At 41.3% G+C, this 72,089-nt stretch overlaps 1 protein-coding gene across 1 annotated transcript; it reads left to right on the top strand.

Annotated features, from left to right (window-relative positions):
• Positions 1 to 33,635: 33,635 nt before the first annotated feature.
• Positions 33,636 to 56,206, top strand: LOC122697823 (chorionic somatomammotropin hormone 2-like). The gene is made up of 5 exons (XM_043908821.1): positions 33,636 to 33,690; positions 52,218 to 52,390; positions 53,346 to 53,453; positions 55,204 to 55,383; positions 56,018 to 56,206. Exons 1-5 carry the CDS (start codon positions 33,636 to 33,638, stop codon positions 56,204 to 56,206), a joined length of 705 nt encoding a protein of 234 aa, XP_043764756.1.
• The last annotated feature ends 15,883 nt before the right edge of the window (positions 56,207 to 72,089 follow it).

The raw sequence follows: 72,089 nt of genomic DNA, 5'->3' as shown, positions 1-72,089 counted from the left end.
ACAAAGCAACAGGAAACCAAGAACATTTAATCCAAGAGAGCAGTATGTGCAGAATTAGAAAAGAGAAACTTTAATGTGGATTGAGAAGTTGTGGCAGTTGAGGCTGGTAGAGAGAAAGAAAGACCAGAAAGAGCTGGGAATATTATGACATGAAAAATCAAAGAGGGCTCTGCCAGGTGAAAAGATGCAAAGAATGTGAGAAATACAGGAAATGAAATAGACCTTGAACACATGCAAGGAATGAGGCAGACATAAGAGTCAAAAAAGGCATCCAACAATATGGGAGTGGTTGAGTCAATAAATGACTGAAAAGTAGAAAGAAGGGAGGAGAAAAATTAAGGATTTATCCAAAAGCACGTGAGCTCTATTTTCCTGTGTTTCATCAACTTAGTACCAGAAATCACCAAAACATGTTAAGGTTCTGCAGCAAATGATAGAAATAAGTACTCTACAGAACCTCTGCTAGACCCTGTGGAATACCAGAACCAAATCTCTAACCACCCAGTGATAACAAGCAGTAGTCATTAGTCATTTTTAACACTTAAATAAGACATAGATTGTAAAGCATAGATGATGAATGGAAATAAATTGGAAACAACACATTTCTTTACAGAGTCAGCCTAAACAAAACTTAAACTTAAGCAAAATAGAGGTGATGGTCCCCTTATTCATGTGTCCATTTCTCCAAGAGTTCCTCATTCCTTTTGCCTGAATCCTCCATTGTTTACTAACCCTTCATTACCTTACTCTCAGCAGATGGTCAGCTAATCACTAATCAAATAAATAACTAAACAGTGTTCAGTCCTGAGATATACTTGTATTGATGGACTCTTCAAACTGAAAAGCTTTCTAATGCCCTGAAAGTAAAATACTAATACTGGAAAGAATCCTTCCTAGCCTCTTTCCAAAATGCCTTCAGTTCAATTCAGTTCAGTCACATAGTCCTGTCCTACTCTTTGCTACCCCATGAATTGTAGAACGCCAGGCCTCCCTTTCCATCACCAACTCCCAGAGTTTACTCAAACTCATGCCCATCGAGACAGTGATGCCATCGAGCCATCTCATCCTCTGTCATCCCCTTCTCCTCCTGCCCCCAATCCCTCCCAGCATCAGGGTCTTTTCCAATGAGTCAACTCTTCACATGAGATTGCCAAAGTATTGGAGTTTCAGCTTTAGCTTCAGTCCTTCCAAAATATCTAGTGGGCATCAATTTTGAGTCTAGCTAATTAGACATCTTCTGCTGTAATTATTACCTGTTTGGATAGGGAAGACAGGAGACAGATGAAGCACTGAAAGATGTCGAGAAAGAAATGCATGGACAAGTGGAAAAAATAGCGTAAGCCTTAAACACGGATCTATGCCTGCACACCATACTATGTGTGATGGGAGCCAGGTTGGCCTAATGAGGGATGGATCTTTCAAGAAAGCTCCATATGAGTTGGCACTGAGAAGTTTGATTCAACTCAAATATTTCAAGATGATTCTTTGATTGTAAGACTCAAAGCCACTTGTCTCATTTAAGTGCACTTAGTCTAAAAGGGAATATACTTATTGCCTATTTGAACACTGCCAGTTCAGTTCAGTTCTGGCACTCAGTAATGTCTGACTCTTTGCGACCTCATGAATTGAAGCACACCAGGCCTCCCTGTCCATCGGAAACTCCCAGAATTTACTCAAACTTTGTCCATCGAGTCGCTGATGCCATCCAGCCATCTCATCCTCTGTCGTCCCTTTCTTCTCCTGCCCCCAATCCCTATGAGCATCAGGGTCTTTTCCAATGAGACAACTCTTCGCATAAGGTGACCAAAGTACTGGAGTTTCAGCTTCATCATAAGTCCTTCCAATGAACTCCCAGGACTGATATCCTTTAGGATGAACTGGTTGGATCTCCTTGCAGTCCAAGGGACTCCCAAGAGTCTTCTCTAACACCACAGTTCAAAAGCATCAATTTGTCGGTACTCAGCTTTTTTCCAGATCAACACGCACATCCATACATGACCACTGGGAAAACCATAGCCTTGACCAGACGGACCTTTGTTGGCAAAATAATGTCTTTGCTTTTTAATATGCTATCTATGTTGGTCATAACTTTCCTTCCAAGGAGTAAGCATCTTTTAATTTCATGGCTGCAATCACCATCTTCAGTGATTATGGAGCCCAAAAAAATATAGTCTGACACTGCTTACACTGTTTCCCCATCTATTTCCCATAATGTACTCTGCATATAAATTAAATAAGCAGGGTGATAATAAGCAGCCTTGACATACTCCAGGCTGTTGTTCCATGTCCAGTTCTCTCTGTTGCTTCCTGACCTGCATATAGATTTTTCAAGAGGCAGGTCAGGTGGTCTGGTATTCACATCTGTTTCAGAATTTTCCTGTTTATTGTGATCCACACAGTCGAAGTCTTTGGCATAGTCCATAAAGCAGAAATAGATGTTTTTCTGGAACTCTTTTGCTTTTTCGATGATCCAGCAGATGTTGGCAATTTGATCTCTCGTTCCTCTGCGTTTCCTAAAACCAGCTTGGACATCTGGAAGTTCACGGTTCATGTATTGCTGAAGCTTGGCTTGGAGAATTTGAGGATTACTTTATCAGCGTGTGAGATGAGTGCAATAGTGTGGTAGTTTGAGAATTTTTTGGGATTGCCTTTGTCTGGGATTCGAATCAAAACTGACCTTTTCCAGTCTTATGGCCAATGCTGAGTTTTCCAAATTTGCTTGTATATTGCATGCAGCACTTTCACAGCATTATCTTTCAGGATTTGAAAGAGCTCAACTGGAATTCCATCACATCCACTAGCTTTGTTCCTAATGATGCCTTCTAAGGCCCACTTGAGTTCACATTCAAGATGTCTGGCTCTAGGTGAGTGATCACACCATTGTGATTATCTGGGTCATGAAAATCTTTTCTGTACAGTTCTTCTGTGTATTCTTGTCACCTCTTCTTAATATCTTCTGCTTCTGTTAGGTCCATACCATTTCTGTCCTTTATCGATCCCATCTTAGCACGAAATATCCTCTTGGTATCTGTAATTTTCTTGAAGAGATCTTTATTCTTTACCATTCTGTTGTTTTCCTCTCTTTCTCTGCACTGATCAAAGAGGAAGGCTTTCTTATCTCTCCTTGCTATTCTTTGGAACTCTGCATTCAAATGGGAATATCTTTCCTTTTCTACTTTGCTTTCTGCTTCTTTTCTTTTCACAGTTATTTGTAAGGCCTCCTCAGACAACCATTTTGCGTTTTTGCATTTCTTTTCCATGAGGATGGTTTTGAACCCTGTCTCTTGTACAATGTCATGAACCTACATCCATAGTTCATCAGGCACTCTGTCTATCAGATCTAGTCCCTTAAATCTATTTCTCACTTCCACTGTATTGTCATAAGGGATTTGATTTAGGTCATACCTGAATTGTCTAGTGATTTTTCCTCCTTTTTTCAGTTTAATTCTTCATTTGACAATAAGGAGTTCATGATCTGAGTCACAGTCAGCTCCTGGTCTTGTTTTTTCTGACAGTGTAGAGCTTCTCCATGTTTGGCTGCAAAGAATATAATCAATCTGATTTCGGTCTCGACCATCTGGTGATGTCCATGTGTAGAGTCTTTTCTTGTGTTGTTGGAAGAGGGTGTTTGCTATGACCAGTGCGTTCTCTTGGCAAAACTCTATTAGCCTTTGCCCTGCTTCATTTGTACTCTAAGGCCAATTTTGCCTGTCACTCCAGGTGTTTTTTGACTTCCTATTTTTGCATTCCAGTCTCCTAGAATGAAAAGGATCTCTTTTTTGGGTATATTTGTGACATTTTAAAAATATACACAAAATATAAACTAAATGACAGTGAGATAAAAATAAATAGACATGGAATTGCTAACATTTTCTTCCCCAGGGAATGAGGCCTCCCATTGTAATGGCCACTGGATTAATGGATTCTAAATGTACAGACACAATGATATGAGTTGTTTAACTATCATAATAAAGTAATTTCTTTTACATATAGCTTCAATCAAAGTTCTCAGAACACCACAAGTAGCCAAGAATAAAATTACATGTGAATAACTCTCTTCATATGCATATGTAAAATTTTGGGAGCTCAATTAAGTAATCAACTTTAGTTCTTTTGTTATTCCATCAATTCATCTACTGGTAAATAAACCAAACTCTACAATAAATATATTTTCTTCAGGGTTTAAATCTCATGTCATAATAAAAGTGGAGCAATGGCCTAGAAGAATGAATAAAATGTCATATGGATATCATTATATATATGCATTTGTAAGGAGAATTAATGAAAAGATACAGAAGACTTACAGTTTGCTGAAACTGAAAGTTTACTCACACAGAGCTGTATATATATCACCTAGAAGTAATACTTTCTCAGCTTCTGATGACTTCTAAAGAAACGGACTCCATGACTTTCATCTCCAGCCTACTCTGGACTCCTTTTCCCTTTTTCCTCAACTTCCCTCCATGAAATCTCTGCCCTAGGTTATAAAACACTTCTTAGGCTTCTGGTTCAGACAAGATGGCCTTGATCTCTTTGTGCCCACTCCTCTGTTTGTTCTGGACAAAAGAAGAGACCACTAAAGGAGACCTTGTATATTTGGCAAGAAGAAGGGGAACTAGTTTAGGGCCTGAAGAAAGGAAGAGCAACAGAGCAGCACCTAAGAGAAGACAACCCAGGCCCAGCATTCCTGACCTCCAACCTAGCATCAGAAGGCAGCCTGAGAAGGGCTGTTCCTCCCAAAGAATAAATGTGAAGGAACAGCAGGTAGTGGTTTAGTTGCCAAGTTATGTCTGACTCTTTGTGACCCCATGGACTGTAACCCACTGGGTTCTCTGTCCATGGAATTCTCCAGGCCAGAATCCAGATTCCCATGTCCTCCACCGGGGGTTTTCCCAACCCAAGGACTGAATCCAAGTCTTCACAAGGCAAGTGGATTCCTTACTGCCAGAGCCACCAGGAAAGCCCAAGAAACTCAATAATGGCATGGCTATTTGGAAAATAAAAGGATAAAAATGTATGTTAATGTTAGATAAAGTCGACTTGAGAGCAAAGAAAATTTCCATAGACAAAGGAATACAAGGGCATTACATAAAGGAAAAAAGAGTGGAATCCCTGGGTCAGGAAGATGCCCTGGAGGAGGGCATGGCAACCCACCTTAACATTCTTTCCTGGAGAATCCCCATGGACAGAGGAGTCTGGCAGGCTATATAGTCCATGGGGTCACAAAGAGTTGAACATGACTGAAGTCACTTAGCACACAGGTAAGAGAGGAAAACTTGAATGTTCTTACCAAAATGATCTTGAAAAGTAAATATGTGAGGAGATATTAATAGATATGTTAATTAAATCAATGAGGAAATCCATACATAATGTATACCTATTTAAATTGTCCTGTATATGTTAAATATCTTGCATTTTATCAGCAAAATATATTTTTAAAAAACTGAAAAGAGAAAAATAGCAATAATTTCAATGCTTTTTACATAGTTTTGTAGGTATTTCAGACATTACACTTGAAATGTAAAAGGGTTTCTTTTCTTTTTCTTTATTCCAGATAATAACCAGTGGGATTCACTGGATATTCAGAAAAAGAAGAAACCTTGGAAATTGTCTAGGCAATCCTCCCATATTAAGGATATATAAGTAAATCCAGGAATGATTAAGTCACTTATCTAAACTTATAAACGGAGTGCAAAAGTAGAAATAGAAACCACGTTTCCTAGGTTTAAGTGACTCTTTACCAAATAACCCAGCAAATGGAAATATCTCCTATGCTCTGCAAAACTTGATCTTATCTCTTTCACAGAACTGATCATATTCCACATTGTATTCACTGTCCAGTTAGCATAAGTTTTACCAAGTAAATTATCTTCATTGAAGGTTCAATCCTGGCATTTTTGTTCTTCTCATTTATATTCTCACACATGGCTAAAGCTCTTTATAAATGTCTTCCCCCTGGAATACCCTCTCTGTCTTACCTGATTACCTCCTCAACATCTTTCAGATCTCAGTAAAAACCACTTCCTCAAAGCAGCATTTCCTGACTCTGACACAGCTCAGATCTCCTTGTAATGTGGACATATGGAATTCCTGTGCTTTTCACTCTCGAACATGTCCCAGTTGTGGTGCAACACTTAACTTTCAAATTCACTTCATTTCTGCCAGTGAACTAAAACCATTGAGGTCTTTTCTTCCCATCCAAACCCTCATACATGATTTTTGGAAATAATTACAGAACTAGAACTGTGGGGGTTTCCCTTGTGGCTCGGCTGGTAAAAAATCTGCCTGCAATTTGGGAGGCCTAGGTTTGATCCCTGGGTTGGGAGGGTTCCCTGGAGAAGGGAAAGGCTACCCACTCCAGGATTCTGGCCTGGGGAATTCCATGGACTGCATAGTCCATGGGGTAACAAAGAGTCAGACACGACTGAGCGACTTTCACTTTCACAGAACTGTGGATGCATTTGCTTTTAATTATTACCCTGTTAGATGGAAAGCAATGGATGTTCAGCCTTTTATTTCACATACACTAGCCCTCACAGTTTCCTGTCCTAAGATAATGTGATAATTGAGTCCCTGACTAAAGGCTGATTAGGACAGAACTAGACACAGTGTTGTGTGCTGCACGCAATATGTCAGCAAATTTGGAAAACTCATCAGTGGCCACAGGACTGGAAAAGGTCAATTTTCATTCCAATCCCAAAGAAAGGCAATCCCAAAGAATGCTCAAACTACCACTCAATTGCACTCATCTCACACGCTAGTAAAGTAATGCTCAAAATTCTCCAAGCCTGGCTTCATCAATATATGAATTGTGAACTTCCAAATGTTCAAGCTGGTTTTAGAAAAGGCAGAGGAACAGAGATCAAATTGCCAACATCTGCTGGATCATCTAAAAAGTAAGAGAGTTCCAGAGAAACATCTATTTCTGCTTTATTTACTATGCCAAAGCCTTTCACTGTGTGGATCACTATAAACTGAGGAAAATTCTGAAATAGATGGGATTACAGACCACCTGACCTACCTCTTGAGAAACCTATATGCAGGTAAGGAAGCAACAGTTAGAACTGAACATGGATCAACAGACTGGTTCCAAATAGGAAAAGGAGTACGTCAAGGCTGTATATTGTCACCCTGCTTATTTAACTTATATGCAGAGTACGTCATGAGAAAAGCTGTGCTGGAAGAAGCACAAGCTGGAATCAAGATTGCCAGGAGAAATATCAATAACCTCAGATATGCAGATGACACCACCCTTATGGCAGAAATTGAAGAGGAACTAAAAATCCTCTTGATAAAAGTGAAAGGGGAGAGTGAAAAAGTTGGCCTAAAGTTCAACATTCAGAAAACTAAGATCATGGCATCGGTTCCCATCACTTCGTGGGAAATAGATGGGGAAACAGTGGAAACAGTGTCAGACTTTATTTTTGGGGGCTCCAGAAAAACTACAGATGGTGATTGCAACCATGAAATTAAAAGACGCTTACTTCTTGGAAGGAAAGTTTTCACCAACCTACATAGCATATTAAAAATCAGAGACATTATTTTGCCAAAAAATCTCCCTCTTGTCAAGTCTGTGGTTTCCAGTGGTCATGTATGGTAGTGATAGTCAGACTGTGAAGAAAGCTGAGGGCCAAAAAATTGATGCTTTTGAACTGTGGTGTTGGAGAAGACTCTTGAGAGTCCCTTGGACTGCAAGGAGATCCCACCAGTCCATCCTAAAGGAGATCAGTCCTGGGTGTTCATTGGAAGACTAATGTTGAAGCTGAAACTCCAATACTTTGCCCACCTCATGCGAAGAGTTGACTCATTGGAAAAGACCCTGATGCTGGGAGTGATTGGGGGCAGGAGGAGAAGGGGATGACAGAGGATGAGATGGCTGGATGGCATCACCGACTCGATGGGCATGAGTTTGAGTAAATTCCGGGAGTTGGTGATAGACAGGGAGGCCTGACGTGCTGCGGTTCATGTGGTCGCAAAGAGTCGGACACGACTGAGCGACTGAACTGACTGAGAGACAGTGCCCTGAACCTGCACTTGAGTCTCCTTTTGACCATAGGGTCTTAACTTCACTAGAGGAGTTCAGTTACTTAGCTGTACTCTCTGATCATGACAGATGAAAATACTTCAAGGAGTATCTACAAATCAAATATTCTTGCATTGTTCACAAACACCTAATCTCTCTCTGAATGTACAAAAAAATTCACCTCTTTACTGAAGTGTTACCTTCTTTTCCTAGATGAAAGTACCATCTTTCTCCTTATTGCTTCCTAATTTCATTCTCACCATTTTTATCTCACTGACCACACTCTGTCTTATAGTCACTTATCTGAACAACACCAATTCCCACTGCTTAAATTCAGTTTCCTTGGATCTATAAAGGCTGCACTAACTACCCTGAAGTTACCATTTACTGAATATCAACCATGGCAGAAACTCGTATTTTTCACAGACCAGCTTATTTGTTCCTTTTGAGGTAAATATTACAATTAAAAGCAAAGTACTCAGCCTCTGGTATTTTGGATAAACTGACAACTGGACAAAATCTTAACCGCTATTACAGACAAAAGTTCCTTTTGTGTTGCTTTTTTTTTTCCTTTGAGGAAAAACTTGTATTAAGATAGCTTTCAAGTGAATAGAAACGGGACCAGTATATTAATTGGGAAAAACAATAAAAAAACACTGTTGCAGGAAACAAAAGTAGACAAATAGTGCATCTTCTGTATACGTGAAGACTCATTTTTATTGGTAGCTGTTGGCTCAGACAGTATAGAGTCCTCCTGCACTATAGGAAACCTGGATTCCACCCCTGGTTAGGAAGATCCCTGGAAGAGGACATGTCAAACCACTCTAGTATTCTTGCCTAGAGAATCCCCATGGACAGAGGATCCTGGTGGGTTGCAGTCCATGGGGTTGTCAGACCATGGGGTCATTAAGCGTTGGACACGACTGAGAAATTACACATAGCAAAATTCCTCAAGGTGACATACTGACATTTAGAAACAGTTTCTCTAACTAGTATGCTTAACTACAACTCCTGCTTTTCAAAGAAAGACCGAAGATAAATGTAGTATTCCAAAACAATCAAGTAATGATTTCTATCAAGGAATTTTTCTTAAAGCTAAGTTAGAGAAATACATTGTGAGATAGAGCACATAATGAGAAGAAGAAGAGATCCAAACATGGAAGCTGCATAGCTAATCGATAATTTTCTTTTCAAGAAAAAGAATAAAACCTCAGTTTGAGTTCATGCTTGATACTGAGATTTGCATAATCTTTGGAAATGTAAAGGATTTTCTACTTTAATTTCCTTGTTTAGTTGAGAAAACCAAGGTCTAGAGAAATAAAGATAAGTTTTCTAAGTCAAAGAGCAGTTATGTTAGGATTCTGATGAGAACCCAGTGATAGGCCTTAGGGTCCAGTTGCTTCATCTTTAGGCTGACAGGCTGGTGATTGGGGTTCCAGGAATGGTCTTGTCTTCAGGCTGATTTGCTTTTACTTTGGGAAACCTCTGTCTTTGCTCTTAACACCTTCAACTGATCCCATAAAATCCACAAACTATTTATTAAAATGTTAATTACATCCAAGGAAATATCTTCCCAGGTGAGCACGTCAAAGAACTACAATTTGAAAGAAATGTTAAGTTCTATGGAGTATGTTACCTCATTCCACAGGAATTGAATATCCATGCTACCTGTTCCATATTCATGATCTTCTAAGGGAAAACATGACTGAGAGATTTCTTTTTTCCCATTTAATCATGTCCAGTGTTTTAGTGCATGCAGGCTGTTGTTACAGAATGCCAGAGGCAGGGTGGTTTATAAACCACGTTATCTATCACTGGTCTGGAGGCTAGAAGTCCAAGATCAGGGTGCCAGCATGGTTGAGTGAGTGAGGGCCTCTTCCAGGACATATCCCTAAATAGAAGGGATGAGCAAGTATTTCAGGCCTCTTTCACAAGAGCCCTAATCCTATTCATGTGGGTGCTGTACTCATGACCTAATTATTTTCAAATGGTCCCACCATCTAAAATCGTCACTTTGGGGATTAGGTTTTCAACATAGGAATTTTGGGAGAACACAACCATTAGGCTATGGTACCCAACGAGGAGACTGATTTGTCTAAGGTGACCCAGTGCCTCATGCTACTGAATGCTCTGTGGTACTGATAGGAAGCCAAGGACTAAGGAATTATAGATTTCTCCTGGTATATACCCAGGTGACTGCAGAGTTTTGAAAGATACAGATAAAAACCACCCAGGGAAAAAGGCATATAGGGCAGAGTCAAAGACAGTGTGAGCATGGAACTTTTGGTTTCCTCTTCCCAGGGTGTCATGGGCAGCTTTGTGTTCCCAGCACCGATGTGCCAGCAGTGAGCACTTGCAGACACGGGAGCTCACTCCAGGCTCTGTGTGCAGTGGTTTTACTGGGGCTCCACCTCGTAGGCATGATTAACTGTCCATACAGCTGATCTCAGCTTCAAACCCCTCTAGAGGTGCAACTGATACTGCATGACCAAAACCCCCATCCTGAATCACATTGTTCAGGTGGCCCAAAATTTTTACTCTAAATCAGATAGTTTGCATCCGTATCAGGCTGTCCCAAGACCCTCACAAAGATAAAAGCACTTTTCTCAGTGTCAATCTTTGAAACCCTTAGGAACACTTTATCAGAGAAAACAACCCTAGGGTTTAGAGAGGAGCTACCAGGAAACAAGTACAAAGTCCAGACTTCCCTTTGGATGAGGCTGAGCCCTTCACTACAGAGCTGGGTGGCTGGTTTTGCCTGAGGAGACTCCCCTGTTGTAACATCACATCAAGAAAATGTGAAGTGACAAACATTGGTCAGGCATTTATCTTCTTCTGGTCTTTCTCTGAAATGCTTTTCCTGCATTATCTTCATTAATTCTTTTGCAACTCCATGAGGTGAACACTAGTTTGAATGGAATTATGGAGAGAAGTAAAATAAGGCTTGCTTAAAGATTCAGAGCTAGTTAGTGGTGGAGTGGGAGACAAAGGCTACAGGACTCCAAGGTTCATACTTAAAGTCACTATGTTGCAAAGATACCCACATTTCTTTTTTTAGCATTTTTATTTACTTGCTTGCCTTGTGTCTTAGTTGTAGCATAGCCGGATCTTCCAACTCTCTTGTGGAATGTGGAATCTAGATCTGTGAGCGGGATTGAACCCCAGGACCCCCTTCATTGGGAGCACGGATTCTTTAGCACTGGACAGTCGGGAAAGTTCCAACACCGTTTCCATTTGTAGTAAATGTTCACATGCAAGTGCATATCCAAAGAAGATTGTTGAATCAATATTGTCCAGTCCTATCTTTCTGTTCCACAGTATATGTGAAATGAGGAAGTTGCAATATTAACTCTTCTTGCTATCCATTTAACAGAAATTAATAAAAGACAGAAAGACATGAAGACTTACCATAAGCTCATGACACCATGACCAAAGAAGGCTTAGGTGACAAGAGCATTTCATATGGTCTTTTGCCTGGCATCCCAGAAATCTATACACCCTGGGGCATCACACAGTAATAAGATTCCAGATAGTGAAATGCATGCCTTTCTTTATAAAACCGGACCAGGGCAATTCTGAAAAGGGAGGTGGGAAAGAAGACCAGTATTTAACCTTCACATACTAATGCTTTCTCAGAGAGAAAAATTTAGAAAAGAATTCATATGAATGTTGAGAGTCTGAAAATTGTTTCCATTAAAACTCTCTCCATGAACACATGACATGTAAAACTTCAAGTACCCCAGAATACCCTGGTTTCTTACCACAGTCTTAGTAAACCTGTATTTTAATGATTTTCTTAATTTCGGGTGAAGCTTTCATTAACTTCCCATGTGACCAGTGGTGTTGATAATTGATGAATGAATTGGAACGGGGTTCCTGAAAATGAAGTGGACAGATGAGAAATGTAATGTGAAGTCTAAGTGAAGGGAGTTCGATACACAGAGGGAGAAAAGTATTTTAACTTTTCTGAGGAATGCTGGTTGGTGAGATGTGGTCCTCAAGAATCTATGTGAAAGAGTCCACTTCCTGAATCAACTGAGGACAGGGAAAAGGATGGAGTCTAAGCTCTGGTGTCAAGACAGAAGTGTTTCAACCCTCAGACCTTCATTATAGACAGAGTGAGCTCTCTGAAGACAACGGTATCCAAAATAGGATACCAGCAACAGCAATACAAATGACCAAGTGATGGAGGAGCAACACAGACCTGTTCTAATCAACCCAAGGTGTTCTTAGTGTGGAAATATTAATGGCCTCCTGACCACTTACTGTTTAGTTCTACTTTTGTCTGAGAGAAAAGTTCCTCCAAGAAGGATAGTTCACACTCCTTCCAGGAAGCCAACTGGTGACTCTAAGCCATGGAATTAACATTTGCATCTAGAATCAATTTTAAAACAATACTGTGTCTCCCGCCATTCAAGTGGGTGGCCTTGGAAACAGCAGTTACAATCGTGATTTTAAAGAAATATTAAATACTGATGTTCGTCTCTTGTTCTGCCTGTAAACTTTAGAAACAGGAAATTGTGAATTTGTTTTTCAAAGATGGGACAGCTGCCTGCTTTTTAATTACCTTGATTACTGTAGAATATGCCCTAAGGTTAAAATTTCTTTTGCTGAGAAAAGTGACCTTTTTCCTACCACACCTAATCTGTTATCTTCTTCACTAAAATTCTCTAGCAATGTAAGTTCTAATTTTTAATTTGTTAATACCCACTGTCCCTAGGAATCATAGCAAAGAGTCGGACATGACTAAGTGACTGAACTGAGCTGAACTGAACTGAATACCCACTGTCCACAGGAAGTAGAAACTTTATGGACAAATGAGTACCCTGTCTTAGTATAAAGTGTTCCCATATGGCTACTGTTCTTAAAGACCCAGATTGTCACTCTTTCCTACCGCCCAGAACGTTATTAAGTGCACATTTTTACATTTATTTGCGGTTCTCTTCTTTTTCTCCAATTTCAAATTTAAGCACCTCATTTTTGTTTTAATTTTATTCCCCAATTGTGTCACTAGCCACAGGATTTCTTAGTGAACATAGTAGATTCAGTGTAAATTTGAGTCATGCTCTGTGATAAAGAATACAACTTTGAGATATAAATCAGAATCATTAAAGAAACATGGTTCAGTTCAGTTAAGTTCAGTCACTCAGTCATGTCCGACTCTTTGCGACCCCATGAATCACAGCATGCCAGGCCTCCTTGTCTATCACCAACTCCCAGCGTTTACTCAAACCCATGTCCATCGAGTCGGTGATGCCATCCAGCCATCTCATTCTCTGTCATCCCCCTCTCCACCTGCCCCCAATCCCTCCAGCATCAGAGTCTTTTCCAATGATTCAACTCTTCACATGACGCGGCCAAAGTATTAGAGTTTCAGCTTCAACATCAGTCCTTCCAATGAACAGCCAGGAATGATCTCCTTTAGGATGGCCTGGATGGATCTCCTTGCAGTCCAATGGACTCTCAAGAGTCTTCACCAACACCACAGTTCAAAAGCCTCAATTTTTTTGTGCTCATCTTTCTTTGCAGTCCAAATTTCACATACATACATGACCACAGGAAAAGCAATAGCTTTGACTAGACGGACCTTTGTTTGCAAAGTAATGTCTCTGCATTTAATATGCTGTCTAGGTTGGTCATAACTTTACTTCCAAGGAGTAAGGGTCTTTTAATTTCATGGCTGCAGTCACCATCTGCAGTGATTTTGGATCCCAAGAGATAAAGTCTGACACTTTCCAGTGTTTCCCCATCTGTTTCCCATGAAGTGATGGGACCAGATGCCATGATCTTAGTTTTCTGAATGTTGAGCTTTAGGCCAACTTTTTCACTCTTCTCTTTCACTTTCATCAAGAGGCTTTTTAGTTCCTCTACACTTTCTGCCATAAGGGTGGTGTCATCTGCATATCTGAGATTATTGATATTTCTCCTGGCAATCTCGATTCCAGCTTGTGCTTCTTCCAGCCCAGCATTTCTCATGATGTACTCTGCATAAAAGTTAAATAAGCAGGGTGACAATATAGCCTTAACATACTCCTTTTCCTATTTGAACAAGTAATCGCAAACATGAAGAGCTGTGGAAACAGGAAGGACTCACACTGTGGGAGCAGAGAGCAAGGGCACTCGGCACCTAGTCAAAAGGGTTAGGAGTCACTGTCCAAGGAGCTGGTGCAGAAGCTAAAAATCTAAAAGATACATGGGAGGAAGCTGAACAAACTAAAGAAAAAACGTTCTAGGCAAAGCAAAGCAAGGCAAGGAAGATGGTGCAGGATCATGGTATGTTCAGGGAACTGATCAGATCTGGTGTAGCTGGACTGGAAAGAGGAGAGGACAGGGCAGGAGTGAAGCTGAAACCCAGGCAAGGGCCAGATCTAGGAGAGACCCAGGAACAGTGGGAAGAAATGTAGGCTCTCTTCTAAGGAAAGGGGGTAGCCATGCAAGAGTTTAGGTAGCGGAGACACAATTATCCTTGTATTTTTAAAGCAAAGTCCCGCTTAGAACGGAGCCAGTATTAGAGGGAGCAGAAGGGGATTCCAGGGATATTAATTCAGGGACTGGGGACCACCCAGGAGATTGATGGATCAGTTTGTGGTAGAAGATCTGGAAAGAAAATAAATCTTTAAAAGATTAAGTAAAAGAATGTTTAAAACTTACAACAAAGTCTAATATGTAGGAGGGAAAAGCAAAGCAGGAGAGAAAGAAGTTCTCTAGCTATAAAATAACTAGGGAATCATCCCTGTCATGTATGATCGTGTGAATAAAAATATAAATGTGACAATGTAGACTACATAAGCATCTCTTAAACTGCCTAATGCATATAATAAACTCAAAAAAATAAAACGGCTATCTTTAGAATGAAATAACAATTCACACTTCCTACAAGTGATGTGAGGTTGAATTTTTTTCTGGGTCAAATCCCTTATCTTTGCACTCTACCACTGACTAGGTGCAAAGACTGCAGTTCACCAATGCAAATGGAAAGAAATGTGACAGGAGACTTTGTACGAGGAAAGAGTCTACACTGTGACCTCCAGATTATGAATGCTCCACCTTTACAAGCTGACAGCCAATAAAAAGTGTTATTTGAGAATATATATCAAACAGTTTGGTGAGATTTTTATCTTAAATTTATGTAGATGTTCAAGACCATGATCTTGGTCATGGTTTGTGTTCTTTTCCAGGCTGCCTGTTTTTACTCCTATGGATTATACCTTTCTGATGAACCCTTTGGGATAGAATGAAGTCTTGTGACTCTGTAGTTTGCACCTCCAGTGCCCAAGACAAAGTTCTTGGCAGGGGTGCTAGAGAATTGCAGTTGACCCACACACAAGGTATGCATAGATGCAGATGGCCACACACAGACCTCTCTGCTGGGCAGGGCACAGGAGAGCCATCCCACAACAGAAGAAGCCTGTTTTACTTCCCTAATTATAGACACTGCAGCCATGAAATTAAAAGATGCTTACTCCTTGGAATGAAAGTTATGTCCAACCTAGATAGGATGTTAAAAAGCAGAGACATTACTTTGCCAACAAAGGTCTGTCCTGTCAAGGCTATGGATTATCCAGTGGTCATGTATGGATGTGAGAGTTGGACGGTGAAGAATGCTGAGTGCTGAAGAATTGATGCTTTTAAAATGTGGTGTTGGAGAAGACTCTTGAGTGTCCCGTGGACTGCAAGGAGTTCCAACCAATCCATCCTAAAGGAGATCAGTCCCGGGTGTTCATTGGAAGGACTGATGCTGAAGTTGAAGTTCCAATATTTGGCCACCTCATGGGACGACTTGTCTCATTGGAAAAGACCCTGATCATGGGAAAGATTGGGGGCAGGAGGAGAAGGAAACGACAGAGGATGAGATGGCTGGATGGCATCACTGACTCGATGGACATGAGTTTGAGTAAACTCCGCGGATTGTTGATGGACAGGGAGGCCTGGCGTGCAGCGATACATGGGATCGCAAAGAAGTGGACCTGATTGAGAGACTGAACTGAATTGAACTATAGACACAGACCGTCACTATCACCAAGGAGGAGGGTAGTGTTTCTGTATTGCAGGTTAACACGCATACATTTAGATTTTGTAACTACAAGGATGCAGTTCTAACACAGAACAGGAATTGAACAGGCTTTTTTCTAAATTCATAAGATTTCCATATCTTTATACAGAATTATTCTTTCTGAATATTTCTTTTTTTTCTTTTTTAATTTTTTTATTAGTTGGAGGCTAATTACTTCACAACATTTCAGTGGGTTTTGTCATACATTGATAAAAGACAGGGGAGTCTGTGTGCTGCAATTTGTAGAGATGCAAATAGTTGGACACAATTTAGGACTGAAGAACAGCAACTCTAAATATTCTACTGTGCGATTACAATGCAGCTGTATCTTACTTAGGAATTAAATAAGTGGGGGAAATTTGTATGGAGAAAAACTTACTCTTGAACATTCTTGAATCACCCACAAAGAATGGTTCAGATCAGTTCAGTCACTCAGTCATGTCTGAATCTTTGCAACCCCATGAATCGCAGCACACCAGGCCTCCCTATCCATCACCAACTCCCAGAGTCTACACAAACCCTTGTCCATCGAGTCGGTGATGCCATCCAGCCATCTCATCCTCTATCATCTCCTTGTCCTCCTGCCCCCAATCCTTCCCAGAATAAGGTTCTTTTCCAATGAGTCAATTCTTCGCATGAGGTGGCCAAAGTATTGGAGTTTCAGCTTCCGCATCAGTCCTTCCAATGAACACCCAGGACTGATATCCTTTAGGATGGACTGATTCGATCTCCTTGCAGCCCAAGGGACTCTCAAGAGTGTTCTCCAACAACACAGTTCAAAAGCATCAATTCTTTGGCGCTCAGCTTTCTTCACCGTCATGGTATATGTTGTTTTATACATCCTTTGTGGTCTTGCAATAAGCCTAACATGGTCAGGCTTTCTCAAGCATTTAGACAAATTCCTACCTTGTTAGAGGAGAAACCAGATGAAACACTAGGCCTCCATTTAATGGTTAGTTTTTAAAAATAAATGTTAGTCTGTTTTCTGTTTTATTTAAAAATATACACAATGTTTAGAGGTTGCTTTCTATTTATAATTACTACAAAACATTGGCTACATTAACCATTTTGTACAAAACATCCTTCAGCCTAACTTATATCCAATAGATAGTACACTCACTGTCACTAAATAACCCCCCACCCACTACTAACCACTAGTTTGTTCTACACATCTGTAAGTTTACTTTTCTGATTTTTTTAAGCACATTTAGATGAGTAAGTTAAAGCTATTCAACTCTACTGCAAAGAAAAGCACTTTTCTAAATCTATATTCAAAATCAGTACTCAAAGTCCTATTCTAATTTTTAAAAGCAACGTTCAAGAAAAATTTGAATGAATTTATTTTCCTATTTAACTAGTAAATTTCCTAACTCTTTTGCCTGTCACGTGAAACAGTAAAACACCATTGGCCTAAAAAGTCATGCTTTCAATGAACTGGAATATTAAATGTGCAGAAAAGACGGGGAGTAATGTAAGATTTCCCACTTCTTTGCTCACTCACAGTTGTACATTAATACAAATGAATCCCAATGTCATGTCATTCTAGACTTTTATTCATCCTCATTTTATTTTAGAACTGAAAGACAAGTCCAAGATTATCTGCCATGCCAGATACCTTCTCTTTGCCCTTCTGGATATACTTTCTTCCTTCTCCACCATGTTTATGGCCTCTGTGGGATGGCCTAGGGACCACATCAACAGGCTGCCTTACTTTCTGTCTTCCTGTTGGGATCAACAAATGGGAAGCCATGGCAGGAGATGGAAGGAAGGAAACAAAATGAGATCAGTGAACATATTCCCCTGGCCCCTCCTCTTAAATTGTCCCAGATACAATCACAGTTCTTCAAGGTGTCCTCCCCTGCACAGCTCTGCTTAAGTTCCACAGATGCCCCCTTCTTTGGATCTAGACTGATAAGAACTCATTTAATATCACCCAACTCCCATAACTTGATAACACTCCTGAAATATTTTCATTCTATATATTGTTTGTTTGATTTCTAAATACTACAATTTAATAATTTAATTTTACACATGAAAACACTGAACGTGAGGAAACATGACTGTCAAATTCAAGGTCACACAACCACTAGCCAGCCAGTGAATGGCGGTGGGAAGAAACCAGAACATTCCATTGCCAGGAACAGAGGCTTCTGTGAAGCAATAAACAGAAAAAAACATGGAGATGTTCTTTGGACCACAGAGCAGGGAAGTTCAGTGGGACTGAGTTGGAGAACGGGAGGAGGCAGAGTCTAACCTTTATTATCAGGAATGTGTCTCTTTTCTCCATCCCTCTCCTTAGCTCCAGGTTGACAGGAGGCTGTCCCCACAGAACAGAAAATGTGACTATTAGAAGCTGTAGCCTTACTCATCCCAAAAGTTCTAGCAAAGTCCCAGAGGCAAGTACAGTTAAGTTAGCAATACTCACAAGCCCGCCATGAACAAATTAGGTGAATCCTGAGTTGTCAGATTAAGACAGCTGGCCATCCCTAGAGTGAGGAAATACGGTCAGCCTCATTCTCAAATTGCAGACTCAAGTGGGGAATAGATGATTTCTAAGAAAAAGAGACAGAGATAAAGCAGAAGAAAGTAACATTCCCTACAAATAGGGGTAGAAGGGGTCTAGGACCAATAGAAAACTGGTATACCAAAGCAAGAACAGAATCAGTTATCTGAACCTAATTCAATTTATGTTTCACTGTGACACATACAGAAACCAAATATCTGACCTAACCTAAATCTTATTCCATGGAACCTAAAGAAAATAATCAAACTGTACATACCAATGATCAACATTAGTCTTGTAGTTACAAGTCACAGAGAATTATCACATACATTATTTCATTTAATTCAGTTTTTCCAGATTCGACATTCCATATACTCTCCCTGTGGCTTTTCTCAAGGTCAGACAAATGTTGGTGAACTTTGAGAATCCAAAGATTATTTATAAATGCCTCGATGGTGTTCACATGTGGTTAAGAAACTACAGTGTAAACATTTCCGAAAAACTCATGGTTGTCAGTTTTATTGTGCTAAGATTTCAATGTGGAAATTCAGCCAGAGACCCATTAGGATATATTTCTGGGTCAAAGGCCAAAGTTCTTGGAATGGTCATGTCTTCTTTTCTGCAATCTGCATTTTACCCAGGCCCCAGGGTAACTCTAGTACTAAAAATAGAGCTTCCCCACTCCCTGTGAAACCCACTGACCAAGGCTTTAGCTATAATATTGCAGAAAAGCATGGATATGTGCGCCTACATACCCAGAAATGCGTCGTTAGTATAAAAATCTCAAACAAATGATCAAGAGGCCAAGGCTGGCAGACTCTCATGAGGTTTTGAGACAAACTGTGGGTTTGCTCTGGTGAAATTTAGAGGTCAGAAAATACATGAAGATGACCCCTTGATGAAGTATTTAATAAGCTTGGGGAGAAAACAAACTTGGTGTGGATTCCACTCAATTTAGAGTGAAAACTAGAACCTGATTGAGAAGGTTAAGAGGAAAGATAAAACACAATAACATGAAAGTCTGAATTTGTTTTTCCCTTTCTTGATAAAGGCAAAAAGTATTTAATACAAATATTCTTTGCTAGCTATTTATATATATATATATATACACACACACACAAACACATATTTAAGTTGATATATATATAAACTATATCTAATGTAAAACAGTATATAAAATTGCATATATAGAGTTTCAGACATTTTCTAAATTTCTCAGTTATGACAACAGATGGATTGAAGATTCCCAATATTTGCAACTGAATCACACATGATGTGATATTTTCATATTTACTTTTCTAAATTGTGATGGCAACCATGGTTCAATCCCAGTTGGTAGACATGAGGTCAGTAATCCCCATGTCAGAATTCATTTGGTGCTCATACTTAGAAAAACTGAAGTTGATATGTCTGTCAAAGGTCAAAACTATTTTTAGTGCATTTCACATCAGAGGCAGGTGGAAACGACCACTCTCTGGAAGAATCATCTGAGAAATCTAGTGGCAGATGCGAAATGAGGAAAGGAAAGGAGAAGTGAGTAAGCAAAAGGTGACTCTTAAGTCTTGAGCCTCTAGCTCTGTATTCACTCAAATATCGCCAGTCCAGGTTGGATGCATGAGACAAGTGCTCGGGGCTGGTGCACTGGGATGAGCCAGAGGGATGGGATGGGGAGGGAGGAGGAAGGGGGGTTCAGGATGGGGAACACATGTAAATCCATGGCTGATTCATGTCAATGTATGGCAAAAACCACTACAATATTGTCAAGTAATTAGCCTCCAACTAATAAAAAGAAATGGAAAAAATATATATATGCTTCAGTTCAGTTCAGTTCAGTCACTCAGTCGTGTCCAACTCTCTGTGACCCCATGAAGCACAGCACGCCAGGCCTCGCTGTCCATCACAAACTCCCGGAGTCTACCCAAAATGATGTCCATTGAGTCGGAGATGCCATCCAACCATCTCATCCTCGGTCGCCCCTTCTCCTCCTGCCTTCACCTTTCCCGCATCATGGTCTTTTCAAATGAGTCAGCTCTTCACATGAGATGGTCAAAGTATTGGAGTTTCAGCTTCAACATCACTCCTTCCAATGAACACCCAGGATTGATCTCCTTTAGGATGGACTGGTTGGATCTCCTTGCAGTCCAAGGGACTCTCAGGAGATTTCTCCAACACCACAGTTCAAAAGCACCAATTCTTCAGCACTCAGCTTTCTTTATTGTCCAACTCTCACATCCATACATGACCACTGGAAAATCCATAGCTTTGAGTAGATGGACCTTTGTTGGCAAACTAATGCTTCTGCTTTTTAATATCCTGTCTAGATTGGTCATAACTATCCTTCCAAGGAGTAAGCGTCTTTTAATTTCATGGCTGCAATCACCATCTGCAGCAATCTTGGAGCCCAGGAAAATATAGTAAGCCACTGTTTCTAGTGTTTCCCCATTTTTTGCCGTGAGGAAATGGGACCAGATGCCATGATCTTAGCTTTCTGAATGTTGCACTTTAGGCCAACATTTTCACTCTCCTCTTTCATTTTCATCAAGAGGCTCTTTAGTTCTTCTTCACCTTCTGCCATAAGGATGGTGTCATCTCCATATCTGAGGTTATTGATTTTTCTCTCGGCAATCTTGATTCCAGCTTGTGCTTCTTCCAGCCCAGCGATTCTCATGATATACTCTGCATATAACCTAAATAAGCAGGGTGACAATATACAGCCTTGACATATTGCTTTTCCCATTTGGAACCAGTCTGTTGTTTCACGTCCAGTTCTAACTGTTGCTTCCTGACCTGCATACAGGTTTCTCAAGAGGTAGCTCAGGTGGTCTGGTATTCCCATCTCTTTCAGAATTTTCTGTAGTTTATTGTGATCCATAAGTCAAAGGCTTTGGCATAGTCAATAAAGCAGAAATAGATGTTTTTCTGGAACTCTCTTGCTTTTTCAATGATCCAGCAGATGTCGGCAATTTGATCTCCGGTTCCTCTGCCTTCCCTAAAACCAGCTTGAACATCTGGAAGTTCACTTTTCACGTACTGCTGAAGCCTGACTTAGAGAATTTTAAGCATTACTTTACTAGAGTGTGAGATGAGTGCAATTGTGTGGTAGTTTGAGCATTCTTTGGCATTACCTTTCTTTGGGACTGAAATAAAAACTGACCTTTTCTAGTCCTGTGGCCACTGCTGACTTTTCCAAATTTGCTGGCATATTGAGTGCAGCACTTTCACAGAGTCATCTTTTAGGATTTGAAATAGCTCAACTGGAATTCCATCACCTCCACTAGCTTTATTCATAGTGATGCTTCCTAAGGCTCACGGCTTCACATTCAGGCCTCCTCAGACAGCCATTTTGCTTTTTGCATTTTTTTTTCTTGGTGATGGTCTTTATCCCTGTCTCCTGTACAATGTCACGTATCTTCATCCATAGTTCATGAGGCTCTCTGTCTATCAGATCTAGTCCCTTAAATCTATTTCTCACTTCCACTGTATTGTCATAAGGGATTTGATTTAGGTCATACCTGAATGGTCTAGTGCTTTTCCCTACTTTCTTCAATTTAAGAATGAATTTGGCCATAAGGAGTTCATGATCTGAGCCACAGTCAGCTTCGGGGCTTGTTTTTGCTGACTGTATAGAGCTTTTCCATCCTTGGCCTCAAAGAACATAATCAATCTGATTTCGGTCTCAACCATCTGGTGATGTCCATGTGTAGAGTCTTCTCTTGTGTTGTTGGAAGAGGGTGTTTGCTATGACCAGTGCGTTCTCTTGGCAGAACTCTATTAGCCTTTGCCCTGCTTCATTCTGTACTCCAAGGCCAAATTTGCCTGTTACTCTAGGTGTCTCTTGACTTCCTACTTTTGCATTTCAGTCCCCTATAATGAAAAGGACATCTTTTTTAGGTTAGGTGCTCAGCGCCTTTTACTTTTCTACTGACTACAAAACAGTAGGCAAGAAAAGAGCCCAAGTTAGCCTGCTTTCTTACACCACTCAGTCCCTGAGCAATACAAGAAGTAGCCCTTTTAGGGGTTGCAATTTCATTCTGCAAAGTGTTGGGAGGTTCCCCTAGGTTTATAAACTGAGTCCAAGGGGATTGCTGCTGCTGCTGCTAACCCCTTTCATTCGTGTCCAACTCTGTGCATCCCTACAGATGGCAGCCCACCAGGCTCCACTGTCCCTGGGATTCTCCAGGCAAGAACACTAGAGTGGGCTGTCATTTCCTTCTCCAATGCATGAAAGTGAAAAGTGAAAGTGAAGTTGCTCAGTCCTGTCCGACTTTTTGCAACCCTTCGACTGCAGCCCACCAGGCTCCTCTCCCTGTGGGATTTTCCAGGCAGGAGTACTGGAGTGAGTTGCCACTGCCTTCTCTGCTAAGGGGATTAACTAAAAGTAAATTCAAAAGAACCTGATCAAAATCTCTGAAGCACTTTCGGAGTTTAAGTAGAAATGAAACTCAGGTCTGGTAACAAAGATTCAGTCACAGATGAGTCAGATCCAGAACCAGTTTAGACAAATATCTGTGTATCATATCTTTTCAATCAGGAGTCTCCCCGTTTTCCAAACAAATGATTCTGTAGTATCATGTAAGATCCAGCATTCAGTTTTCCTCTCAGTCTACATATGAATTTTGACATGTTAGCACTGTGTTGAAAAGAGGATGCAAACAAGTAGATGTATCAGAGGTTGAGAAGCAAAATAAGAGCTACTGTTGTGGAAGGAAAAATATGGCCTTGCCTAACTGCTGACATAATGTCTGATGGGCTAAGGCAAAGTTAAGGAACAGATCAGACCTTAAGATTCAATCTCTGAGTCTCATGTTTTGACATTCTGAACATAGAGTTCCACAACATTATAGTTCACCATCATCATTTCAGGAAAGAATATGGGGAAAGAAAGAGTTGTCAGGAGAGTTCATTTTCATCACAATATGGTTAATATTTAGTTTCTGGCAAATCAGATAATGTATGCAAGGTACATATGTCAAGTAAGGACCAATATAATATTCTAAAACTTTTGCATGCATAGATGCACACAGAAGACTCTTTCTAATGTTATCATAAAGTATGTTGAACATGCAAAGATAAAAATAAAGAGCCTTATGCCAAAAATGTTGTGTAGTCTAAAGATACAATTACACTGTACCTAAGAGAATGGCAGTCACCCATAAGATGGGTACTCAACAAATACTATAACAACAACAGAAACAGATCCTATGAACACAACTGATTTCCTGGGAAGAAAGGTATCTAACAGGCTAATCCACATTATCTCTGTTTCTCATTTTAAATTCTTCCCTAAAATGCTATTCTTTTAATAAAGTGTAACTAATCTGCATTCAAAAAGAGTGAGGTAAATAAAAGTTTGTCACCCTTGTAAACTAAGTGTACAAGATTATCACAGGTACAGGCAATTAATAAGCAGATTGCCCTACATGCAGAGTCCTTGGGGACCCGTCACTAGCAGTAGAGGGATAGTCGAGATTTCATCTCAGTTGCAAACAGAATTAGGCAGAGAAAACTTATACACCCTGTTCTCATGTTCTCCACTTTCATTTGAAATTGAGAATACACTTGAGATACTTTGAAGTGATATTATTGACTTGCATAACATTTTCTTTTTGTTCTCCAATGTGAATGTGCATTTTTCAAATAGCAAGCCTTCGATCTGAGTTGCTCCACCAGAACACTCTATAGAGACTGGAAACCATTTCTATATAAGGGTTTGCTATGCTGAGAGGAAGACTACTCTAGCTTGAAAGAGGTTGGAATTATCCCTTCTTGAACCTTCTTTCATTCCTCCTCAGCCTAAACACCTTACTGAGGGGTCAAAAGTCACCAATTGCGCAAACAAAACACAAATTTTGCAGTGCTTCCATCAGGAAGCTAAGCTAAGTGGAAACTCAGAGGTCACCAACTGGACTCCTAAATGCAGCAAGGGACAAACAGTAAAAATGCCCTTAAAAAGCAAAAGATATATTCTTCTAAGTTCTACTGATTTTTACAAGTTGTCCAGTAAGTTAAAACGACTAGCATCTTAGGTATCAATGTAGAAACTAAATTGAACTATTAAAGAACGAGGAAGGAGTGGTAGCAGTAGTGGTGTGGTCAGTCCAAACTTTGAACTCTCAAAGCATCCAGCCTGCAAACCTGAAGCGACAGATGGTTTTATAAACCTGAACGTCCATAAATCTTCCCTTAAATTTTCCAAAAAAAAAAAAGGTTGTTTTCTTTGTGGGATTGGGGAAAATTTTTGCCATTGGGTATCTGAGCCCCCCAAATCCTAATAGCTTTTTAAGTTTTCCTGCTCCACATGCAGGAGACAAGCAGGACAGAGGCCAAGAGAACAAGCTCAGAGCACAGCGTCATCTGGCAGCTGTCTTGCTGGGGAGAGAAGGCTGAGCTTCTATTTCTCAACCTTGACTGTCTCACTGTAGTCATCGCAACTTAATGAAGTTCTAAGATTTTAAGCATTCATGGACTGAGTTTACAGATTCCTCCCTCAATTGGAAAAGTAATATATATTTCTGATTTTCAATTACAACTCCAAATCTCCAGTTTTTAAATCATATTCAGCACTGGCCAGAAAGAGGCAATGATGGGGGAAAGACTTCCCTGATTTTGTTATTTAATCACTGATTTGTGCCTGATTCTTTTTGAAACCTCATGGACGGTCACCAACCAGGCTCCTCTGTCCGTGGGGTTTCCCTGGCATGAATACTGGAGTCGCTGCCGTTTCCTGGTCCGGGGGATCTTCACCGCTCAGGAAACCGACCCGGGTCTCCTGTTGGTGGCTGGGTTCTTTACTGCTGAGCCAGCAGTGTACCTTTAATTTGTAACGGAGTCAACTTTATCCCTACAACTTTTAATGTGTGTGTTTGAGCTATCCATTTCCCACATCCTACCCGGAAGAACATGCAGGAAGAGTAGAGAAACTTGGAGGGAAAGAGGGGCAGACCAAAGAGCGATTGGTGGCCAAAATGCAAATCAGCTCATTTCACTTGTCAAGGTCTGTGTACACACCTGTGTGAGGAGCATGTGTGTGCCAACTTTGTCAGGATGGGATTCAATCAGGCAAGAGTCTGCAAAAATATGAAGCTTTGATTTTGCTTCAAAAATTGGTGAATCAGAAAAGGGCAACTGTTCTTGCAGACGCAGCTATATTACATAGTTTGGCCAATGAAATACGTAAGCATCCCATTATTTCATGTTCTTACATCCATTTCCTGCTCTATTCAACCTGTCGTTACACACCACCTTATCTTCCTTCCTTTCTTCCCAGATTTCTTTCTTCCCTAAGTGCATGAAACCCTTGTCTCCTTGTTTATCACAATGAGACTAAGACCAGCATGGATATAAAAATTGCTTTGTAAATAATGAAGTTTTGAAACAATCTCAATCATGATTATTATTCATAAGCCCCAATATACAAAAGATAGAGTGCAACGGAAGACATGAGAAATGCTAAATGCTTAAGATGGCTTACCTTTAGAATATTATGTACAAGATCATGTAATAATCACATCAAAGTGTATTAGGAATTGTTAGACTAGAGAGGTTTCAATTTCCATAGAAAATGGAAAACAAAACATGGAATGACTTCAAGCTTTAAGGTATATATAACAAGAAATTTCAACAATCTGAGCTGTTGAGTCCTGGGGTGGATGGATCATTAAAGGAGACTGTGGACTGACTTCCCAGGAATTGTATAAGGAGCAGAATGGTCACCATCTGATGTGGATTCCACTCAGTAACCAAAAGGGCTGAGAGAAATCAGGTCACCCTGATCCTATTTTCTAGTTCCAAAATTTGATGAAAGCATTACGTTTTAAAGACTGTTATGCAAAGTTCCTATAACTTTAACACAAACCCTCAGATTTAAAAATGGAAATCTTCCTACAGAATGGAAAAGTAGTTGAAAGTTCCAATGTTATGGTAACAAATAATAAAAATTTTATTTTCAAATGCAACACATCAACATTTTAACAGAAGCCAGTTCAGATGAGACTTCTGTTTATAAGACACCCCCAGAAGTTCAAAAATCTGAGGTGGTGATAGGAAAACAAGAGCAAGATTCTCAGTTTTTGCATGTAGCCCCACAAAGGCTGTATCATCTGAAGTGTCCAGAAAAAAATATATTTCAGCCACATGAAAAATGTCAAACATTTCAGGGACTGGTCATCATAAACACTGTCACAGAACTTCCACACCAAAGTTAATGACATCCTTGTTAGAAGATCCTTCAGCTACCCTTTATGTATATCTATATGAATATATTGATGTCTATGCATTTGTATTTATTTGAATACTTTTATTTTAAGAAAATGCAGGAGGAATGTTAAAATTCTCTTCTGATTTGAAGGTTTTGTGTGGGATTTTCACTTTTTTCATTCACATATTACTCTGAAGAGAAGAGAATTAGGGCACCAAGATAAGGCTAAATTTTTTATCTTCAGTCACTGGAAAATGGGAACATGCCTTTCTTTGCATGCCAGTCATTTATTATGTGGGGAGTGAGTGTGTGTGTGTATGTGTGTGTGATGGGTATATGTATACAAGCATAAGACAGCCAAGGCTGCTCAAGCAGCCTGAAAAATTTCATACACCACCAATCTAATCCTGACAAGAGGAGTCCAGCCTGGAAAACAAAACCTCTCCCACAGCCTACCCTCAGCTTTTTGGATCTACTTTAAAAACACAAATGATACAGGGGGAGGCTTTCATTTCACACAAGAAGCATCAAGTGATAAGGGACTTTGTCACCTCTGGGGACTAAGCACCCAGTTATAACATTTGTATGGAAGCTGACTTGTTAAATTGGGCCTCAAAGATAAGGAAACTACCAAAGCACTAGAAAGAGGAGAAGTAGGGTCGAGTTAAAAGTGAGGCCAGAGGCTGAGGGCTATTCATCCACTGATAACTACTTAATTATTAATCCTTTTCCTTAAGTGATATTTAAGCATCAAGAAAGTCTCCATTTTGCCTTTCTCAGTAGATAGTAGAAGTTCTTTGTTTTTCTTTGTAGACACCAACATGTATAAATCAAATGTCATGAATAGTGATTAGCAAGCAGAGTATTGTTTGAGACAGATTTGGCAAATAAAACTGTAAGATATTTAAATATATAACATGAGAATTTGATAGATGTATATATTATTTTTTGAATTTACTTTTAACTGGAGTATAATTTCTTTACAATGTGTTGATTTCTGCTGTACAGTGATGTGAGTCAGCCATAAGTGTACAGATACCCCCTCCCTCTTGAGTCCCCCACTCACACCCCATCCCGCTTCTCCAGGTGGTCACGCAGCAGGTGGTGAGCTTCCTGTGTCATACAGCCACCGCCCACCAGCTATCTGTTAATATTTTACAGATGGTAATGTACTGTGTTTCTCTGTTACTCTCTCAATTCAACTTGCCCTCTCCTTCCCGCATTATATCCACAAACCTGTTCTCTCTGTGTCTCTCTTCCTGCCCTGAAAACAGGTTAATCAGTGCCATTTTTCTAGATTCCATATATTCTCATTAATATACAACATTTGGTTTTCTCTTTCTGACTTACTTCACTCTCCACAATAGGCTGTAGGTTCATCCACCTCAGCTCAAGTGACCCAAATTCACTTCACTTTATGGTTAACTAAAATTCCCTTGTATATATGCACCACAACTTCTTTATCCATTCCTCTCTCAGTGCACATCTTGATTGCTTCCATGTCCTGGCTATTGTAAACACTGTTGCAATGAATTTTGGGGTACATGTGTCTGTTTGAATTATGGTTTTCTCAGGGTATATGCCCAATAGTAGAATTTCTAGGACATATGGTAGTTTTCTTAGGACTTCTCTGATGACTCAGCAGCTAAAGAATCTGCCTGCGATGCAGGAGACACAGGCGATGGTTCAATCTCTAAGTCAAGAAGCTTTGCTGAAGGAGGAAATGCAACCCACCCCAATATACTTCCCATTTCCACCTACCCCTCTGCCATAGTGCTGACCCTCATTTACATATGTATTAGAAAAGACTTTCCCTTTCTATTAACTTAAGAAACATACCTATCATTTGACATGTTTACCTTTGCTTTTTGAAGAGAACACAGGCAAGTTCCACTCTCTTAGACAGCATCAATTATACAACACAATTTTATCAGTTATTGCCATCATGCTATGCATTAGATCCTCAGACCTTATAACTTTCATATGTTAAAATGTATAACTTTTTACAAACCCGTCCCTATTTCCCCCACCCTCCAGACCTTGGCAATCACTTTCCTACTCTGAGTTCCATTTTTTTTTTTTTAATTCCTTACAATTGAGATCATACAGTATCCGTCTTTCGCTAACTTTACTTAGCATGCTGCTGCTAACTCAGTTCAGTCGTGTCCGACTCTGTATGGGGTTGTGTCCGACCCCATAGATGGCAGTCCACCAGGCTGTCCTGTCCCTGGGATTCTGCAGGCAAAACACTGGAGTGGGTTGCCATTTACTTCTCCAATGCCGGAAAGTGAAAAATGAGCTTGAAGTCGTTCAGTCGTGTCCGACTCTTCGCGACCCCATGGACTGCAGCCTACCAGGCTCCTCCGTCCATGGATTTTCCAGGCAAGAGTTAGCATAAGGCCCTCCAATTTCATGCATGATGCCAAATATGGAAGAATTTCTTTCTTCCTTTATGGCCAAATAAAATTCACATATATATATCACATCACATTGTTTTAATCTCTTCACCTGCTGAAAGATACTTAGATTGTTCCTGTAATAGTTTGTTTCTAGGCTACTGTGAATATAGATGCAATGAATATGTGAGTATAGATTTCTCATTGAGATAATTATTTCATTTCCTTTCAATATATATCCAGAAGTGAATATATATCCTGAAGTAGAATTAATGGCCACATAACAGTTCTTTTTGAAATTTCATGAGAAACTTCCAGAAGGTTTTCCATGGAAGTTGCACCAATATACATTCCTACCAATAATGCATTAAGACCCCCATTTTCTACACATCCTCAATCACACTTATTTCTTACTTTTTGGTGAAAACCATTTAAATAAGAATGATCTGGTATATGTTGTACTTTTGATTTGCACTTCCCTGATACTGATGTTGAGCATCTTGTCATATAATTCTTGGGCATTCTGTATGTCTTATTGGGGAGGGGGGCGAATTGTCTGCTCTGTAAAAAATAGAATGCATTTTGTATACTGTATTTGAATATATAAAACTCAGCTACCTATCCATACACAAAAACAAATTACAGAAATACAAATAATCCTATTTACAATTGCATCAAAAAAATACACAGAAATAAATTTAAGCAAGGTGTTGAAAGATCTATGTATGAAAACATTCAAGAGACGCATGAAAGAAATGTTTATAAGACACAAAAGGAAACATATTTCATATTTATTGACTGGAAGAATTAATATTGTTAATACATCCATACTAGCCAAATCTATCTACATAAAAACTGCAGTCTCTTTCAAAATTCCAAGGCAAATTTCACAAAACAGAAAATAAAATTCTACAACATGTATAAAAATGTTGTTGTTGCTGTTCAATTGCCAGGTCATGTCTGACTCTTTGTGACTCCAGGGACTGCAGTATGCCAGACTTCCCTGTTCCTTACCTTCTCTTAGAATTTGCCCAAGTTGATGCCCATTGAATTGGTGATGCCAGCCAACCATCTCATCCTCTGCCAGCCTCTTTTCTTCTGCCTTCAATCTTCCCCAGCATCAGGGTCTTTTCCAGTGAGTCAGCTATTCACATTAGGTGGCCAAAGTATTGGAGCTTCAGCTTCAGCATCAGTCCTTCCAAAGAGTATTCAGGGCTGATTTCCTTTAAGGTTGACTGGTTTGATCACCTTGCTATCCAAGGGACTCTCAAGAGTCTTCTATAGCACCACAGTTTGTAAACATAAGTTCTTCAGTACTCTTCCTTCTTTATTGTCTGTCCAGCTCTTACATGCATACATGACTACTGAAAAGAGTATAGCCTTGACTATACAGACTTCTGTCGGCAAAGTGATGTTTTTGCTTTTAACACACTGTCTAGGTTTGTCATAGCTTTCCTGCCAAAAAGGAATCGTCTTCTAATTTCATGGCTGCAGTCACAATCCACGGTGATTTTAGAGGCCAAGAAGAGGAAATCTGTCACTGCTTCCATCTTTTCCCCTTCAATTTGCCATGGAAGTGATGGGACCAGATGCCACGATCTTAGCTTTTTTGATATCGAGTTTTAAGCCGGCTTTTTCACTCTCCTTTTTCACCCCATCAAGAGGCTCTATAGTTCCTCTTCCCTTTCTGCCATTGGAGTGATATCATTCACATATCTGAGGCTGTTGATATTTCTCCCAGCAATCTTGATTCCAGCCTTTAGGACTCATCTCGTCCAGCATTTCACATATGCTCTGCATATAAGCTAAATCAGCAGGGTGACAATATACCATGTTGACAGACTCCTTCACCAATTTAGAACCAATTTATTATTCCTTGTCTGCTTCTAACTGTTACTTTTTGAACTGCATACAGGTTTCTCAGAAGACAGGTAAGTTTGGTCTGGTATTCTCATCTCCTTAAGAGTTTTCCACTTTGTTGTGATCCACACACTTTGGTGAGGTCAATGAAGCAGATGCTTTTCTGGATCCCTTGCTTACTCTATGTTCCAGCAAATGTTGGCAACTTGATCTCTGGTTCCTCTGCCTTTGCTAAACCGAGCTTGAACATCTGGAATTTCTATGTTCACATAATGCTGAAGCCTAGCCTGGAGGAATTGAGCATAACCTTACTAGCATGGGAGATGAGTACAACTGTTCAGTGGCTTGAACATTCTTTAGTACTGCCCTTCTTGGGAACTAGGATGAGGATGGACCTCTTCCTGTCCTCTGGTCCCTACTGGCTTTTCCAAATTTTCTGACATATTGAGCGGAGCACTTTACTAGCATCATCTTTTAGGATTTTAAGTAGCTTTGCTGGCATTCTATCACCTCCACTAGCTTTATGGGCAGCAGTGCTTCTTAAGACCCACTTGACTTCACATTCCAGAACATCTGGCTCTGAGTGAGAAAATACACCATTGTGATGATCTGGGTCATTAAGTCTTTTTTTTTTTTTTTTCTGTATAGTTCTTCTGTGTACTTTTTCCATCTCTTCTTGGTCTATTCTGCTATATTAACTCACAAAATACCAAAGAGTCAAAGTGATCTTGGGAAAGAAGAACAACGTTCGAGACTAGGGTTGCTGATTTCAAATTGTATTAGAAAGCTATAGTAATCAAAACAGAATGATTTGCTTCTGGTACGAAAGCAGGCACATAGATCAACAGAGCAGAACAGAGAAGCAAGAAAGAAACACACACCCATATATTGTCGGTTAGCTTATGAGAAAGGAGCCAAGACTACCAAGTGGGAAAAGGAGAAGCTTTTCAAATATTGCTCTTGGAAAACTGGATAATGCTATGGAAAAATGAAACTGTGCCCCTGTCTTTTACCATACACAAAAATCAACTAAAGAGGAATTAAAAGTTGAACATATGACTTGAAGTGATTAAACCCCTAGAAGAGAACATTGAGGCAATCTTCTTGCTTTCTGTCTTTTAAATGAGCTTTTGGGTTTCACACCAAAAGCCAAGGCAACAAGGCAACAACTGCAAAAACAAACAAGTGACACCACATCAAACTCCAAACAAAGGAACATCAACAAAATCAAATGGCAATTTACAGATTGACAGAAGGTATTTCCAAATCACATATTTCAGTTCAGTTCAGTTCAGTTGCTCAGTCGTGTCCGACTCTTTGCGACCCCATGAATCGCAGCATGCCAGGCCTCCCTTTCCATCACCAGCTCTCGGAGTTTACTCAAACTCATGTCCATCGAGTCAGTGATGCCATCCAGCCATCTCATCCTCTGTTGTCCCCTTCTCCTCCTGCCCCCATATATTTGATAAGAGCTTAATATCCAAAAATACATGAGACACACAACTCAAGGGCAACAAAGACCAAATAATCCAAATTTTTAAAGGCGCTTAAGAAAATTAAGAGCTTCAATAAACCTGAAGATTAGACTGCAGATGAGAGACACAGCAAGGTTTTCCTTCTAGAACAACAAAAGCTTGTGCCTTCTTGGTATTACTTTATTCATCTCCACTCATTTGTTCGACAATTACAGTTCAATGTGTACATTCTTCAGTCAATAGAACTCACCCCACACTGAGCTATAATATGTACTAAGAACAGCCACACTGGGAAAACAAACAAACTATTATTTGCATATCTCTATGAGACCTATAAAAGGCAAGGTAATTTCCAGAGTTGACCACTCAATTGTTTTCTATATTTCATTTCAAAATTGAGCCACTAAGTAAGGAAAATGAGTTAAGAGACCTCAATGATATATAGAGAGAAAATCAGTTTCAAATGAGAGCATTAATGGATTATAATTTGGAGGTACTTTATTACTAGTGTTGTAACTGTAGTCCTATTGATTCTCTACTGCATCAGGGTAATACTTCATTATAAATATTAATACCAATATAGGGACACATACCACTAAAGTGATAGTGAATAGAGAAAGACATAGAATATAGTAGGCAAGAAGTGAAAGTATGGGAAGTCAGAAATGGTAGTAATGTAAAGGGCAGTATTGCCTTGAGAGGAAGGAAGGTTCTCAGAGTTTCTTGAAATACCAAGAACGAGCCAGATGTAAGAAATTAGCTTAATTTGTAAACCAGAAACTCTGCCAGAAGAAATTTAAGTTCATAAAAATATTACAATGTTAAAACCCACAATTTAGACAGAGAATAGGGTAGTGTAGGGTATATAGACATTTAAATTCTCCATTGCTAAGTGCACCAGGCACTCAAGGACCACCCTCACTGAAGTCTTTCTCTATTGCTCAACCTACAGGTACCACCATGGAGAAAGCTATAGCTCTACTCCACTGGTAGTTGAACCCTACTTTTATGGCCTCGTGGCTTTCCTTAAGAAGCATTCAATGCAGCAGATTTCCTCCATCCCATCCCATCTGGCTGACTTCCCACGGTCAACAGGAGTGCTCGTCCTGGGATCATTCCGCAATCCTCATGGCCTCAGCTCCCAGCTTCCGTGGACATCAGTGGACTTACAGTCCTGTCCAAGGTATGAAACGCAGAAGCATGGCTTGTCTATGTGGTTCTCACTCTGTTCAGACGGTCACAGGTTAGTTAGTTCACTCCCCAACAGCTTCAAATGACTTCCCCATTCCAGTGGATGGCCATGGATGCGGGGATCTCTCCCCTGCCCTTCAGCTCTCTCAGGCCCAGGTGCAGGATGGTCCCACTGCTCTCCTCCTTCTTTCCCCTTCATCCTCGTCCCTTCTCTCCTTTGTCCTACCAAGATGTGTGTGGCTCCTGATATTCCTCCTCTGTAGTCAGGGCATCCCGCCAGTACTCACCTGGTCTTCTGAGAGAACTGCTGCGTCTTTAGACATTCTTGATGCATCGGTGGAGAGAGGTGTACCCCACTTCCAACTACCGCTCCGTCATCTTGTCTACTGCCATTTGTGAATGTATTAGAAATGAGTTTCACTTTCTTTTAAGTATCATTGCCATCACCACACATGTTTAACTTTTGCTTTTTGAGGAGAACACAGGTAAGTTCCACTCTCTTCAGTTGAGTCAGTCATTCAGTTGTGTCCGACTCTTTTGACCCCATGGACTATGGCAACACAGGCTTCCCTGTCCATAACCAACATCCAGAGCTTGATCAATCTCATTATTAGATCTCATGACTAGATCATGACTCTCAAATATTATAATCGCAGATCAGTTCAGTTCAATCACTCTTTCGGGTCTGAATCTTTGCGACCCCATGAATCGTAGCATGCCAGGCCTCTCTGTCCATCACAAATTCACGGAGTTTACTCAAACTAATGTTGATCCAGTCGGTGATGCCATCCAGCCATCTCATCCTCTGTCGTCCCCTTCTCCTCCTGCCCCCAATCCCTCCCATCATCAGAGTCTTTTTCAATGAGTCAACTTTTTGCATGAGGTGGCCAAAGTATTGGAGTTTCAGCTTCAGCATCAGTCCTTCCAATGAACACACAGGACTGAGCTCCTTTAGGATGGTCTTGTTGGATCTCCTTGCAGTCCAAGGGACTCTAAAGAGTCGTCGCCAACACCACAGTTCAAAAGCATAAATTTTTTAGGGCTCAGCTTTCTTTACCATCCAACTCTCACATCCATACACGACCACTGGAAAAACCATAGCCGTTGGCAAAGTAATGTCTCTGCTTTTAAACATGCTATCTAATTTGGTAATAACTTCCCTTCCAAGGAGTATGCATCTTTTAATTTCATGGCTGCAATCTGCATCTGTAGTGATTTTGGAGCCCCAGGAATAAAGTCTGACACTGTTTCCACTGTTTTCCCCATCTACTTCCCATGAAGTGATGGGACCAGATACCATGATCTTAGTTTTCTGAATGTTGAACTTAAAGCCCACTTTTTCACTCTCCTCTTTCACTTTCATCAAGAGGCTTTTTAGTTCCTCTACACTTTCTGCCACAAGGGTGGTGTCATTTGCATATCAGAGGTTACTTATATTTCTCCTGGCAATCTTGATTCCAGCTTGTGCTTCTCCAGCCCAGCGTTTTTCATGATATACTCTGCATATAAGTTAAATGAGCAGGGTGACAATATACAGCCTTGATGTACTCCTTTTCCTATCTGGAATCAGTCTGTTGGTCCATGTCCAATTCTAACTGTTGCTTCCTGACCTGCATACAGATTTCTCAGGAAGCAAGTCAGGTGGTCTGGTATTCCCATCTCTTTCAGAATTTTCCACAGTTTATTGTGATCCACACAGTCAACAGGTTTGGCATAGTCAATAAAGCAGAAGTAGACGTTTTTCTGGAACTCTCTTGCTTTTTCGATGTTCCAGCAGATGTTGGCAATTTGATCTCTGGTTCCTCTGCCTTTTCTAAAACCAGCTTGAACATCTGGAAGTACACGGTTCACGTATTGCTGAAGCTTGGCTTTCAGAATTTTGAGCATTACTTTCCTAGCGTGTGAGATGAGTGCAGTTATGCCATAGTTTGAGCAGTCTTTGGGATTGCCTTTCCTTGGGAATTGGAATGAAAATTGACTTTTTTCAAGTCCTGTGGCCACTGCTGATTTTTCCAAATTTGCTGGCATATTGAGTGCAGTACTTTCACAGCATCATCTTTCAGGATTTGAAATAGCTCAACTGGAATTCCATCACATCCACTAACTTTGTTCCTAGTGATGCTTCCTAAGGCCCACTTGACTTCACATTCCAGGATGTCTGGATCTACGTGAATGACCACACCATTGTGATTATCTGGATCATGACGATCTTTTTTGTACAGTTCTTTGTATTCTTGCCACCTCTTCTCTGCATCTTCTGCTTCTTTTAGGTCTATACCATTTCTATGCTTTATCGAACCCATCTTTGCATGAAATGTTCCCTTGGTATCTCTCATTTTCTTGAAGTGATCTCTTGTCTTTCCCATTCTGTTTTCCTCTATTTCTTTGCATTGATCGCTACAGAAGGCTTTCTTATCTCTCCTTGCTATTCTTTGGAACACTGCATTGAAATGGGAATGTCTTTCCATTTCTCCTTTGCTTTTCACTTCTCTTCTTTTCACAGCTATTTGTAAGGTCTCCTCAAACAACCATTTTGCCTTTTGCATTTCTTTTCCATGAGGATGCTCTTGATCCCTGTCTCTTTTACAATGTCATGAACCTCCGTCCATAGTTCATCAGCACTCTATCAGATCTAGTTCCTTAAATCTATTTCTCACTTCTACTGTATAGTCATAAGGGATTTGATTTAGGTCATACCTGAATAGTCTAGTGGTTTTCCATACTTTCTTCAATTTAAGTCTGAATTTGGCCATAAGGAGTTCATTATTCTTCTGCCCGTAGTCCGAGTCCCCGGTCGGGAAAGAAGACTCCTAGAAACAATGCAACTTGCAATAGGGGAATTTATTACTGACTCGAGCCAGGGCCCCCCTGCCCTCACCAAGTGTGTGAGGACAAAAAGACCCCAAGCCCCAGTTCTTTCGGGTATTTATTAGGTCAAAAAAAGCAGCAGGTAGTTGGCTCAAGCAGATTGGTTACACAGTAGGTAGTTGGCGCAAGCGGATTGGTTACACAGTTGCAAGGTAATTTTTGTCGGTCCAACGTGGGGCTTTCAGCTTTCCCCTGATAGGTTCCCTTTTTTCTGGCTAGGCATATGTTGATTGGCTGGCTCCAGGAGGCCTGATAATTATGTTACCCTGGGAAACCAGGCCTACTCCTAATCTAGGCTGCCTGTCATGGCTAACGCCACATTTCCCCCCTGTTCTTGTACTCTTGTAGAGGAATCTTTCTCTTCTCCCTGTGAAATTGACTGATATTGTTGTCTCAATACCATAATTTGGATGGTATTTAGGCGCTCCCTAATAAATGAGACTAGACGGTTTAAAATATATGGATCAAAGGTCAGTAACAATATTAATATTATGAGTGGACCCAGGAGGGTGGAAATCAAAGTGGTCAACCAGGGGGAGCGCTGAAACCAAGATTCAAACCAGCCTTGTTGGGCTTCTCGTTTTCTCTTCTGCTGGGCTAGTCCTTCTCTTACTTTCTGGAGAGATTTTTGTACCACCCCTGAATGGTCAGTATAGAAACAGCATTCTTCTCCCAGTGCTGCACATAATCCCCCTTGTTGCAGAAACAACAAATCTAAACCTCTCCTATTCTGTAACACTACTTCAGCCAAGGAGCTCAAGGATTCTTGGAGGTGTGAAATGGACTTCTTGAATTGCTCAATATCTTCATCTATTGCAGCCCTTAGTTGATTATACTGTTTATCTTGCAATGTTAAGGCTGCAATCCCACTTCCCGTTCCTATAGCACCCAATAGGGCTGCTAAAGTCAGGGCAGTGACTGGTTCTCGTTTTACCCTATATTGACCCAATGGGTGTAACCTTGGTTGCAGCTCTTCCTTTGAGTAATAGTTTAGCCGGGGGATCAGGTGGACTAGGACACAGAAATCTTGGGAGGCATTAAGTGCTGCCTTATGGACACAGGGGGTTATTCCAGCGGACCAAGCCCACCACCCGTTTTCTGGCGGAAGTACCCACTGGTGAGTAGAATTGGGGTGCCTAGTCCTAGGGACTGAATTATTATTACATAGGTGTTGATAAGTCTTAGGGATAGTTCCTATACAGGTGCCTATGCCCGTAATGGAACCTACTGTCAACCGGCCTGACCCACGTTGTTGCTGCCATCTGCAGGCAGAGACATCAGAGGTCACATTGAATCTTGAAGAAAAGGCAACCGCCTCATAATAGGGAGGCCTAATATTATAGCAAAGCCATCAACCATTTGTTAAGTCTGGACGAGAGGCATTTAGGGTGAGATAAGCTGAGGAGATCATTTTCATAAGGGGGTCTGTTGGTGGGGACATGTTAACCTTGGGGGGTCCCACGGTGCGTGAAGTCGATCTATTAGCCTGACTTTGGTTCTGGGAGGGAGGCTTTGGGGTTGTTCCCTCGTTTGGTCCTAAGGCTACTTTGGGTGCCAAATAGAGTGGTCCCAGTTTTAATTTAAGCTCGAACCGGAATCCTGTGTCATAGCCAGTCTTGTAAAGACGGAGGCGCCAAGCTCGACCAACATCCTACCTGGCAAATTTCTTTCCTTTGTCTGTGAATTTGATCTGTAATGGGAAACATTGCCTGGGTTTGGATGATACTCCCTTAGTTGGACATTTCTGGGAATTCGGGGGTGATTTTACCTGAATGAGGTCCTTGTTGCAGTTAGTGAGCCAATGGACTGTTCCCATGGTTTCACAACCCCAAGCGGCACAATAAAAAGAGTCAACTCCCCCACATTTTTCAATTTGGTTCCGATCCCTTCCTCCCTCTGAGCAGACATAGACAGGCACCTGTTCGTAGTACAATGGGCCTTTTTGCTCACAGTTACGGGTGAACAGACCGAAAGAGCCATGGGCAAAGAACTTGGTCAGTTGGTGGGGACCAAACCCATTACCGTCAGCCACAAGCACGCACTAATCAAAGGTCAGTATTGGCCACCATGTCCTTTTGGGGGCCACGTTGGAGCTTGAATTAAGCACTTTTCCAGTCTCAGGATTGTAGATCACCCAAGTCAGGTTAGCTAGCTGATGGGGGTTGTGGCTGGTTGCTCCTGGGCCAATGAAAACTGTTATCAGCAGGAGGGTTAAGAGGGCTCTCGTCGTATGAGTTTCAGTTTCAAAGGGTTTGACGGGTGAGGTCTTGCTTCCCATTCTGCTTGTGCCTTCTCCTGTTCTTCCGGGGTGGCTTGCTGCACATGATTGCAGTGAATCCAGGGCCCGATCCCGTTGACCTTAACAGCAGTAGGAGTGGTAAGGAGAACAACATAAGGGCCTTTCTATTTAGGTTCTAATGCTTTAGATGTGTATCTTTTTACCGAAACCCAATCACCTTGGCCAATATTATGTGAGGGGATGGTTCCCTTGCTTGTTCCCTCGTGTACCTCTCAAATTAATTTCCAAACATGGCTCTGCATCTTACTTAATGCCATCAGTGATTGCTGGAATTGTCCCAAGGTAGGGGGTGGTAGGCATTTTCTCTTGAATATAGGACACACAAGAGGGGGTCTTCCATACAGAATCTCAAAAGGGGTAAGATTCAGCTTATAAGGGGTGTTACGCACTCGAAAGAGCGTGAAGGGGAGGGGGGTCACCCAGTCCCCGCCAGTCTCTATTGCCAACTTTTTCAAAGTTTCTTTTAGGGTCCCATTCATTCTTTCAACCTGTCCTGAGCTCTGGGGATTATATTCACAATGTAACTTCCATTTTGTCCCCAGAGCTTGGGCCAGCCCTTGTACAATCTGACTCACAAAGGCAGGTCCATTATCAGAGCCCATAGTCACTTGCATCCTGTACCTAGGCACTATCGCCTCTAAGATCTTTTTAGCAACCACTGTTGCTATCTCTCCCTTAGTGGCGAAGGCTTCTACCCATCCCAAGAAGGTATCTACCAGAACCAACAGATAGCGATACCCGTACTTGCCTGGTCTTACCTCAGTGAAATCTATCTCCCAGTGTTGCCCTGGCTCTTCCCCTCAGCACCTTATTCCAATGTGCTGCCTTTTCCCTGTCCTCATCAGCTGGCACGCTTTGCAAGCCTGGATTATCTCTCGTACAGTTGCATTTTGTCGAGGGAACCTCAGGCAGGCTGTCTGGAGAAGTGTCAAGATCTTTTTCTCCCCCAAGTGTGTAGTTGTGTGCAGGTGTTCACATAGGTGACAACCCAGGATGGCAGGCAATATCAGGTTGTTGTTTTGATCTCAGTACCATCTATTTTTGTCATCCTTCTGGAGGGTGGTATCCTTGTTGATCCAAACGAGGTCAGGGAGGGACTAGTCGGGGACTGGTGGCAGAGTCCCCATACCAGGGGGTGGAAGTCCCACGGCTAATATGGGGGCGGAGTAGTCCTGGCCGGCCGCTTCTCGAGCAGCTGCATCAGCAGCCTGATTGCCCCATGCCCTAGGGTCTTCTCCTTTCTGGTGACTGGGGACATGTACAATTGCTACTGCCCAGGGCAGTTGAACAGCTTTCAGGAGCCTGCGGATCTCGGGCAAATTCTTGACTTCTTTTCCCTCTGCTGTTCTAAATCCCCTTTCCTGGTATATCGGACCTTGAATATGGACAGTGCTAAAAGCATATTGGCTGTCCGTAAAAATGGTGACTCTCTTCCCTTTTGCTTGTTCCAGAGCCTGTATTAGGGCAATCAACTCTGCTTTTTGTGCAGACGTGTTTGGGGGAAGTGTCTCAGCCCATATTGTCTGTCCTGAATCATCAACTATATCAGCTCCTGCCTTCCTTTGTCCATCTTTTACATAGCTGCTCCCATCAGTGAACCATACTAGCTCACTGTTGTTTAGCGGCACATCAGTTAAGTCTTTTCGAGCCGCCAGGGCCTCAGCCAGTATCTCACTGCAATCATGGAGAGGGTGGTCCTTCTCTGGGTTAGGTAGAAGCGTGGCTGGATTCAGGAAGCAAGGGGTCTGAAAACACACCCGTGGGGCATCAAGCAGCAGGGCCTGGTAATGTGTCAAATGGGCATTGGAGATCCACTTACCCGGCGGCTGCTTTAGAACCCCTTCGATGGCGTGGGGGGCGTAAACCCAGAGTTGCTGTCCATACGTCAACTTGTCGGTGTCGCAGAAAAGGAGGGCAGTGGCTTCAATGATGTGGAGGCAAGGGGGCCACCCAGAGGCCACCGGGTCTAATTGCTTTGAAAGGTATGCTACCGGCCACCTTCATGGTCCCCATTGTTGCATCAAGACCCCCTTTCCTATTCCTTGCTATTCATCTACAAACAGCTGGAATGGCTTATTTGGGTTAGGCAGGGCAAGGGCTGGGGCTTCTAGTAGGGCCCGTCTGAGTGTCCGGAAAGCCTGTTTCATTGGCTCAGTCCAAGTCCAGTTTGGGGTCTCTTTACTTCCCTCATACAAGGGCCAGGCCTTCTCAGCAAATCCCATGATCCACAGCCTACAATATCCAACAGTCCCCAAAAACTCTCTTACCTGGCGGGGGGTCTTGGGCTCTGGTATCTGCAATATTGTTTCCTTCATGGCCTGAGTTAGCCACCTTTGCCCCTGCCTGATCTTATAGCCCAAATAGGTGACCTCTTGCCAGGATATTTGCTCCTTCTTTGTGCTAGCACGATACCCCAAGGTGCCTAGAGTCTGTAAGAGGTCACCGGTGGCACGGCTGCATGCCTCCTCTGTGGTTCCAGCCAACATAAGGTCATCTACATATTGCAGCAGGATGACCTCTGGGTGGCGAGTCCGATATTCATAGAGGTCTTTACTCAGATCCTCATTAAACAAGGTAAGGGAGTTTTTGAACCCTTGTGGGAGGCGGGTCCAAGTTAGTTGTACTACTGGTTGGCCTTTCCCCTCAGTTCACTCAAAGGCAAATATTTCCTGGCTCTGGGACACCAGAGGTAGGCTGAAAAAAGCATCTTTCAAGTCTAACACAGTGTACCAAGTGTACTCAGGCAGCAGACTGCTCAGGTGGGTATACGGGTTGGGGACAGTAGGGTGTATGTCACTCACCCACTTGTTGACTTCTCGTACGTCCTGGACAGGTCTGTAATCTGTGCTCCCCGGCTTCTTCACTGGTAGTAAGGGGGTGTTCCAAGGGGATTGGCACCACTTGAGAATTTTGGCATCCATGAGCCATCGAATGTGGGGAGTGATCCCCTGCCGAGCCTCCTGGCTCATAGGGTATTGCCTCACCCTCACAGGAGTCACCTAGGCTTTTAGTTCGATGACGACCGGATGTCTCTGTTTAGCCAGTCCCATTCCTGCTGTTTCTGCCCATGCCAATGGGTATTTGTGGACCCACGGTTGTATATCTGGTGCTATAACCTCTGAGGGCTTAGGCACAAAAAGTCTGTATTCATCTCTTAAAGCTAGAGACAAGACATGTATCGGCTGTCCAAGTCTATCCGTGACTGACATTCCCCCAGGGTCAAAATGGATCTGAGCATTAACTTTAGTCAACAAGTCCCATCCAAGTAGAGGGGCTGGGCATTCTGGTATCAGCAAAAACGAATGGGACACCTGGTGGGTCTCCAGATTTACTTTCTGTTCCATGGTCCAACAATATGTTTTTGTCCCCGTGGCTCCCTGCACCAAGCTGGTTTTTTTAGACATTGGTCCCAGTTTTTGATTTAAAACAGAGTGTTGGGCGCCAGTGTCCACCATGAAGCCAACGGGTTTCCCCTCCACATGTATGGTTACCCAGGACTCGGGGAGGGGTGCCGAGTCTTGACTCTCCTAGTCACTGTCTTCCCCCGCATATAGAACTCGAGTTCCAGGGGAAATTCTCTCTCTCTGGGTTGTTCCTTTCTTCAGGTCCCTCTTAGGGCACTCATTTTTCCAGTGCCCCCGTTCTTTGCAGTAAGAGCACTGATCTTTCTTTAGGGCCTGCCTTTTTGGTCTCTCTGTTTCTCCCATCTGGGGGCCTCGAGGCTCCCTCAATTCTGTTCCGGCCTTCATCCCCATAAAAAGAATCTTGGCTAGCTCTCTCTGGTTCTTCCGGTTTTCCTTTGCCCTATGTTCCCTATCTTCTTTCCTGATCTTCTCAGCTAGTTCCTTTTCCTCCCAACAAAGTCGTTCCTCCCATTCTTCTGGGGTCTCCCTATTATTAAATACCTTTTCAGCTGCTTTCAGTAAGTCTTGTATGTTCTCCTAACCCCTCTATATTTTATAATTTCCTCTTAATATCTGGGGCTGCCTGATTCACAAACGCTAGTAGAACTGTAGCACGTGATTCCTCAGCCTGGGGGTCCATGGGTGTATATTGCCTAAAGGCTTCCATTAGCCTCTCTAGGAAGGCTGACGGGCTCTCAGTGGGCTCTTGCCTTACTAAATTTACCTTCGCCAAATTTGTTGACTTCCTACCTGTGGCCCGCAGGCCAGCCATTAGAGTCTGGCGGTACACTCGGAGATGCTCCCTACCTTCTACTCGCTCAAAATCCCAGTTAGGCCGCAAGAGAGGAAAGCCCTCGTCCACGAGATGAGGCTGGGTGGTTGGTCTCCTGTCGACGACAGGACCCGTTTCCGCGCCTCTGCCAGGATTTGCTCCCGTTTTTCCGTGGTGAAGAGCACCTGCAACAGCTGCTGACAATCATCCCAGGTGGCGTTATGAGTGAACAAAATGGAATCTAAGAGGTTAATGAGGCCTTGGGGTTTCTCTGAAAAAGGAGGATTTTGGGTTTTCCAATTATACAGATCACTCATGGAAAAGGGCCAATACTGATAGGTTCGCTCTCCATCCGGGTTAGCTGGTCCCACCCGGACGGGGAGTGCCTGTACAGTAGATGAAGGTAACTCTGGGTCCCCCTGATCCTGCTCACCCCTATTTCCTCTATTCCTTCTCTGGGGCCGGGATTCCCTTATCCCTTCTGATTCATCGGGGGGGGGGGGGAGCTCTTTCCCCCGGGATAACCTGCAATGGAGAAGGGACATATGGCGGGGGCCTAATTTCCGTCTCCAAGTCAATCAGGTTCCGGTCCGAGGATTCCTGCAAGACTGGTTTTGGGCCCTTATTCTTCTTGGCTTCCTCTGGGGGAGTGGGAGTTTCCATAACCAGGGCCTGTACATTAGGAGAATCAGGGAGTTTGTGAACAAAAGGTTTTAACCATTTGGGCAGATTTTCTACTAGATCTTGCCAGACTATAACATATGGGACTTGGCTCGGGTGGCCTCAGGGATCAGGAGCCATAACTTTCTCTTTCTCCACCCGAATAATAGGAGGTTGAAAAGTTCCCTCTGGAGGCCATCCAACTTGGAAGGCGGGCCACTCTGCAGAGCAAAAGGTTATTAATTTACTCTTTGTAACCAGTAGCAACCGATCATACGCTCTAGCCCTGACATCCGAGAAATGATCAATCATGAGAGAGAGTGGGGTGGATTCTCCTTGCCACATAGCGAGAGTCAGAAGAAAGTCACCGAGAATTACCACCAAAAAAAAATCCTATCGGGAGTGGTGGCGGCCAGGAGGTTGGGCTTGTGGTATGCTTCGTGGAGTTATTTGAGTGCCTTAGTCATTGCACGGAAGATTTCTTGCTGGGGGCGGGCACCCTAAGTGTTTCTAGCCCGTTCCATGACCCCCTTATCCTTTCACGGGTGTCTTCCAGTGGCAGGCACCCTATCAGCTCTTAAGTGCCTGTCCCGTGCCCACACAGACGGGTTTTTATTTGGCCAGATTCTCGGTTTGGAATACGAGAAAAAAGAAAAGTGTTTCACCCTCTCAGGCTCCCATTACTGGGACTGACTTGTTGGGAGGCCTTCAGAATCCGCCAGGGAGTAGCCCTGGCCGGGACTCGTCAGTTGCCCCAACAACTGTCTGCCTGTTCACCGAAACTCTCAGAGACAGAAATGAGGAAGTAAACAATGAAACAACGAGACAGGAGACAATGCCAGCAGTTATACAGAAAAACACACAGAGAGACACACATCGGCTGACAACACAGATCCTCTGGAACAAGGGTCACCCTACCGAATGGCATCCACTGTTCCCCAGAATCGGGCTTAGGAGAGGAGGTCTCCTTCCTGCGGAGCTGGCTGACTTCCAGCGCACCCGCTGGCCTCGGCCTCATGCCAGCTGGAGCAGCCAATCTGTTCCCTCATGGAAAGCTTTCCCTCACGCCAGAGACCTTCCTGCCTTTTAGCAGGGCCTCGGATTTACTCTGGTCTTTTTGTGCCAGACACCTTCCTGCGACACAGCAGGGCCCCGGATTTACTCTGGTCTTCCTGCGCCAGACACCTTCCTGATTCACAGCAGGGCCCCGGATTTACTCTGGTATTTCTGCGCCAGACACCTTCCTGCTTCACAGCAGGGCCCCGGATTTACTCTGGTCTTCCTGCGCTTGACACCTTCCTGCTTCACAGCAGGGCCCCGGATTTACTCTGGGCTTTTCTAGACCTGCCTGAGCACCGGTGCTATTACCTTCCTTTTTCCCCTTTGTTCCAAAGAGCATTCTTCCCTGGTCAAGGGATCCCGGACGAGCCCCCAAATGTTCTGCCCGTAGTCTGAGTCCCCGGTTGGGAAAGAAGACTCCTAGAAACAATGCAACTTGCAATAGGGGAATTTATTACTGACTCAAGCCAGGGCCCCCCCGCCCTCACCAAGTGTGTGAGGACAAAAAGGTCCCGAGCCCCAGTTCTCTCAGGTATTTATTAGGTCAAAAAAAGCAGCAGGTAGTTGGCGAGGGCAGACTGGTTACACAGTATGTAGTTGGTGCAAGCGGATTGGTTACACAGTTGCAAGGTAATTTTTGTTGGCCCAACGTGGGGCTTTCAGCTTTCCCCTAATAGGTTCCCTTTTTTCTGGCTAGGCATATGTTGATTGGCTGGCTCCAGGAGGCCTGATAATTATGTTACCCCGGGAAACCAGGCCTAGTCCTAATCTAGGCTGCCTGTCATGGCGTTAGCCGTGACAGCCTCACAATTATCTGAGTCACAGTCAGCTCCTGGTCTTGTTTTTGCTGACTGTACAGAGCTTCTCCATCTTTGGCCGCAAAGAATACTATCAATCTGAATTCAGTTTCAACCATCTGGTGTTTTCCATGTGTAGAGTCTTCTCTTGTGTTGCTGGAAGAAGGTGTTTGCTATGACAAGTGTTTTCTCTAGGAAAACTCTATTAGCGTTTGCCCTGCTTCATTCTGTACTCCAAGGCCGAATGTGTCTGTTACTCCAGGTGTTTTGACTTCCTACTTTTGCTTTCCAGTCCCCTAGAATGAAAACGACATCTTTTTTTGGGTGTTAGTCCTAAAAGGTATTGTAGGTCTTCATAGAACTGTTCAACTTCAGCTTCTTCAGGGTTACTGGTTGGGGAATAGTCTTGGATTATCATGATTTTGAATGGTTTGCCTTGGAAATAAAAGAGATCATACTGTCATTTTTGAGTTTGCCACCAAGTAGTGCATTTTGAACTCTTTTGTTGACCAAGACGGCTACTGCATTTCTTCTAAGGGATTCCTGCCCACAGTAGTAGATATAATGGTCATCTGAGTTAATTTTGCCCATTCCAGTCCATTTTAGTTCACTGATTCCTAGAATGTCAACATTCACCTTTGCCATCTCCTGTTTGACCATTTCCAATTTGCCTTGATTCATGGACGTTACATTCCAGGTTCCTATGCAATATTGTTCTTTATAGCATCAGACCTTGCTTCTATCACTAGTCCCATCCTCAAATGGGTATTGTTTTTTCTTTGGCTCCATCCTTTCATTCTTTCTGGAGTTATTTCTCCACTGATCTCCAGTAGCATATTGGGCACCTTCCGAGCTGTGGAGTTCCTCTTTCAGTATCCTATCATTTTGCCTTTTCATACTGTGCATGGGGTTCTCAAGGCAAGAATACTGAAGTGTTTTGCCATTCCCTTCTCTAGTGGACCACATTCTGTCAGACCTCTCCACCATGACCCATCCATCTTCAGTGGCCCCACACAGCATGGCTTAGTTTCATTAAGTTAGAGAAGAGTGTGGACCGTGTGATCAGATTGTCTAGTTTTCTGTGATTATGGTTTCAGTGTGTCTGCCCTTTGATGCTCACTTGCAACACCTACCATCTTACTTGGGTTTCTCTTACCTTGGATGTGGGATATCTCTTTATGGCTGCTCTAGCAAAGCGCAGCCACTTCTCCTTACCTTGGACCAGGGGTATCTCCTCATGGCCGGCCCTTCTGACCTTGAACGTGGAGTACCTCCTCTCGGCCCAGCCTACACTCCTTGGCCGTGAGATTGCTCCTCTCGGCCGCAGCCCATTACTTCAGCGTAGGGTAGCTCCTCTCTGCTGCCGTCCCTGACCTCGGAAGTGGGATAGCTCCCTTTAGCCACCGCCTCTGACCTCAGACCTGGGGTAGAGCCCCTCGGCCGCTCCTACATCATTGCAGCCTGGTGCTCTCGGTCACTACCCCTGGCCTTGGGCGAAGGGCTGCTCCTCACGGCCACGCTTCTGCACAGTCCATCACGCAAAATCCAGAGTCAGGGTTGGGACATTCTAGGGACTGAGGGAAGCATTGGTTTCTAGAGGTTTGCTCAGCACACTTCCTTCTGCATCCTCTTCTGATGACAGAGCCTGTTGTTGATGGGTCTAAATTAGGATCTCAGAACGTATTAATTTTTTATACATGAGAATATGTAACCTTTAAAAATCTCTCCCTATTTCTCCTACCCTCGAGTCTTTGGCAATCATTTTTCTACTCTGAGTTCCATCTTTTTTTTTTTTTTTTGATACCTTATAATTGCAATCATATAGTATTTTTCTTCCTCTGACTTAGTTAACTTAGCATAATGCCCTCCAGTTTCATCCAAGTAGTCACAAATGGAAGGACTTCTTTCTTTTTCTAATGGCTAAATAATATTTACCTATATATGTCACATCACATTGTTTTAATCCATTCACCTGTTGAAAGATACTCAGTTTGTTCCTATACCAAGGCTACTGTGAATAATGCTGCAATGAACTTGGGAATACAGATCTCTGTTTGAGACAATGATTTCATTTCCTTTGACTATATGTCCAGAAGTGGGATAATGGATCACATAAGAGCTCTCTTTTAAATTTCTTGAGGAACCACCAGAATATTTTTCCATGACAGTTGCAATGGTACACATCCCTACAGTGTATCAGTTCAGTTCAGTTCAGTCACTCAGTCGTGTCCGAGTCTTTGTGACCCCATGCATCGCAGCACGCCAGGCCTCCCTGGCCATCAAAACCTCCTGGAGTTTACTCAGACTCATGCCCATCGAGTCGGTGATGCCATCCAAGCATCTCATCGTCTGTCGTCCCCTTCTCCTCCTGCCCCCTATCCTTCCCAGCATTAGGTTCTTCTCCACCGAGTCAACTGTTCGCATGAGGTGGCCAAAGTATTGGAGTTTCAGCTTCAACATCAGTTCTTCCAAGAACACTCAGGGCGGATCTCCTTTAGGATGGACTGGTTGGATCTCCTTGCAGTCCAAGGGAGTCTCAAGAATCTTCTGCAACACCACAGTTCAAAAGCATCAATTCTTTGGTGCTCAGCTTTCTTCACAGTCCAACTCTCACATCCCTACATGACCACTGGAAAAACCATAGCCTTGACCAGACGGACCTTTGTTGGCAAAGTAGTGTCTCTGCTTTTTAATATGCTATCTAGGTTGGTCATGACTTTCCTTCCAAGGAGTAAGCATCTTTTAATTTCATGGCTGCAATCACCATCTGCAGTGATTTTGGAGCCCCCAAAAATAAAGTCTGACACTGTTTCCACTGTCTGCCCTTCTATTTCCCATGAGGTGACGGGACCAGATGTCATAATCTTAGTTTTCTGAATGTTAAGCTTTAAGCCAACTTTTTCACTCTCCTCTTTCACTTTCATCAAGAGGCTTTTTAGTTCCTCTTCACTTTCTGCCATAAGGGTCCCTTTTTCTCTATATCCTCAATAACACTTGTCATTTCTTACTTTTTTGGCACTAGCCATTCACACAGTTATGAGGTGATAACTCTTGTGCTTTTGATCTGCATTTCCTTTGATTATTAGTGATGCTGAGCATCTTGTCATATACCTCTTGATCATCTATATGTCTTATTTGTGGGAAAATGTCTATTCTTTAAAGATGTAGTATATACAATGTTTACTATATTCCGATATACGAAACTCAGTTGCCTTCCTGTATATCAACAACAAACTCTCAGAAAGTGGAATAAAGAAAACAATCTCATTTACTATTGCATCACAAAAAGATAAAACACTTAGAAATAAACTTAAGCAAGGTGTGGAAAGATTTTATGCAAAACCTTTAAGACATTGATAAGAGAAATTTAAAAAGCATTAAAAATATGTAAAGTTAGGTGGTCATTTCAATGTGTTTCTTGAGGTAGGATTTGTATTACTTTAAACTTCCCTCTTAGAACTGCTTATGTTGAATCGTATAGGTTTTAGATCATCATGTTTTCATTGTTCTTTCTTTCTAGGGCTGTTTTAATTTCCTTCATTTCCTCAGTAACATGTTCATTATCCAGAAATGGTTTGTTTAATCTCCATGTGTTTTTGGTCTTTAAATTTTTTTTTTTTAATTCCTATAGTCATTATCTAGTCTCACAGTGTTGTGTTCAGAGAAAATGCTTGATAAAATTTCAATTTCCTAAAATTTACTGAGGTTTGATTTGTGACCCAAGATGAGAAAAATGTTCCACGTTCACCTGAGAAGAAAGTGTATTCTGCATTTGGATGGAATGTGCTGAAGATATCTATTAGGTCTGTTTGCTCTAATAGTTCCCTCTAGTCTTATATTTCCTTATTTATTTTCTGTTTTGATGATTTATCCATTGGTAGAGGTGGGGTGTTAACACGCCCTACTATTATTGTGTTACTATCAATTTCCCATTTTATGTCAGTTAGCGTTCACCTTGTATATGGAAGTGCTCCTATGTTGGGTACATAAATATTTAAAATTGTTTTGTCTTTTTCTTGGACTGATCCCTTGATCATTTTGCAGTGTCCTTCTTTATCCCTTGTAATAGATTTTATTTTAAGGTCTATATTTTCTGATATGAAAATTGCCAATCTGGTTTTCTTTGGATTTCCATTTGCATGGAATATCTTTTACCATCCTCTCACTTACAGTCTGTATGAGTCTCTAGGACTGATGTGGGCCTCTTGTAGACAGCATATATATGGGTCTTGTTTTTGTATGCATTCAGCCACTTTGTGTCTTTTGGTAAGAATGGGAGAAGATAATACCAAATAAAACAACTGATAAAGGATTGCTTTCCGGAATAAAAGTAGCTCAAACCAGTCAGTCATCAAAAGCAAAGGCAAGAGCTTTTCAAAAAAATAAACTAGTGAGACCACATCAAACTCAAAATCTTCTGCATAGTAAAAGAAGCCATCAAGAAAATGAAATGGCAAACTATGGAATGAAAAAAAAAATTGCAAATCACATATTTAGTAAGGGCTTCTTATCCAGGTATATATAAGAGACTCATGCAACTCAGTAGTAGAAGAAATCAAACAACCCAAATTATTAAATGGGCAAGGAAGAATAAGATTTTTAAAAATTTTTAAGATTAGACAGTAGATGACAGACACTGTAAGTTTTTCCTTCCAAAACAGAAGCCTGTGTCTTCCTGACAGTGCTTTCTTTATTTCCAATCTCCTGTTTGGTGATTGCACTTCACAGTATGCATCCTTTACTCAATAGCAATTACAAAGTGCTAAGAATAGCCCCACTAACTATAAAAAACTAATAATTACATACTTAACCTCTAGGCATCAAAAATCCAAGGTGATTTTCAGAATTTTCCACTCCATTGTTTTCTACTTTCTGTTTCAAAATTGAAACACCTAGTAAAGTCAAGTGAGTAGGGGGCCTCAAAAATACATGGATAGTAAGTCATTTAAAACTGGGAGCATTACTGGATTAAAATGTTGGGGGAATGTATTATTACTAATACTATTGTAATTTTATTCCCTTTAATTCTCTGGTATACTAGGTTGATATTTATTTAAAATAATAATACAGCCACTATGGAGAACAGGGTGGAGATTCCTTAAAACACTGGAAATAGAAGTGCCATATGACTGAGCAATCCCACTGCTATGCATACACACCGAGGAAACCAGAACTGAATGAGACACGTGCACCCCAATATTCATCACAGCACTGTTTATAATAGCCAGCACATGGAAGCAACGTAGATGTCCATCAGCAGACAAATGTCTAAGAAAGCTGAGGTACATATACACAATGGGATATTACTCAGCCACGGAAAATAATACTTTTGAATCAGTTCTAATGAGGTGGATGAAATGGAACCTATTATACTGAGTGAAGTAAGCCAGAAAGAAAAACACCAATACAGTATACTAATGCATATATATGGATTTTAGAAAGATGTTATCACATGTGACATGAATGGCCAGTCCAGGTTCGATGCATGATACAGGGTGCTCGGGGCTGGTCCACTGGGATAAGCCAGAGGGATGGGATGGGGAGGGAGGTGGGAGGGGGGTCAGGAAGGGGAACACATCTACACCCATGGCGGATTCCTGTCAATGTATGGCAAATCCACTAAAATATTGTAAAGTAATTAGCCTCCAATTAAAATTAACAAAATGAAATAAACTAGTAATACCAACATAGAGACACTTAGTACTCGAGTTACAGTAGATTGAGAAAGACAAAGCTTATGAGGCAGATTAGCAATGGCATCAAAAGAAGGGTCAGTATTGCCTAGAAAGAAAGCAAAGTTCTCTAATTTTTTGGAGACAACACAAACAAGCCAGGTGGGAGCCAACCAGCTTAAGCTGTATACCAGAAACTTCACCAGAAGGAAAATGAAGTTCATAAAAGTATGCTGATGCTAAACACCAAAATCCAGACAGTAAGGAAATATGGTAGGGTATACGTAGATACTGAAAACTACTCAGAGAGGTAGACATGGAAGCAGATACACTAATGAGCATCAGAAAAATCAAAGCACAAAAGGGTCTGAAAAGTCAATCTTAAAGAGACTTGGCAGTCTGATCAAAAGAATAAGAGAATCAAATTAAAAAACCACAATAGAAAGACTTGTGCACATGATAGAACCAGAGAATGTTTTGGACCTAGTGGACCAGCGAACAGAATCCTCCAGCATCAGGAACAGAAACCCTGGGCAGGACTCATGACTGTGTGCTCTGGGAATGGCCTCAGTTTCAGAGTTGGGGCGCTATACCACCTAAAGTGAACGCAGACCAGGACTATAGCTTGCTGTGACACTGAGTCACAGACAATAGTGTTTGTTAGTTTACTTATCTCATTCAACTATAAAGTTAATGAATCACTGATCAATGATAACTGACACCATCAGTTTCCAGTCAGAGTGTGCATCTGAACCTGTTATATGATCCCCAAAAACATTTTTATACGTAAATTTATTGATGTTTAATTGAAGGGTAATTGCTTTACAATACTGTACTGCTTTCAGCTACTTCTTCACCACCCCAACTACTACAGCACCAACTCCTGCTCAGACCAACAGGGAAAGAGAAGGCTTCCCTCCACAGGACGGATTTGATAACCTCAGGTGACTAGATCATCTCAGCATGGCTCATGTTTTTATTTAAGGAGGGTCCTGCCTGCCTCTGCTGCTGGTCATGTCAAATCTGCTCCTGTGCCAAGGCAACTTATGCCCATCCTGCAGTCCTGACACCCCCCTGAGTTCTCTTACAGACCTGCTTATCGATTCTGCCTGGCTGACCCACAACTTCCATAACCTTTCCACAATAATGTTCAAAGAGTTTGTAAGTACTGTGGTGGTGGTGGTTTAGTAGCTAAATCTTGTACGACACTTACGACCCCATATACTGTAGCCCGCCAGGCACTCGAAAGGAAATTTCACATAAGTGACTGGCCTATACTATCCTTTAAACAAGAAGCCTGCAATAACATACTCTCTAGGTACAAGATGTCATCAGTTCATAAGAGGGTGAAATCGAAAAAAGGATGAGTTTTGTGAAATCTCAAAGATTCCTAAGAAGTGCGATGATTTTTTTCAATTTCCTTTCATTCATTTTCTTTTTTGAACATTTCCAAAATAAATGAATTTGTATTTGTCAGCCAGGAATGCCATAAGAGAATACAATAGACTCAGTGGAATAAACACCAGAAATTTATTTCCTCACAGTTCTGGGGACTTGAAGTCCCAGATCAGGGCACCAGCAAGGTGAGGTTCTGGTAGGAATTTTTTCTTCCCAGGATGGCTTCTCCGTGCATCCTCACAGAGGGTCGTGGGTGGGGAAGAGAGACAGAGGAAAGGACACACAGACACAGAGACAGAAGAGAAAATTCTCTGGTGTTTCACTTCATGGAGACACTAAACCTATTGGATGAGTGTTCCATCCTAAGAGCTCATTTAACATTAATATCGCCTGCATTAGCAGGAATGTTCTTTATTACTACCGTCTCTGGGAAGCACCAACTATTGGTACATATGTACTATATTTGGTTCAAACATTTTAAAAAAAAGGATAATAATAAACAGAGAAGGGAAAATATTAAACTTAGAAGAGTTAGATATAAAATCATTTTTATAGAGACAATGTATAGAAAAAGTAGGAAAAGAATGAATTTGAAATATTGTGAAACCCCACTGTTAAAAAAATTACACATCTATCAAGCATATATATGTTCTTATAATGGGTTCATTATAAGAACTGAATGCCCAACAACCCTAACTAATTGCCTGATCACTTTTAGGATGAAAAATATGCCCAGGGCAAACAGTACCATATCAATGTCACCAACAGCTGCCACACCGATCCCCTCCATGCTCCTGAAGAAAGAGAAGAAGCCCAACAGATGAACGTGAGTCTTTCACCTGGGTTTTTCACCAGATCAATGAGACAGTACGTAGGTTACCAAGCTTCAGACTATTAGAGGTCATGGTACCTGTACATGCAGAAAAAGGTGGAAGAACTGTAAGCCATTGAAGAGAAATTATATTATGCAGTTGATGAAGCATAAGGGATAACTAAAGATCTGTAGTAGCAAAACCAAGAACAGATGTATAAACTGTCCATGCACACAACTTTAGTTCAACCAATGCATTCGACACAGGATAGCAGCTATTATTCTGTACGAAAACAGGAAATGAATGGGAACTTCCATGTGTAAAATATAAGACTGCAAAATTCATGAATATGTAAGAAACACACCCCAGTCTTGAGTACTCCCTGCTACTAGTGACGCCTACTTGGGAGTCCTATTCTGCACCACTCGAGCATCACGTCTGCCTTTCTAGGTTCTCCTGATTCTGCTTCTACTTCTCTGATACCTCCCTCATTCATCATTCTCAATCATTCCTCTGTCACCTTTCATTCTTAATTTGCAAGTCTCCCCCACAATGGCCCATAAAACATTGCTTTGCTTTTCATGGCTGCAACAATTGCCTCTGTTCTGAGGACAAAACTGTTTACATATCAAGCCTCAATCATTGATGGCAGCTCTAAATGTTGACCATTATAATCTCTCCATTCTGATTTCCTGCATTATCCCTCGTCCTAACATTATTTAAAATATTTTCACATGCATCCCCCCTTAAAATTCTATCCTCTCTCTCTACAACCTTCTTAGTGATATCAGCATTCTTTTGCTCTGTTAAGCTCATTAATAATGAGGATGATCAAGTAAAGGAAAAAGGTCAAAGAGCAAGAAGATGAGGGATTTTTCAAAAACCTTGAATTTATAGTTTATTGAGAGTTACTACAGGGCCATACATTTTACTAAGCATTTTATGTGCATTATTATATTTAGTCCTATTCAGTTCTATGTTCTTTACCACTAAAACAGTTCATGGATGTAAAGAAATCAAACATATTAACTAGAGATATTCAGCCCCCAGGATTTTCATGCTCAATTCTACTAGTAGTAGTGAACAAGGGGGAAAACCCTCCATTGTGAATCCCACTGATGCTGTTACTAAAGACAACACTGTGCCTTTTTCTGTCCAGACACATGTCAACAAAACAGACTCTTCTGATACCAGCATGGGGGCTGGTGTTGGGATCAACTGAGGAAAGAAAACCTGTTTAGGAATGTCACATCTTCCTCATTGTCTCTTTGTTGTAATATCATAAAACATATTACCAATCAAAAATCAATACAAATCACTCATCTGATTCATTATTACAAAAGAATCAGTTGGTGACAATGATGTGGGCACAGGTAGAATGCCTCTTTCCTGGGTCAGGTAATGCAGGTACATACTGGCTTGTCAAAAAATACATAGATTTCTCTCACACAAATATACAAACATAAAAGAAATCACTGAGTGGTGGTAGAATTTCAGATGAAAAAAGAAAATTCTTCATGTTATATATTAGAATGCATGAGAAGAATTAGTTTCCAAAATAACCTAGATTTTTAATAATTCAGTGAAGTGTGAACTAATAACTTATACTTATACTTTTGCAACTTTTACTACCTTCAAAAATCTCTGCATTCACATAGGAATAACCAGAAGTTTTTTCTAAGTCAGCTGCTCTGAGCAAAGATCATATGTTACCAATACCACTGAATTATGATTATTTTAATGAGACCGTTTCTTATTGCTTAGAATGAAGACCTTAGTACGTTGATACTCAGCTTACTGTACAGCTGGAATAAACCTCTGTATTATCTAGTCACCGAGCTGCAGAGGTGGAAAGAAGTCTCACAGGCTATCCTATCAAGCGCCATAGAGAATAAGAAAATGTCAGAAAAACTTCAAGCATTCATAGCAGGTCAATTCAGACAGGTGAGCATCCTGCAGAGGGCTTTCTTGCTTTGTTCATGAATAAAAGAGGTGACCTCTGTAATGCGTAAGGAGTTTTGAAATATCTCAGTTTGTAAGAAAAAGATTCATGTCTTCTATATGCTAGACTGCTACTACATAAAGCAGGAGCCTAGTCATTCGTAGAGATAGAGTCTACTGTAAAGGAATCAGAATTTCACTGCAATTTTTGATATGTGCAGCCTTCCCTGTATTGCACACAATTCCACCAAAAGCTTGCCTCTTCCTGGGCACAGGTGGTTGAAATATTATCAAGATTCAGAGAACTACAGAACAGAATTTGCAAGCTCAGCATTTTCCTCAAAGTATCCCAGGACATCTGCTCTTGAAGTCCACTTGTCTTCTTTCTCTGTTCTCCTCAAATCAAAGGATGAGAGTGGGAAGGAAGAAAAGAGAAAGTTAAAGCTAAACTTGAATTATGTTTCTACTTTTTAGATTCCTAATAGTTTTCTCATAGGCTGGCTCCAAAATCCAAATCTAGAGTGTTTTATACTTGTATGTGTTCCCCAAATCTTAATTTGATAATTAGAAGCAAAAAAGATAAGTAAGTACTAATAAAACGCAATGACTAAGAAGTCATTATCTTTTGGGTATTCAGATTATTGTTCCAGCCTATGAGAAGATACTCAAGACTCAGATTTTCTGGTCATTCTCATCCCTGACGTCCCGCAATGAAGAGAGGCGTCTTTCTGAATTTTATAAACTGTTCAAGTGCCTAAGCAGGGATTCACGTAAAGTTGACATTTACACCAAGATCCTGGCGTGCCGAAATCGCAAAACGTGCTAAATCCACATCCATCCCATCCAGCTCTGAGATGGTCATAATGATCTATCCCATAGCAAGCTCCTGTGAAATTTACAGCTTTTTAATGCATGCTCTGTGAAATGGTCTTCTCTTAAAAAAATAAACACAGACTCTTTAGAGATGTCAAAATCTAAAAGGGCAATTTGTTAACATTTCTTATATTCATTTAATAGAAAATCAAAAGAAAATCCACGACTGCAATTGAAAGAATGAAGCTCCTATTAAATTTAGTCACAAATAGAAGCTAGCATTACGAAGAAGGCCATTAAGAGATTATTTAAGAATCACAGCCAATTATTCTGTGTCAAGTTATTAGAATCAAAGAATTAGACAATTGTTCATGGTTCTGGTCATGCTACCAAAAATACTGAATTCTCAGCTTACTGAATGGAAACAAACAAATGAAGAACCTTTGAAGTTCACTGACCTTATAGATTAGTAAATCACATGTCATGGATACAATGAGGACTTAAACTGAGGTTTAAAAAAATCTCTATTTTCCAGAAGCAGGCTTTCAAGTTGTGGAGAGAGAGAGGGTGATATAAACACACAAATTGCTATATTACATGATAGCATGAAGAAGAATAAGATGTGATGTCAACACGGTGCTACAGTAGATTGAAGTAAGGCTAGGAGCCATCTGAGGGTGTCACAGGAGTCACGAAAATGGTATGGCTTTATGATGGAGTTTTGAAAGGTTGATGGGATATTGATGCACAAAAATAGGAAAACAGTATATCTTCATTTCATTTAGGATCATCTTATGAAGTAAGGATCTCCGACATCCTAGATCGAGGCAACTGAGATAGTAATACGTATAGCATTATAAGGTATCAGTGAATAATTAAGTTTGACAAAAACACAAGAAATGTTCATTGTTTACCATACATGCTGTATCTCTCATGATTATGCTCGCATGATATGCTGTATATATTATTGTAGGGTTAGAATGGAGAAATGCTTGTATGGATTTTCATGCATTAGGGAGAATCATATATGCCAAAATAGAGAGTTTGTCTTTATTCTACAAAGCAACAGGAAACCAAGAACATTTAGTCCAAGAGAGCAGTATGTCCAGAATTAGAAAAGAGAAACTTTAATGTGGATTGAGAAGTTGTGGCAGTTGGGGCTGGTAGAGGGAAAGAAAGAGACCAGAAAAAGCTGGGAATATTATGACATGAAAAATCAAAGAGGGCTCTGCCAGGTGATAAGACACAAAGGATGTGAGAGATACAGGAAATGAAATAGACCTTGAACACATGCAAGGAATGAGGCAGACATAAGAGTCAAAAAAGGCATCCAACAATATGGGAGTGGTTGAGTCAATAAATGACTGAAAAGTAGAAAGAAGGGAGGAGAAAAATTAAGGATTTATCCAAAAGCACGTGAGCTCTATTTTCCTGTATTTCATCAACTTAGTACCAGAAATCACCAAAACATGTTAAGCTTCTGCGGCAAATGATAGAAATAAGTACTCTACAGAACCTCTGCTAGACCCTGTGGAATACCAGAACGAAATCTCGAACCACCCAGTGATAACAAGCAGTAGTCACTAGTCATTTTTAACACTTAAATAAGACATAGATTGTAAAGCATAGATGATGAATGGAAATAAATTGGAAACAACACATTTCTTTACAGAGTCAGCCTAAACAAAACCTAAAACATAACCAAAATAGAGGTAATGGTCTCTTTATTCATGTGTCCACTTTCTCCAAGAGTTCCTCATTCCTTTTGCCTGAATCCTCCATTGTTTACTAACCCTTCATTGCCTTACTCTCAGCAGATGGTCAGCTAATCACTAATCAAATAAATAATTAAACAGTGTTCATGCTTGAGATATATTTGTATTGATGGACTCTTCAAACTGAAAAGCTTTCTAATGCCCTGAAAGTAAAATACTAATACCGGAAAGAATCCTTCCTAGCCTCTTTCCAAAATGCCTTCAGTTCCATTCAGTTTAGTCGCTCAGTCATATCTGACTCTTTGCAACCCCATGAATCACAGCATGCCAGGCCTCCCTTTCCATCACCAACTCCCAGAGTTTACTCAAACTCATGCCCATCGAGTCAGTGATGCCATCCAGCCATCTCATCCTCTGTCATCCCCTTCTCCTCCTGCCCCCAATCCCTCCCAGCATCAGGGTCTTTTCCAATGAGTCAACTCTTCGCATGAGATGGCCAAAGCATTGGAGTTTCAGCTTTAGCTTCAGTCCTTCCAAAATGCCTAGTGGGCAGCAATTTCAAGTCTATCTACTTAGACATCTTCTGCTCTAATTATTATCTGTTTGGATAGAGAAGACAGGAGGCAGATGAAGCACTGAAAGATGTCAAGAAAGAAATGCATGGACAAGTGGAAAAAATAGCGTAAGCCTTAAACATGGATCTATGCCTGCACACCATACTATGTGTGATGGGAGCCAGGTTGGCCTAATGAGGGATGGATCTTTCAAGAAAGACCCATATGAGTTGGCACTGACAAGTTTGATTCAACTCAAATGTTTCAAGATGATTTTTTGATTCTAAGACTCAAAGCCACTTGTCTCAATTAAGTGCAGTTAGTCTAAAAGGGAATATACTTATTGCCTATTTGAACACTGACAGTTCAGTTCAGTTCTGGCACTCAGTCATGTCTGACTCTTTGTGACCTCATGAATTGCAGCACACCAGGCCTCCCTGTCCATCACAAACTCCCAGAGTTTATTCAAACTTTGTCCATCGAGTCGCTGATGCCATCCAGCCAACTCATCCTGTGTCGTCCCCTTCTTCTCCTGCCCCCAATCCCTATGAGCATCAGGGTCTTTTCCAATGAGTCAACTCTTTGCATGAGGTGACCAAAGTACTGGAGTTTCAGCTTCAGCATCAGTCCTTCCAATGAACACCCAGGACTGCTGTCTTTTAGGATGAACTGGTTGGATATCCTTGCAGTACAAGGGACTCTCAAGAGTCTTCTCCAACACCACAGTTCAAAAGCATCAATTTTTTGGCACTCAGCTTTCTTCCAGATCAACTCTTACATCCATACATGAGCACTGGAAAAACCATAGCCTTGACCAGACGGACCTTTGTTGGCAAAATAATGTCTCTGCTTTTTAATATGCTATCCCTGTTGGTCATAACTTTCCTTCCAAGGAGTAAGCATCTTTTAATTGCATGGCTACAATCACCATCTGCAGTGATTTTGGAGCCCAAGAAAATATAGTCTGACACTGCTTCCACTGTTTCCCCATCTATTTCCCATAATGTACTCTGCATATAAGTTAAATAAGCAGGTTGATAATATACAGCCTTGACGTACTTTTCCTATTTTCCTATTCATATGTACTCGTTTTCCTATTTGGTACCAGTCTGTTGTTCCATGTCCAGTTCTCACTGTTGCTTCCTGACCTACATGTAGGTTTCTCAAGAGGCAGGTCAGGTGGTCTGGTATTCCCATCTCTTTCAGAATTTTCCTCTGTTTATTGTGATCTACACAGCCAAAGCCTTTGGCATAGTCAATCAAGCAGAAATAGACCTTTTTCTGGAACTCTCTTCCTTTTTCAATTTTCCAGCAGATGTTGGCAATTTGATCTCTGGTTCCTCTGCCTTTCCTAAAACCAGCTTGGACATCTGGAAGTTCACGGTTCATGTATTGCTGAAGCTTGGCTTGGAGAATTTTGAGCATTACTTTACCAGCGTGTGAGATGAGTGCAATAGTGCAGTGGTTTGAGCATTTTTTGGGGATTGCCTTTCTTTGGGATTGCAATGAAAACTGACCTTTTCCAGTCCTTTGGCCACTGCTGAGTTTCCCAAATTTGCTGGTATATTGCATGCAGCACTTTCACAGCATCATCTTTCACGATTTGAAAGAGCTCAACTGGAATTCCATCACATTCACTAGCTTTGTTCCTAGTGATGCCTTCTAAGGCCCACTTGAGTTCACATTCAGGATGTCTGGCTCTAGGTGAGTGATCACACCATTGTGATTACCTGGGTCGTGAAAATCTTCTTTGTACAGTTCTTCTGTGTATTCTTGCCACCTCTTCTTAATATCTTCTGCTTCTGTTAGGTCCATACAATTTCTGTCCTTTATCGATCTTATCTTCGCATGAAATATTCCCTTGGTATCTGCAATTTTCTTGAAGAGATCTCTATTCTTTACCATTCTGTTGTTTTCCTCGATTTCTTTGCATTGATCACTGAGGAAGGCTTTCTTACCTCTTCTTGCTATTCTTTGGAACTCTGCATCCAAATGGGAATATCTTTCCTTTTCTCCTTTGCTTTTTGCTTCTCTTCTTATCACAGCTATTTGTAAGGCCTCCTCAGACAACCATTTTGCCTTTTTGCATTTGTTTTCCATGGGGATGATTATGAACCCTGTCTTCTGTACAATGTCATGAAACTCCATCCATAGTTCATCAGGCACTCTGTCTATCAGATCTAGTCCCTTAAATCTATTTCTCACTTCCACTGTATAATCATAAGGGATTTGATTTAGGTCATACCTGAATGGTCTAGTGGTTTTTCCTACTTTTTTCAGTTTAATTCTGAATTTGACAATAAAGAGTTCATGATCTGAGTCACAGTCAGCTCCTGATCTTGTTTTTGCTGACTGTGTAGAGCTTCTCCATGTTTGGCTGCAAAGAATATAATCAATCTGATTTCGGTCTCGACCATCTGGTGATGTCCATGTGTAGAGTCTTCTCTTGTATTGTTGGAAGAGGGTGTTTGCTATGACCAGTGCGTTCTCTTGCAAAAACTCTATTAGCCTTTGCCCTGCTTCATTTGTACTCCAAGGCCAAATTTTCCTGTCACTCCAGGTGATTTTTGACTTCCTACTTTTGCATTCCAGTCCCCTAGAATAAAAAGGACATCTTTTTGGGTATTAGTTCTAAAAGGTCTTGTAGGTCTTCATAGAACTGTTCCACTTCAGCTTCTTCAGCATTACTGGTTGGGGTATAGGCTAGGATTACAGTGATATTGAATGGTTTGCCTTGGAAACGCACAGAGATCATTCTGGTGTTTAAGAGATTGCCTCCAAGTACTGCATTTCAGACACTTTTGTTGACCAAGAGGGCTACTGCATTTCTTCTAAGGGATTCCTGCCAACAGTCGTAGATATAATGGTCATCTGAGTTAATTTCACCCATTCCAATCCATTTTAGTTCCCTGATTCCTAGAATATCAACATTCACTCTTGCCATCACCTGTTTGACCACTTCCAATTTGCCTTGATTCATGGACATAACATTCCAGGTTCCTATGCATTATTGCCCTTTACAGCATCAGACCTTGCTTCTATCACCAGTCACATCCACAGCTGGGTATTGATTTTGCTGTTGTTCCTTCCCTTCATTCTTTCTGGAGTTTTTTCTCCACTAATCTCCAGTAGCATATTGGGCTTCTACCATCATGGGGAATTCCTCTTTCAGTAATCTATTATTTTGCCTTTTCATACTGTTCATGGGGTTCTCAAAGTAAGAATACTGAGGTGGTTGCCATTCCCTTCTTCAGTGGACCACATTCTGTCAGACCTCTTCATCATGACCCGGCTGTCTTGGGTGGTCCCACACAGCATGGCTTAGTTTAATTGAGTTAGACAAGGCTGTGGTCCTGTGATCAGATTGGCTAGATTTCTGTGATTATGGCTTCAGTATGTCTCGCCTTTGATGCCCACTCACAACACCTACGTCTTACTTGGGTTTCTCTTACCTTGGACGTGGGGTATCTCTTCACGGCTGCTCCAGCAAAGCGCAGCCACTGCTCCTTACCTTGGACCAGGGGTATCTCCTCACAGCTTCCCCTCCTGACCTTGAACTTGGAGTGGCTCCTCTCGGCCCTCCTCTGCCCTGTGCAGCCACCGCCCCTAACCTCGGACATTGGGCAGCTTGGCTTGGCTGCTCCTGTGCCTGGCACTCACGGTCGCCGCCCCTGACCTTTGCGAGGTGTAGCTCCTCACCTCCACACTTCTGGGTGGTCCTTTGCAGCCAGCGCGCTTCTGCTTGGTCCATCGCAGCCACTGCGCTTCTGCCAAGAGATACTAAAAATTTACATCACAATAAAATAATTGTAACTATTTCTAATGATGGATGTTCACCAGACTTATTGCAGTGATCATTTTGCAATATATATCAAATAGTTATGTTGTACACCTGAAACCAAAATAACATTATATGTCAGTATTATCTATGTATAATGTTACCTGAAACTAAAGTAGCATATTTGTCAATGTGACCTAGGTATAATGATCATATAATCATTATGTTACATACATAACACATATGCATACCTTCAGTTAAGTTCAATCAGTCATATTCAACTCTTTGAGACCCCATGGACTGACTACAGCACGTCAGGCTCCCCTGTCCTCCACCATCACCTGGGACTTGCTCAAACTCATGTCCATCGATAAGGTGTTACCATCCAACCATCTCATCCTTTGCCATCTCCTTCACCTCCTGCCATCAGTCTTTCCCAGCATCAGGGTCTTTTCCAATGAGTCAATTCTTTCCATCAGGTGGCCAAAGTATTGGAACTTCAGCTTAACTATCAATCCTTTCAATGAATATTCAGGGCTGATTTCCTTTAGTATTGACTTGTTTGATCTCCTTGTAGTCCAAGGGACTCTCAAGAGTCTTCTCCAACACTGCAATTCAAAAGCATCAATTCCTCTGTGCTCAGTTTCCTTTGGTCCAGCTCTCACATCCATCCTGACTACTGGAAAAACCATAGCTTTGACTAGATGGAAATTTATTTATATATATGTACATACACATATGTAAGTAAAAGTTTTTGAAAAGGTATATAAGTCTATTTTGGATAAAGAAAACAAATAAACTAATATAATTTTTTTTTTCAAATGTGCATTTTACTATCATGTTTCGTCTAAAACCTTATCTTCACATGTAGTTTATTCTTATGCTCATAAAAGAAACAGAAACATGTCTTAATCTTGTAACATTAACTGTAAAAGCTTATTTACAATAGCAAATCAAAATCACAAAAGTTTGAAACAGATGGGCCTGCCCAGTACTCTGCTATTGGTCATTTAACCAAGTGACCATTGACTTAATTCCTCCTTGACTCAGAATCTCTTGCAGGTGCTTAGTTTACATCAATAAACAAAGGCAGACACTTATCCTCATGGAACAGGTTTTCCAGCTGGGGGAAGACAGATAATCTGCAATAAACATGAATCTGAGTACATTATATGGTATATTAACAGGTGATCTGTACTATGGGAAAAGAAATAGTAAAGCAGAGGACGGGGTTTCGGGAATAATGGTGAAGAAAAGGAGGTGATTTAAAGAAAAAAATTTAGACCACACTAAGGGGATCAAACATGCTTTTTTTTTTTTCTTTTTTTTTTTTTTGCATTCAAGATCAAGTTTTCCCCGGTCCAGTCCGGTCAACTTCAAAAATGTTTCCGTCTCCGAGGCTCTATGCAAAGTCATGAAAACATGGATGTTCTTTATTTTTTTTTCCTCTCATTTATTTTTAGTAGCTGGAGGCTAATTACTTTACAATATTGTAGTGGTTTTTGTCATATATTGACATGAATTAGCCATGGATTTACATGTATTCCCCATCCCGCTCCCCCCCCCCCCCACCTCCCTCTCTACCCGATCCCTCTGGGTCTTCCCAGTGCAGCAAGTCCGAGCACTTGTGTCATGCATCCCACCTGGGCTGGTGATCTGTTTCACCCTAGATAATATACATGTTTTGATGCTGTTCTCTTGAAACATCCCGCCCTCGCCTTCTCCCACAGAGTCCAAAAGTCTGTTCTGTATTTCTGTGTCTCTTTTTCTGTTTTGCATATAGGGTTATCATTACCATCTTTCTAAATCCCATATATATGTGTAGTATGCTGTAATGGTCTTTATCTTTCTGGCTTACTTCACTCTGTATAATGGGCTCCAGCTTCATCCATCTCATTAGAACTGATTCAAATGAATTCTTTTTGACGGCTGAGTAATATTCCATGGTGTATATGTACCACAGCTTCCTTATCCATTCATCTGCTGATGGGCATCTAGGTTGCTTCCATGTCCTGGCTATTATAAGCAGTGCTGCGATGAACATTGGGGTGCACGTGTCTCTTTCAGATTTGGTTTCCTCAGTGTGTATGCCCAGAAGTGGGATTGCTGGGTCATATGGCAGTTCTATTTCCAGTTTTTTAAGAAATCTCCACACTGTTCTCCATAGCAGCTGTACTAGATTGCATTCCCACCAACAGTGTAAGAGGGTTCCCTTTTCTCCACACCCTCTCCAGCATTTATTGCTTGTAGACTTTTGGATAGCAGCCATCCTGACTGGCGTGTAATGGTACCTCATTGTGGCCTTGATTTGCATTTCTCTAATAATGAGTGATGTTGAGCATCTTTTCATGTGTTTGTTAGCCATCTGTATGTCTTCTTTGGAGAAATGTCTGTTTAGTTCTTTGGCCCATTTTTTGATTGGGTCATTTATTTTTCTGGAATTGAGCTGCAGGAGTTGCTTGTATATTTTTGAGATTAATCCTTTGTCTGTTTCTTCATTTGCTATTATTTTCTCCCAATCTGAGGGCTGTCTTTTCACCTTACTTATAGTTTCCTTTGTAGTGCAAAAGCTTTTAAGTTTCATTAGGTCCCATTTGTTTAGTTTTGCTTTTATTTCCAATATTCTGGGAGGTGGGTCATAGAGGATCTTGCTGTGATTTATGTCGGAGAGTGTTTTGCCTATGTTCTCCTCTAGGAGTTTTATAGTTTCTGGTCTTACATTTAGATCTTTAATCCATTTTGAGTTTATTTTTGTGTATGGTGTTAGAAAGTGTTCTAGTTTCATTCTTTTACAAGTGGTTGACCAGTTATCCCAGCACCACTTGTTAAAGAGGTTGTCTTTTTTCCATTGTATATCCTTGCCTCCTTTGTCAAAGATAAGGTGTCCATAGGTCCGAGGATTTATCTCTGGGCTTTCTATTCTGTTCCATTGATCTATATTTCTGTCTTTGTACCAGTACCATACTGTCTTGATGACTGTGGCTTTGTAGTAGAGTCTGAAGTCAGGCAGGTTGATTCCTCCAGTTCCATTCTTCTTTCTCAAGATTACTTTGGCTATTCGAGGTTTTTTGTATTTCCATACAAATTGTGAAATTCTTTGGTCTAGTTCTGTGAAAAATACCGTTGGTAACTTGATAGGGATTGCATTGAATCTATAGATTGCTTTGGGTAGAATAGCCATTTTGACAATATTGATTCTTCCAATACATGAACTCGGTATGTTTCTCCATCTGTTTGTGTCCTCTTTGATTTCTTTCATCAGTGTTTTATAGTTTTCTATGTATAGGTCTTTTGTTTCTGTAGGTAGATATACTCCTAAGTATTTTATTCTTTTTGTTGCAATGGTGAATGGTATTGTTTCCTTAATTTCTCTTTCTGTTTTCTCATTGTCAGTGTATAGGAATGCAAGGGATTTCTGTGTGTTAATTATATATCCTGCAACTTTGCTATATTCATTTTTTAGCTCTAGTAATTTTCTGGTAGAGTCTTTAGGGTTTTCTATGTAGAGGATCATGTCATCTGCAAACAGTGAGAGTTTCACTTCTTCTTTTCCTATCTGGATTCCTTTTACTTCTTTTTCTGCTCTGATTGCTGTGGCCAAAACTTCCAACACTATGTTGAATAGTAGTGGTGAGAGTGGGCACCCTTGTCTTGTTCCTGATTTCAGGGGAAATGCTTTCAATTTTTCACCATTGAGGGTGATGCTTGCTGTGGGTTTGTCATATATAGCTTTTATTATGTTGAGGTATGTTCCTTCTATTCCTGCTTTTTGGAGAGTTTTAATCATAAATGAGTGTTGAATTTTGTCAAAGGCTTTCTCTGCATCTATTGAGATAATCATATGGTTTTTATCTTTCAATTTGTTAATGTGGTGTATTACATTGATTGATTTTCAGATATTAAAGAATCCTTGCATTCCTGGGATAAAGCCCACTTGGTCATGGTGTATGATTTTTTTAATATGTTGTTGGATTCTGTTTGCTAGAATTTTGTTAATGATTTTTGCATCTATGTTCATCAGTGATATTGGCCTGTAGTTTTCTTTTTTTGTGGCATCTTTGTCTGGTTTTGGAATTAGGGTGATGGTGGCCTCATAGAATGAGTTTGGAAGCTTACGTTCATCTGCAATTTTCTGGAAGAGTTTGAGTAAGATAGGTGTTAGCTCTTCTCTAAATTTTTTGTAGAATTCAGCTGTGAAGCCATCTGGTCCTGGGCTTTTGTTTGCTGGAAGATTTCTGATTACAGTTTCGATTTCCTTGCTTGTGATGGGTCTGTTAAGATCTTCTATTTCTTCCTGGTTCAGTTTTGGAAAGTTATACTTTTCTAAGAATTTGTCCATTTCATCCAAGTTGTCCATTATATTGGCATAGAGCTGCTGGTAGTAGTCTCTTATGATCCTTTGTATTTCAGTGTTGTCAGTTGTGATCTCTCCATTTTCATTTCTAATTTTGTTAATTTGGTTCTTCTCTCTTTGTTTCTTAATGAGTCTTGCTAATGAGGGGAGGAGCCAAGATGGCGGAGGAGTAGGATGGGGAGACCACTTTCTCTCCTACAAATTCATCAAAAGAATAACTGAACGCAGAGCAAACTTCGCAAAACAACTTCTGATCGCTAGCTGAGGTCATCAGGCACCCAGAAAAACAGCCCATTGTCTTCAAAAGGAGGTAGGACAAAATTTAAAAGATTAAAAGTGAGACAAAAGAGCTAAGGACGGAGATCCGTCCCGGGAAGGGAATCTTAGGCGGCATTGCTTGGAGTAGGGTCTGGGCCTGAGTGCCCTGAGGTCAATCGGAGGGAGCTTCTGTGAGTTGCCAACTTGAACTGTGGGAGACCAAAGGAGAGAGAGTAAATTAACCGGCCCGAACACACTGCCTGCCGTTCGCAGAACAAAGAGACCGAGACAATCCAGAAAAGAGCTCGCAGGCTGCGGACTGGCCCAGCCCCGCCGGAGGCAGGAGGCAGGGGGGAGGGGAAGGTCGCGGAGAGACACAGGGCGCAGGCACCCGACCGGCGCGGGTGGGGACTGGGGCTGGGGACGCGGAGGGCGGAAAGCGAGCGCACCCGACTGGCGCCAGAGGAAACTGAAACTGGGTCAGTGGAAGGGAGTGGGCACGCCACACCTGGGGAGAGTGCGCCCACCAAGCCCGTGGCTGCCTGGACCGCTCTGACGGGGAAGGCACTGAGAGCAGGCGCGGCTTTTCGTTCCGCGCTTTTGCGGAACACCCGAGGGCCGGAACCTCGCGCAGCGCAGGGCGCGCTCCATATAGAACAGCCGGGAGCCTGAGCAGCGCAGACGGAGAAAGCAGCGTCAGCCCCTCCCGCCAGCCCGAGCCCATCCCGTGGCGCCAGCCCGTCCCCAGCGGCGCAAGCCCCTCCCGGCAGCGCCAGCCCATCCCCGCGACGCAAGTCCGTCCCCACAGCGCCAGCCCCTCCCTGCGCCGCAGAGCGACGGAACTAGCTACCTGAATAAGAGTCCACCTCCGCCAGCCTGTGTCAGGGAGGAAATGAGGCTCTGAAGAGACCGGCAAACAGAAGCCAAATAAACAAAGGGAACCGCCTCAGAAGGGACTGGTGCAACAGATTAAAATCCCTCTAGAAAACACCAACTACACCGGAAGGGGCCTGTAGATATCGAGAAGTGTAAGCCTGAACGAGGAGCTATCTGAAACTGAGCCGAACCCACACTGACCACAACAGCTCCAGAGAAACTCCTAGATATAATTTTACTTTTTTCTCTTTTTTTTTTCTTTTTTTTATTTTTTCTTTTTTATTATTTTTTCTTTTTTTCTTTTTTCTTTTTTATTTTCCTTTAAAATCCCCTATTACTCCCCCATTACTCCTTAACTTTCATTTCCATAGATTTTTATGATTTTTTTAATTAGGAAAAAAAAAATTTTTTTTCTTTTTTTCTTCTTTTTTTTCTTTCGTTTTTCTCTTCTATTTTCTATTTTTCTTTTTCTCTTATTTCTTTTAAAGTCCTCTAGTACTCCTCTACTACTCCTTAATTTTCATTTTCAATACACTATAACCTTACAAAAAAAAAAAGAAGAGAAGCCCTATTTTTAAACCGAAGATTATTCTCTCCCAATCTTGACTCTCTGTTTTCTACCTCAGAACACCTCTATTTCCTCCTTTCCCCTTCTCTTCCCAATCCAATTCTGTGAATTTTTGTAGGTGACTGGGCTACGGAGAACACTCTGGGAACAGACAGCTGCGTAGATCTGTCTCTCTCCTCTTCAGTCCCCCTTTTTCTCCTCCTGCTCATCTCTATCTCCCTCCTCCCTCTCCTCTTCTTCATGTAACTCTGTGAACCTCTCTGGGTGTCCCTAACGGGGGAGAAACTTTTCGCCATTAACCTAGAAGTTTTCTTATCAGTGCTGTATAGTTGGAGAAGTCCTGAGACTACAGGAAGAATAAAACTGAAATCCAGAGGCAGGAGACTTAAGCCCAAAACCTGAGAACACCAGAAAACTCCTGACTACATGGAACTTTAAGTAATAAGTGACTGTCCAAAAGCCTCCATACCTACACTGAAACCAACCACCACCCAAGAGCCAATAAGTTTTAGAGCAAGACATACCACGCAAATTCTCCAGCAACACAGGAACATAGCCATGAACATCAACATACAGGCTGCCCAAGGACACACCTAACACATAGACCCAACTCAAAACTCACTACTGGGCACTCCATTGCTCTCCAAAGAGAAGAAATCAAATTTCACCCACCAGAACACTGCCGCAAGCTTCCCTAACCAGGAAACCTTCACAAGCCAATCGTCTAACCCCACCCACGGGGTAAATCCTCCACAATAAAAAGGAACCACAGACCTCCAGAATACAGAAAGTCCACTCCAGACACAGCAATCTAAACAAGATGAAAAGGCAAAGAAATACCCAACAGGTAAAGGAACATGAAAGATGCCCACCAAGTCAAACAAAAGAGGAGGAGATAGGGAATCTACCTGAAAAAGAATTTAGAATAATGATAATAAAAATGATCCAAAATCTTGAAAACAAAATGGAGTCACAGATAAATAGCCTGGAAACAAAGATTGAAAAGATACAAGAAATGTTTAATAAAGACCTAGAAGAAATAAAAAAGAGTCAATTAAAAATGAATAATGCAATGAATGAGATCAAAAACACTTTGGAGGGAACCAAGAGTAGACTAACGGAAGCAGAAGATAGGATAAGTGAGATAGAAGATAAAATGGTGGAAATAAATGAAGTAGAGAGGAAAAAAGAAAAAAGGATCAAAAGAAATGAGGACAACCTCAGGGACCTCTGGGACAATGTGAAACGCCCCAACATTCGAATCATAGGAGTTCCAGAAGAAGAAGACAAAAAGAAAGGCCATGAGAAAATTCTCGAGGAGATAATAGCTGAAAACTTCCCTAAAATGGGGAAGGAAATAGCCACCCAAGTCCAAGAAGCCCAGAGAGTCCCAAACAGGATAAACCCAAGGCGAAACACCCCAAGACACATATTAATCAAATTAACAAAGATCAAACACAAAGAACAAATATTAAAAGCAGCAAGGGAGAAACAACAAATAACACACAAAGGGATCCCCATAAGAATAACAGCTGATCTATCAATAGAAACCCTCCAGGCCAGAAGGGAATGGCAGGACGTACTGAAAGTAATGAAAGAGAATAACCTACAACCTAGATTACTGTATCCAGCAAGGATCTCATTCAGATATGAAGGAGAATTCAAAAGTTTTACAGATAAGCAAAAGCTGAGAGAATTCAGCACCACCAAACCAGCTCTTCAACAAATGCTAAAGGATCTTCTCTAGACAGGAAATGCAGAAAGGTTGTATAAACGTGAACCCAAAACAACAAAGTAAATGGCAACGGGACCACACCTATCAATAATTACCCTAAATGTAAATGGGTTGAATGCCCCAACCAAAAGACAAAGATTGGCTGAATGGATACAAAAACAAGACCCCTATATATGCTGTCTACAAGAGACCCACCTCAAAGCAAGAGACACATACAGACTAAAAGTGAAGGGCTGGAAAAAAATATTTCATGCAAACGGAGACCAAAAGAAAGCAGGAGTCGCAATACTCATATCAGATAAAATGGACTTTCAAATAAAGGATGTGAAAAGAGACAAAGAAGGACACTATATAATGATCAAAGGATCAATCCAAGAAGAAGATATAACAATTATAAATATATATGCACCCAACATAGGAGCACCGCAATATGTACGGCAAACACTAACGAGTATGATAGAGGAAATTAATAGTAACACAATAATAGTGGGAGACTTTAATACCCCACTCACAACTATGGATAAATCAACTAAACAGAAAATTAAAAAGGAAACACAAACCTTAAATGACACAATGGACCAGCTAGACCTAATTGATATCTATAGGACATTTCACCCCAAAACAATCAACTTCACCTTTTTCTCAAGTGCACACAGAACCTTCTCCAGAATAGATCACATCCTGGGCCATAAATCTGGTCTTGGAAAATTCAAAAAAATTGAAATCATTCCAGTCATCTTTTCTGACCACAGTGCAGTAAGATTAGATCTCAATTACAGGAAAAAAATTGTTAAAAATTCAAACACATGGAGGCTAAATAACACACTTCTGAATAACCAACAAATCATAGAAGAAATCAAAAAAGAAATCAAAATGTGTATAGAAATGAATGAAAATGAAAACACAACAACCCAAAACCTATGGGACACTGTAAAAGCAGTGCTAAGGGGAAGGTTCATAGCATTACAGGCTTACATCAAGAAACAAGAAAAAAAAACAAATAAATAACCTAACTCTACACCTAAAGCAACTAGAGAAGGAAGAAATGAAGAACACCAGGGTTAGCAGAAGGAAAGAAATCTTAAAAATCAGGGCAGAAATAAATGCAAAAGAAACTAAAGAGACCATAGCAAAAATCAACAAAGCTAAAAGCTGGTTTTTTGAAAAAAATAAACAAAATTGACATATGGCAGTTCTATTTCCAGTTTTTTAAGAAATCTCCACACTGTTCTCCATAGCGGCTGTACTAGTTTGCATTCCCACCAACAGTGTAAGAGGGTTCTCTTTTCCCCACACCCTCTCCAGCATTTATTGCCTGTAGACTTTTGGATATCAGCCATCCTGACTGGCGTGTAATGGTACCTCATTGTGGTTTTGATTTGCATTTCTCTAATAATGAGTGATGTTGAGCATCTTTTCATGTGTTTGTTAGCCATCTGTATGTCTTCTTTGGAGAAATGTCTGTTTAGTTCTTTGGCCCATTTTTTGATTGGGTCATTTATTTTTCTGGAGTTGAGCTGCAGGAGTTGCTTGTATATTTTTGAGATTAATCCTTTGCTGCTTCATTTGCTATTATCTTCTCCCAATCTGAGGGCTGTCTTTTCACCTTGCTTATAGTTTCCTTTGTTGTGCAAAAGCTTTTAAGTTTCATTAGATCCCATTTGTTTATTTTTACTTTTATTTCCAATATTCTGGGATGTGGGTCACAAAGGATCCTGCTGTGATTTATGTCAGAGAGTGTTTTGCCTATGTTCTCCTCTAGGAGTTTTCTAGTTTCTGGTCTTACATTTAGATCTTTAATCCATTTTGAGCTTATTTTTGTGTATGATGTTAGAAAGTGTTCTAGTTTCATTCTTTTACAAGTGGTTGACCAGTTTTCCCAGCACCACTTGTTAAAGAGGTTGTCTTTTTTCCATTGTACATCCTTGCCTCCTTTGTCAAAGATAAGGTGTCCATAGGTCCGTGGATTTATCTCTGGGCTTTCTATTCTGTTCCATTGATCTATATTTCTGTTTTGTGTCAGTACCATACTGTCTTGATGACTGTGGCTTTGTAGTA

Source organism: Cervus elaphus, chromosome 7, assembly GCF_910594005.1.
Source record: "Cervus elaphus chromosome 7, mCerEla1.1, whole genome shotgun sequence".
Taxonomy (NCBI): domain Eukaryota; kingdom Metazoa; phylum Chordata; class Mammalia; order Artiodactyla; family Cervidae; genus Cervus; species Cervus elaphus.
This window is presented reverse-complemented; position numbering and strand designations above follow the sequence as displayed.

Coding starts and splice junctions, on each gene's coding strand:
- LOC122697823 (XM_043908821.1), top strand. CDS start 33,636: ATGGCCTCAGCTCCCAGCTTCCGTGGACATCAGTGGACTTACAGTCCT. Junction 33,691..52,217: donor GACTTACAGTCCTGTCCAAG/GTATGAAACGCA, acceptor TTATTTAAGGAG/GGTCCTGCCTGCCTCTGCTG. Junction 55,384..56,017: donor TAGCAGGTCAATTCAGACAG/GTGAGCATCCTG, acceptor TTGGGTATTCAG/ATTATTGTTCCAGCCTATGA.